The 71,817-nt window shown below is 45.9% G+C and overlaps 1 protein-coding gene, 3 long non-coding RNA genes and 1 other non-coding gene across 12 annotated transcripts; 4 read left to right on the top strand and 1 right to left on the bottom strand.

Annotated features, from left to right (window-relative positions):
- The first annotated feature begins 23,430 nt into the window (after positions 1-23,430).
- Positions 23,431-29,221, top strand: LOC120668029. Of its 8 annotated transcripts, XR_005672228.1 has the most exons (7): positions 23,433-24,377; positions 24,531-25,272; positions 25,825-25,890; positions 26,136-26,330; positions 26,468-26,517; positions 26,623-26,686; positions 26,773-28,773. It is a non-coding gene; the product is annotated as an uncharacterized LOC120668029 (long non-coding RNA). The 8 variants fall into 8 exon arrangements; XR_005672223.1 differs by adding an exon at positions 29,139-29,221 and having other exon boundaries at positions 23,431-24,377; positions 26,136-26,686; positions 26,773-28,987; XR_005672229.1 differs by having other exon boundaries at positions 23,432-24,377; positions 26,442-26,686.
- A 5,567-nt stretch (positions 29,222-34,788) lies between these two features.
- Positions 34,789-36,304, bottom strand: LOC120668053. Its single transcript, XR_005672230.1, has 2 exons — positions 35,834-36,304; positions 34,789-35,319 (listed from the first exon to the last, which is right to left on the bottom strand). It is a non-coding gene; the product is annotated as an uncharacterized LOC120668053 (long non-coding RNA).
- Positions 36,305-38,307: 2,003 nt separating this feature from the next.
- On the top strand, positions 38,308-39,802 carry LOC120667971. Its single transcript, XR_005672220.1, has 2 exons — positions 38,308-38,375; positions 39,637-39,802. It is a non-coding gene; the product is annotated as an uncharacterized LOC120667971 (long non-coding RNA).
- A 3,532-nt stretch (positions 39,803-43,334) lies between these two features.
- On the top strand, positions 43,335-45,787 carry LOC120695926 (putative receptor-like protein kinase At4g00960). The gene is made up of 7 exons (XM_039979126.1): positions 43,335-43,807; positions 43,902-43,963; positions 44,032-44,128; positions 44,226-44,457; positions 44,592-44,832; positions 45,011-45,161; positions 45,277-45,787. The coding sequence occupies exons 1-7, from the start codon at positions 43,346-43,348 to the stop codon at positions 45,616-45,618; spliced, it is 1,587 nt and encodes a 528-aa protein (XP_039835060.1). The 5' UTR covers positions 43,335-43,345; the 3' UTR covers positions 45,619-45,787.
- A 15,032-nt stretch (positions 45,788-60,819) lies between these two features.
- On the top strand, positions 60,820-60,926 carry LOC120696288. Its single transcript, XR_005684066.1, has one exon. It is a non-coding gene; the product is annotated as a small nucleolar RNA R71 (small nucleolar RNA).
- The last annotated feature ends 10,891 nt before the right edge of the window (positions 60,927-71,817 follow it).

Below are 71,817 nucleotides of genomic sequence, written 5' to 3'. Positions count from 1 at the left end.
GAGGAACGGGGGCGCGAAGGCTGCAGCGGCGCGGAAGCAGCGGCCTGGCGGCGTCGAGCAGTGGGGCGTGGAGGCTGCGGCGTCAAGCGGCATGGCGCGGAGGCGGCTCGTCGGCATCTTCGAGCGGTGGGCGTGCGGGGCTGCAGAGGTGCGTGACGTGGGCGGTCCCCACCTGCAACATCCTGGGCCCCTGCGCCATGCCCGCAGCAGCCGTGAGTGTCGTCTAGAGGCTGCCTGACTCTCATCGTCCTCCCCATCCCCGCGTCGGGTCCTTGAGCAGCGGCCGCTGCGACCTCGAGCTGCGGGGGTATGGGCTGTTGCATAGGCCCCTTTTCATGCGTGACCCCGACGAGTGGCCTGGAAGATTCATTCTAAACCTACACGCAGTACTCCGGTGAGCATAATTCCTTTTTTGCAATCCCCTAGATGATCCATAATAGTGGGACCCAGCTCAATATCCAAAATCGAACGCGCATTTTTTTTGTTGGCAGTTACTAAATATTGATGCTCTAAATTGAGTAGTTAGGCCAGTAGTTTTATTATGATTTAGATCACTAATTTGTGTAGGTTTCGTAATTAGTCTAGTAATTTTTTGATTACTGAGCGCTGACAATCTTAAGTGAGTACTTCCTCTAGTAGTTCTGGTAAGCATTTTCAGTTCAGTAATTTGTTATTGCAAGCATAGTAGTTGTTTGATCCAGTAGCTCATTACTTTATTATTTCAGTAGTACCAAAATAGTTGTGTTAGCATCTTCTAGTATCTGTAATTTTCAGTCATTACTAAACCTTCGATGCTCAGAGTTAGCATAGTAGTTCAGTAGTCATTAGTCATTACTGAACTACTGGATCAAATCCAGACTAGTGAACTACATGAGATTGAATTGAGCTCAGTAATTTTTAGTCATGACTGCACATTTGATCCTTTTGAGTTAGTAACTACTGAACTACTGGATCAAAACAACGAAATATTACTGTGCTACATGAGATTGAATCAAGCTCAGTAACAAAAGCTACTGAAACTAAAATAACTACTGAGGCTTGTGCACCTTTTATATTCAGTAACTCAACATGGTTTGAATAGGCTAATTATTACTGAACCATATAGAGCCAGATACTGATCTCGATAGCTAAGAACAACATTTTTTATATTCAGTAACCCAGTTTTTCAGTATCCTGCTGGTATTTTTTTGCTCTGTTTTTTTTATGATCTTGTTTGGTGTTTAACCGGTGGCAGGTTCATGTGGGCATGGCACCCCTTTCGGACTCATGGCCTCATGCATACGAAAGTGATATTGCTGAACTTCACAAGGGCGAGGGTTCCAAGCCAAGAGAAAGGGAGAGGAACTTATTTGATGGATTCAGTAATCCGGGGATCCAGTTATTCAGGATTCAGTAATCCAGGGAACTTATTTGTATCTATTTGTACATTGGATGTGTTCAGGATTCCATGCAAGCTTGTAATTGTCGCAAATATTTAGCAGATACTTGTATTGGTAATCCAGTTACTCAGTATTATGTACATGTAGTAATTTCTCCGCATTCACCAACACCTTTTTTTTCATAATTTATTTTTTTGTAAACAACAATGGTGTACCTTCTAGATATTCAGTATTTTCTGTAGATTTGGTAATGCTTATAAACATTATTTGGATTACTAGTATTATGCATTTTCCAAGTAATTTTTCAGATTTTTGGTGTTCTTTCAGTGTCACACCATATATACATGCTTGGATTCAGTAATAGAGAAGTCCAGTACAGCCAGTAATTTTAGGAACATGTGGTGACCAATACAATCAGTAATCTAGTAATACAAGAGATCATTAGCAATGTACCTTTTTTGTTTCATCGAAAACAACTAGCCATGGTACATCAATAATTTTAGTATCTTAGTAATTTGAGAAATCATCAGTAACTAAGTAATGATGATGAATTCAGTAATTAACGAGATCATTCAACCAAATCAATGAATTTTTTACTATTCCTAGTAATAATTGTGAATCCGCAGAAGGCTGATTGTTGGGCTTGATTGACTCATTGTGGCATCATCACCTTCCCGTATCCGAAGCAGAGTGCTACAAAGAAAAGGAAAAATCGTGTAAGATCACTACATTGCAGCCGTGTTTCACACTCTCCCACCAAAATACTAAACAAACTAAACAACAAGTGATTTTTCAATTAAGAATACTGAATTATTAGATCAAAATACTAGACTATTGAACTATTGGATCAAAAAACAAATACCAGACTACTGAACTGCATGGGATTGAATAAAGGTCCCGATACTACTTAAACATACTAGACTACTGAACATTACTGGTATTACTAAACTACTACTTAAACATACTAGACTACTGAACATTATTGGTATTACTGAACTACTAGATGAAAGAGCTAAACACTAGACTACAGAACTACATTAGATTGAACAGATCTCCCGATACTACCTGAAAACTATTGAAAATAGGAATAAAAATACTGAGCTAGTAATTCAATAATTCAATATAGATTGAATAGGCCAATTACCGAACCATCTAGCAATGGATACTGATCTCCTGATACAAACCGACAGATAACCTTTTAGTAGTCTATCCTTTGGGTTTAGTAATGCATAATAGCTTTTTTAGTAATCCATCCTTTTGGTTTAATATAACATTATAACATTCCATGAGCTTCAGTAACAATTGGGTTCGGTCTAACACCACATATTTCTGCTCACAGTTCTCAGTTCCTATTAGAGTTCATTACTTCGTACAATTAGTATCCTATTCTTCAGTAATCCAAAAATTACTCTCATGGTTCGCTAAGCCAAAAGTTTAGCAAATTTTGCAATTACTGGGACACATGGACTTATTTTGCTCCGCTTCTGTGCAAACTAGCAGGCAGAGGAAGTGGAGGCCCTCCTTTGTAACCGGGGGACATTTAATTTTAGATCACCAATAACCACGATAATCTAGTAAGAGCAATTGAAATCAGGTGTTGGGAAGAGAAATTACTGAGAGGGTGAGGAATTTGACAGAACGAACTCACTGCCATAAAAAATTAGGTGCTGCAAAGCGCAATTACCGGATCCCATCGTGTTGCTTGCTCGGCGCTGGAATCTCATGGCCGCTGCATGCTGCTGCTGGCTTGGCTCCGCTTGCTCACTGTTGCTGGCCCGCGCGACCGCCCGGTGACGGATCCCGCCGCGCGCAGCCCCTCCCAACCCGTGCGCCCGCTGCCGTCTCATTCGGTGCCGAGCACCCGCCGCCGTCTAGTCTCGCCCGCACGCTCTCTGCTGGCCGGCGAATGCAGTGCGCCCGCTTGCGCAGCATTCCGGCTCACGCCGCCGCTGGCCGCAATGCGACCCGAATTGGCTCGTCACGGATCGACAGGCTCCCGTACGCTCACCGCTGCCCTTGACGTCCTGCGCGTCGCCGCTACCCTCGACGCCCTGCGCGCCGCCGCAGCCCTCGGGTCTCGCCGGCCTGCACGCCATCGCGCCCCCCAGTGTGCCGTCGCAACCTCCGCTCCCGCCAGCCCCACCGCTGCCCGCGCGCCGTCGATCCGGGACTACTCACACTCGAGCGAGCTCGCGACTCGTGCTCGCGGGACATAGAAGCTGGACAGGTTTGGGGGGATGGGCCGGGTTGGGTGGTGGGATGTAAGGTACTGGGCTGGGTGTAGAATGGCATTCTACACCTAGGGTGTAGAATAGCGCTGCCGTGTATATATATGTTGTTTAAAGCAAATATCAAGATAATGTTGATGGTTTAGGGTTTAGGGAAACATTGCTGCAGAATCCAAGCTCCAAAGTATCCAAACACAAGAAATCCAGGTTGGTAAGTTGTTGCTTGCAGGGGTGGCCCGCGGCTTGCTGCGCAGCAGCTGAAAGTAACGCGGAGACTTATATACCTAAATCTAAATCTAATGGGCCACCAAATTGTACCCAGGCCCAAAGTTGATGCACACTAAACCAGTCATCCACACGCTAGTCGGACGACTAATCGCGGTTAGTCGACGATTAGTCGGACGACTAGAGTTCTAGTAGCGGCAGACCAGTAAGGGTGATTAGTCATGACTAATCACGATTAGTCGGATGACTTAAAAACACTGTCTGTGTGTCGGCCACCTGTTCGATCTCTTTCCTTGAACCAACATGGGAGGTATGGGCAGCAGCAGCATAAACATTACTGTTACCGTTTAAAGATTTGCAGTGCCCAGTCCAACAATCACTGCAAAATCACCAATATGATCATTGCTGCCAACGAGGAGCCCAACTAGGCAGTACCACCCTGGGTATCACTACTAGAAAACGGGCCATGGGAACTGGTTGGAAATGGCCTTAGGCACCGGTTTTCCAACCGGTTCCTGCCAACCGAGACCAATGGCCTCGCCTTAGGACACCGGGTATTTAACCCGGTGCCTTAGGCACCCATTGGTACCGGTTGGAAAGTCCAACCGGTACCAAAGAGGCTGCCACGCTGACGCAAGGTGGCAGCCCCTTTGGTACCGGTTGGTCTTTCCAACCGGTACCAATGACCTTTTCCCTTTTTTCCCTAATCCAGTTTTATTTGTTATATTTATTACTGTTTATTCTTTTATAATTGCTAAACACACTCAAGCTCTACAGTACTATACGTTCATTGGTCGTTCGTGTTCTTTTTCAGAGAATATTTGAAACTAACTAAAAGTGAAATGCGAGCATATAATTAAGCTAATTAGATGAACTAATATATTTACAAATTTACAAATATCAAGATATAATGTTTAAAAATATTTACAAATGTACAAGTTATGTTTGTAGTCCAACTATTGGTCCCCTCAGGAGGTCGATGGAAGTCCTCTATGGATGTGACCGTCGTGGTAGAACTCACCTCTAGGATCCAAGATCTCGTTCAAAATGAATCCGGCGAGCTGCTCGCACACGGCGTTGATCCGATCAGTAGAGTAACATTCATCCCCCATTTGAGACATCTATCATTTAGAAAAAAAGATTAATATCATGGGCGTTAGTGCAATTATAAAAAAATATACTAGTGAATGGTTTCGACATACTCTCGTGTCTTCATCAGTAGCCTTCCCGCATGGAGTCATGATGTGCAAGTAGTCGCATACGTAGTACCCGCACCAATCAGTTCCTTGTTGTTGTCTCGCACACTTAAGGAGAAACAAATAAATTACTCAATTTAGAACAATTTGGGATTATATACTTAACTAGACAAATCTTTATGAATCAACATACCGGATAATCCATGTTAATGTTTAGTTCGGGCCTCCATTGACCACGTCCTTTGTTATTTTTCACAAATTTTTTCCAAACCCTGCGCTCAAAGTTAAGTTTGATATTCAGGAATTGTTATTAACAGAAAAAAGATTTGATTGTGCAAACTGAACTTACCTGTTCAAGGGGTCTAGGATATGTTGGATTGCGGACTTTGGATTTCTCATTGAGTCAAAGACTATAAGATTGCCGGTCTCTACGAAAAGTATGAGTAAAATCCAATGATAACTGCGGATATAGATAGGATATATACATACATGCATTAGATGACTTAGTATTTATTAAGTAATATAACAGAGAATTGAGTCGACCAAGGCTTACCCAAAGTTGTATGGTATGAATATATAAGATTTGTAATTTGGCTAGTCAACGAATCGTACATGTTTTGGCATGTTTCCTTGTAATTTTGGTTGAGCACTTTCTGGTTGACTAGTAAAGGAGACATGAAGCACACATATAATAGAAATTTTGCCATCCATGTTTTCGGCTTCTTTGGGTCTCCTGTCTAAACAATACAATAGAAATTTTATAATGCACACATATAATTATGTTCTTGTTAACAAAAAGTATTAATATAGAGGTAAGTGATACTTACAAAACCCAAATGGTGATGATAGAGGCATCGAGGGCTTGTCGATGGTAAATGTGATATAAATTTTCGAAGTACACCCAGAAGTCGTCCTCCCCACAGAAGAAATCATGGTCACGATTCTTGACTCCAAACATTTTCCCTTCGTCATTCGATATTCATAGGTACCATCTATGCAAATTGAACATTTGCGTGCCTAGACTTTTCTCCTCTTCCTCAGTGACAAAAGGTTTTCCATGCTGGAATGGAGTAAGAACGGGAGCGACAGGGATTTTCTCCTCCACTTGCCCCGTTGCCTCCTCTAGCGTTAATCCAGTTTCAGAAAGAAATATCGCGGCCTGTAGGTCCGTCTGGAGTTGTACGTCCGTCGGTTGTAGGAGTGGCAACCCAGGCACCCGGAGGGGCTCGAGTCCTTTTTGTTGTGTGCCAAGCTGAGGAATGATCTTGCCACATTTTTTCTTCAGATTTCTCACGTTGTGTGCTTTTGTCAGAGTACGATCATAGTCTGAGGGTAAGCTTTTCGGTTTTGGTGGGTTGTCTAGGTTTGCGAGAAGCTTTTTCCCTAGTTCTAGAGGTACCTTTTCCCTCGGCGGGAGGACTTTAGGCTTCAATTGTTCTTTTATATATCGAGCAGTCTAATCTTCCAACTCCTCAGCGGTTTTCTCGTAGGTTCATTTTCTTTCGACCGTTTTCTGCTTCTTCTTTGAGGGTCCAGCCGCTGGGAGGGATGCTATCTTTTTCTTTCCTTTTTCTGGGTCAGGAGGAGTTGGAGTACTCGTGGCCCTTTGCGCCGGCGGAGACGGTGGTGAAGGAGGTGGTTGTGGGGACGGCGGTGAGGGAGACCGCGGAGACGGGCGATCGGTCTGCACAGGAGCCGTTGTGGTTGCAGTAAGTTTGATGTCGGCATTGCGCCATAGAACGACCCCGTGTAGTGCATCTCCCAATGTCTTCTCTCCATCCCCTCCAACGAAGTCGAGCTCAAGATCCTCATTGTTTCCAACTATATGCTTGACTGTGACAGAGGTGTAGCCAGGGGGTATCGGCCTTCTATGAATTGTAGTAGAAGGATTCAGGGGCAGGGCTGACCCGTATGTGACATGAATGGATATATTTCTTGCTCGCACAGGAAGCTCGCACGGTGTCAGCATGGTGACATCGTCCACTGGATACCTCTGGTCATCTACCGCCGTTGGCTAAATCTGGGGTTGCTGTTCCGCTTGTACGTCGGGCGCCGCTGTGGATGCACAGCTGCTGCGTCGCTGAGAGACAGGGCTTATCACAACATCCGGGTGCGACCCAGCAGTGCCCCTTTGGCTTAGAGCTAGCTGCACTTCCTTATTGACCCTGGCATCCATCTGAGATTCCAAGGACGCAACCTTCCTTGTCATCTCTTCTTGCATGGCACAAAGTTTCTCTTCCTGTTCGGCTTTGATCTTTCGGTGAGTCTTGTAAGAGGAATCTCCGGCCCAAGCAACTTTCCATGGGACCACGCCGATGCCGCGGGCTCATCCAGGGTGTTCCGGATTCTTTAATGCCCTTGTCAGCTCATCATTCTCCCTTTGAGGCTAGAATGTTCCTTGTTGGGTCCCATCCATTGCAGCGACTAGATCACGGGACACTTCTTGCATATGCTCAGGCACGACCAAATTTCCATCCAACTGGTTTAGTGTCACGCCATTAGCAAATAACCACCACTTGGATCTATCCGGCCAATCCCAAGTCATCGGCCTGATGCCTCTATCCATAAGGTCCTGCTCCATCTTCTGCCATTTTTTTTATTGACTTCTTGTACTCGGCAGCCCCAAGGTGGTGTCTATACTTCTTATTTGCTGCATTCACCTTGGCCTGTTCAGATTTTTCTTGGGCTTCCTCTGATAGTTTGTATTGTTTGAACTCCTCCCAGTATGGTTTAACCTGAGGAAGATTGTCCCAGTTCGGCTCCTTATCCTTCTTGACGTAATTGATGTACAACTTCTTCTTGAAAGTTGCAAAGGCAAGGGCCATCTTTTTCAAGGCACATTTCTTCACAAGTTCTTGGTCAAGTCCTTCAGGAAGAGTGAACATATCCTTGAGTTCTGCCCATAGCATTTCCTTCTGATGTGCAGGCACGGCGCGTTGCTGTTCTTCGGGTTTGCTCGTTTTCCATAGTCTTGTGGTGATCAGAATTCTTGCCCGAACAATAATCCCACATTGGTTGACAAATGTTGTGCTAGCAGCCTCTGGAGCACTTGGACAGCCCTATGCGTCCACTTCTGTGATGACCTGTCTTCCCTCCATTTTCTTGGTTGGCCGGCATCTCCCTTTTGACTGGCTCAACGAAGTCGATGCGGAGGTCGACTAAATTACAGAAAAGATATGTTAATCGCAAAACTAATCTACTGAAGTCACCATGCATATAGTTTTAAGATTCGTACTGGAACATGCTGCTGTTGATTGGGAGGCGGCGCAAAGTCATCATCTTCATCATCGACATCTCCAGACATATTCAGGAACGAATCAGCTGTCCGAGCATCTTCTTTAGCGATTGGCTGGGTGGTGTTGGCCCTCGTATCTTTGTTTATTGCATCCAACATGTATTGCTTGGCGACCTCGTCATCACCGAAGGGGTCCATCCTTAACTGAAACCGTAAAAATGTGTTAGAGTATGTGTCCATCCTTAAATGAAGCAGGAGAATTCAATTCTTTGAATGAATATGCGTGTTTGAAAGAGAGAGAGAGTGTGTGTATGTTAGAGGGAGAGAGAGAGAGAGTGTGTGTGTGTGTTTGTGTGTTAGTGGGACAGAGAAAGAGAGAGAGAGAGTTAGTGAGTGTGTGTGTGAGTCAGTGTGTGTGTGTTTGTGTGTTAGTGGGACAGAGAAAGAGAGAGAGAGTTAGTGTGTGTGTGAGTGAGTGTGGGTGTGTGTGAGTGAGTGTGTGTGTGAGTGTGTGTGTGTGTGTGCGCGCGTGTGTGTGTGAGCGAGAGACCGAGCATCAGTGGGGAGACAGTTAGAGAGCGTCGGTGGGGAGACAGCGAGAGAGCGTCGGGGACAAGGAGACAACGAGAGTTAGCGAGAGACCGATCGCTGTTAAGAAGTCGTTAAGAAGGAGAGAGCGTCGTATTTGATTTCATAATTAAAAATGAAGAATTCATAATACATAAATACATGCATGAGCTACAGAAATACACGAGTTACATGATAAATACATGAGTTACAGAAATACATGATAAATACATAAATACAAGCATTATTCACTCTCTATTTAAATACATGATTAAATAAAGTCTCTCTAATAACTAAATTCTATAACTAAATTATACACTATATATAATGAAAATATTGTACACTATACATAAGACTAATAATAGAGGCGCGGCACAAAGATGTATTGGAAAAGTTGAAAAAGATGTAGAGCACGATGCAAGGATCGCGTGAGCGCAATAATCGCTAAAATCGGATTCAAAATGTGAAAGATATGGCTAAAACAAGATTCTAGGGGCGTATTTGCAAGAAAAATCTAGAAAGGGCCTCTCTGGAATTTCTTTTGAACTAGGAAGGACAGCGGGTTAATTTTGAAGAAACTTTGGGTCTCTTTAGCAAAAGCGCCGGGGCGGCTCTGGTTCGGCTCGGATCTAACAGATCCGATCCGTTGGATCTCGATCTAATGGCTGAAACAGGGTGGGGGCGGCTTGAGACGCGGCTGCTAGCTCAGCTACGGCTCGGCTCTGCTCGGGCGACGGCTTAGGCGGACGGCGGCTTGGCTAGCGGCTCTGGCGACGGCACGGCTTGGCGCTAGGCGGAGCCGGCGGCTCGGGCGGGCGGCGCTTTGCGCCGGCGGCGAGCAGAGGCGGCGGCGGACCGCCAGAGTACACCGAAAACGGTGCTCCGGGGCTCGGTTCGTGGCGGGGTTAGGCCGGGGAGGGAGAGGGGGCGACGGGGAACGCGGCTAGGGGGTCCAGGAGGTGTGGCGGTGGCCGGAGGTGGCCACTAGGTGGCGAGGGGGCGGAGCCGCGGCTTCGGTGAGGAATCGCTGGCGAGATAGCGCGACAGAGAGAGAGAGAGGGGAAAGGGGGTATGGGGATTCCTCACCACCTCACCTAGCTCCGATGACGAACGAGCGGCGAAGAGGCACGGCGGGGCGGCGGATCGACGGCGGCGGCGCACGGGAGCGGTGCTCGGTGGCGGCGGCGCAGAGCTGCAGAGCGAGGAGCATCGATGGTGGCGGCGCATGGGAGCGGTGCTCGGTGGCGCAGAGCGGCAGAGCGAGGAGTGTCGACGTGGGGCGACGGCGCGGCGGCGGCGGAGGTCGAGGCGGCGGATCGGAGGGCGGCAGGGAGTGGAGGCACGACGCTTATATGGAGGAAGCCTTTGGCACCGGGTGATAAAGTCACCCGGTACCTAAGGCAGCCTTAAGGACCGGTTGGGTATCCAACCGGTGCCTAAAGAATGCTTAGGTTTCGGGTGACGTCCCACCCGGTGCCTTAGGTGCCCAACGGGCGGGATCTGAATTTCCCATTTGGCACCGGGTGGGGAACAAAAACCGGTGTCTTAGGGTCTTTGAAATTTACTTTTGTAGATTTCTGGCGGGATGAGATCTGAAATCCCTCGATATCTCAATGGTAACTCTGTGTAATTTGTGCGCCGCGGCCACGGTTCGAACCCGTGCCCAACCCTTTTTTTTCTGAATTGCCTGCCTTAGGTACCGGTTGACAATTCTAACCGGTACCTAAGACTTTCTTTTAATTACTACATAATAAATTATTTAGGTGCATAACTAATTATTTTAATTGCATAATAAATCAAATAATTGCATAATAAGTCATTTAAATGCACAATAATTCTAATTACTATATGATAATTCATTTAGGTGCATAACTAATTATTTTAATTGCATAATAAATCAAATAATTGCATAATAAATCATTTAAATGCACAATAATTCTAATTACTACATGATAATTCATTTAGGTGCATAACTAATTATTTTAATTGCATAATAAATCAAATAATTGCATAATAAATCATTTAAATGCACAATAATTCTAATTACTACATGATAGATCATTTAGGTGCATAACTAATTATTTTAATTGCATAATAAATCAAATAATTGCATAATAAATCATTTAAATGCACAATAATTCTAATTACTACATGATAAATCATTTAGGTGCATAACTAATCATTTTAATTGCATAATAAATCAAATAATTGCATAATAAATCATTTAAATGCACAATAATTCTAATTACTACATGATAAATCATTTAGGTGCATAACTAATCATTTTAATTGCATAATAAATCATAACAAATCAAATAATTGTATAATAAATCATTTAATTGCCCAATAACTCAATTCATTGCATTAGAAATATAATAATGTTCACAAAAAATATTACAAGACATAATCATTCAACTAATGGAATTTTAACGATGGTTCGCTTTACAATCGTCCCTTCATTATGATCATGATGCGTACGGAGCCTCCTCTTCGGCTAAAAGAATACTTGTGTCAACCCCCACTGCGAACGGAGTCATATCTTCAACCTTATTGTATTCTTCTTCATCTGTGACATCGTCGACTCCCACAATTTTTCTTTTTCCTGCCAGAACAATATGGCGCTTTGGCTCATCTCCGGCACCTACAAAACTTGATTTATTCCTGGACTTGTCCTTTCTCGGTTTGCTAGACATGTCCTGCACATAGAAAACTTGAGTGTCATCTTTAGCTAGGACGAATGGTTTGTCTCGATAGCCAAGCTCTTTGAGGTCTACCGTTGTCATTCCGTACTCGTCAATATTGACACCTTTTCCTATGAGTTTAACCCATTGACAACGAAATAGAGGTATCTTCAACGGCCCATAGTCGAGTTCCCAGATCTCTTCAATGTAACCAAAATATGAGTTCATTTGGCCACTAGAGTCTGTGGCATCTATACGGACTCCACTATTTTGATTGGTGCTCTTGTTATCTTGGGCTCTTGTATAAAATGTGTAACCATTAATTTCATATCCTTGGTACATCATGATTGAATTTTCTGGACCCCTGGCCAGCCAAGCTAGCTGCTTATGAATTTGATCGTTGGCCATGACTTCCTTCTGCAACTAGGTGGCGAATGTATCGTTATGATGTTTTGTAATCCACGTCTCAGACTTCAAAGGGTATATGCTTCGCACAATTTGCATGTGCTCCTCCATGTATGGAGGCATGGAGCCACCAAGACTGATTGTTGCAGAACTGTGAGATGTTCTTTGCTCAACGTGGCATGATCTGTGGCATTTACTGATTTTCTTCCAAGTGTGCCCTTTCCAATCAGCCGCCCCTCATGACGTGATACTGGAATCCCAATTGGGCAGAGTTCTTCCACATAGTCAACACAAAACTTAATGACCTCCTCTATGACGTAACCCTTCGCAATGCTTCCTTCTGGATGAGCCCGATTACGAACGTATTTCTTTAGGACTGCAAAGTATCGTTCAAAAGGGAACATATTATGAAGGGAAACAGGACCGAGAATTCCAATCTCTTTGACCAGGTGAACTAGAAGATGCGTCATAATATTGAAGAATGATGGAGGAAATATCATTTCAAGACTGACTAAACTTTGGACAACATCCTCTTGTAGCCTGTTTAAACTCGATGGATCGATTGCCTTTTGAGAAATTGTGTTGAGAAAGGCGCATAGCTTTATAATTGTTGCTCGAACATTAGCTGGTAGAATACCTCTAAGTGCAACTGGAATCAATTGCGTCATCAACACGTGACAGTCATGAGACTTTACGTGTGCGAATTTCTTCTCTTTAAAGTTCAGTAGCCTCTTTATATTCGAAGAGTAGCCTGATGGGACCTTGATACTGTTCAAACAGTCGAACATACTTTGCTTTTCTTCCTTACTAAGAGAGTAGCACGCAGGACCTAGATAATAAGGTCTTTTATCCCTTTTTTCTGGATGTAGGGCGGCCCGTTGTTTCATACGTTGAAGATTTTGCCGCGCTTCCAATGTATCCTTTGGCTTACCGTAGACACCAAGGAAGCCTAGAAGGTTCACACAAAGATTTTTTGTTAGGTGCATCACATCAATTGCGTGGCGGACGTCTAAGACTTCCCAATAAGATAACTTCCCAAAAAATATTCTTCTTCTTCCACATAGGTGCACATCCGTCATCACTCTGCACTGATCTGCTGCCGGGTCCTTTTCCGAATACTACTTTTATATCTTTGACCATTTCAAACACTATTTTCCCACAACGATGTCTAGGCTTGGTACGATGATCAGCCTTTCCATCGTAGTGAGCATGCCTCCTCCTTAATGGGTGCTTGATCGGAAGAAATCGATGATGACCCATATACACAATCTTCCTACAGTGCTTGAGGTACGTGCTGTCGGTTTCTTCTAAACAATGGGTGCATGCCCTATAACCCTTATTGGATTGTCCGGAGATGTTACTTAGTGCTGGCCAATCGTTGGTGGTTACGAAAAGTAATGCACAAATGTTAAAATAATCCTCTGCGTGCGCATCCCACATACGAACACCCTCCTCTTTCCACAACAATAGAAGATCCTCAATCAGTGGTTCCAGATACACATCTATATCATTACCGGGTTGCTTCGGGCCGGGGATAAGCACCGGCATCATAATGAATTTCCGCTTCATACACAACCAGGGAGGAAGGTTGTATATATAGAGTGTCACAGGCCAGGTACTATGGCCACTGCTCTGCTCACCGAAAGGATTCATGCCATCCGTACTTAAGCCGAACCTTATATTCCTCACATCATTTGCAAATGTTGGGAATGTTCTGTCCACTTTTCTCCACTGCGACCCATCAGCGGGGTGTCTCAACATATTGTCTTGCTTACGTTCTTCTTTGTGCCATCGCATAAATTTAGCATTCATTTTGTTCATGAACAAACGTTTCAGACGTGGTATTAGAGGGAAATACCACATCACCTTAGCAGGCACCCTCTTCTTGACATTCATCCCCTCAACGTCGCCTGGATCATCTCGATGGATCTTATACCGGCATGCGTTGCATACAGGGCATGAATCCAAATTTTCATACTCACCTCGATATAGGATGCAGTCATTAGGACAAGCATGTATCTTCTGTGCCTCTAATCCTAAAGGACAAACAACTTTTTTTTGCCTCGTATGTTGTCGCCGGCAAGGTGTTACTCTCAGGGAGTAAGTTTTTTTATAAGTTTCAGCAACTCCTCGAATCCCTTGTCAGATAAACCATTTGATGCCTTCCATTCTAATGTCGTACCCAACTTCTTTTGGTCTTGTTTGCAATCAGGGTACAACAATGTTCTGTAGTCCTCCAACATACGCTTCAGATCTCTCGATTCCTTTTCTGATTCGCAACCTTCCTCAGCTTCGCGCAGCATCTGACCAAGATCATCTTCTACAACATATCCTTTAGTATCTTCTTCAGGCTCACCCATTGCAGTGTCATTGAAAAAAGCATTATAATTGGCTGCAAAGTCAGGAATCCTGTCCTCTTCTTCTATATTATTATCCAGCATAATTCTTCTTTCTCCATGCTTGGTCCAAACATAGTAGTTCGGCATGAAACCACTATTGAACAAGTGACTGTGGATGGTTCTTGATGATGAGTAATCCTTCTCATTCTTACAGAATTTGCAAGGACAACGAACGAAACCGCCATACTTGTGTTTCTCGGCCGCTTCTGTGAATTCGTGCACGCCATCAATGAACTCCTTTGAACGCCGGTCGGCCATGTACATCCATTGCCGACTCATTTGGGTCCACAATACATTTATATACATCATTGTAGTGTACAAATAGTTCATTCATACTACCAATTTATAACTAATATTGAATACGCTATTAATAAAACTAAACTACAAAATTATAACGATACATATGGCCTTCTGACTCCATGACTGTGTAAAAACTTTGTTTCTCTACAAGAAACGACGCATGTGGCCTTCTGGCCTAGCTGAGCTGTGGGTCTCGAATTGGCGCAGCATGCATCTCGAATGTGGAATCTTGTAAAGTTTTGGAATTTTGAAGGGAACTAAATAAAGCACCCTTGCATATGTAATTGATAATATTTCCATACAAAATTTGAATTCAAATATATAATTGATAATGCATATAACTATAATAAATAGATACTATTCACTTATCAAATAAATTGATACAACATATAAATACAATAATTTGATAGTATTCACATATCAAATAAATTGATAACACATATAACTACAATAAAATTCTACAACTAAAAATAATTATCACATGTATAAACTAAATTAAGTGATAACTGCTTCTGAAAACCAATTGCTAAGTTATGGAGAAAAATAACTAACTTTTTTTTTTAAAAAAAACAAAATTCGCCTCCCCTCCCCTCACTCAGCTGCCATGAATAGTGAGTTCACGGCAGCTTGGAGGGGGAGGGGTTGGGGTATTTATAGGCGTGGCTCAAAGGCACTGGTTGGTGCTCAACAACCGGTGCCAAACAATAGGCATATGCACCGGTTGAAGTTACCAACCGGTGCCTTTGTTGTGGGCACGTGGCGGCACCGGGTCATGGCAAAACCCAGTTTCATTGTCCGCCCTTTAGGCACCGATTGATGCCACCAACCGGTACCGGTTGGTGGCACCAACCGGTGTCTATACTAGGGTTTTGGTACCGGGTAATGCTTTAATCCGGTACCAAACCCCTTATCTTTGATCGCCGCTGGCCAAAGGTAAAAGTTGCTTTTGCAACTGGTACTGATGCGTGGCATCAATACCGGTTGCTCGCATCAGTACCGGTTGCAAAAGCAACTAGTAATTTTAGCCAGGACCTTTGGCCCGTTTTCTAGTAGTGTATGGTCATCTGTTTACTCAAGGAAGCAAGTAACCAGATAGCAACGATTGGAAAAACTCTGGAGGATTCATATTATAGGTAACCAGGGTGTTGCTTGCTTCACGAGCAAGGAAGCAGGGTGTTCCTATAGGCACAAAAACAAGCCTAGTGTCTAGAGAGCTTTGTTTTTTACAGTATGGTTAACAATTCGTCTTCCCACAGTCATCCCATTGTCTACCGCACCATAGCTGCAGCAATTCCGCAAACTCCGTGTTGTAAAGTCAATCATGATGGGATGTTTGAGGTCTTGTTTGGTTTTGTAGCACAGGGTACTGTAGTCAACTTTGACTATTAATTAAAGGCATTAAATAAAGTCAGTTTACAAAATTAACTCCACAACCTCTGCGCTACTTCGCGAGACGAATCTAATGAGACCTTTAACCGCATGATTAGAGGATGGTTACTGTACCATTACTGTAGCCAATCGTGGATTAATTAGGCTCATTAGATACGTCGCATAAAGTTACACCAATCTGTGAAAAGATTTTGCAAATAAATTTCGTTTAATACTCCATGCATGCAAGATTTCCTTGTAGCGTTAGATGTGCTAGAACGAACCAAACAGGGCCTCATTTTGTTGTTTCCAAAAGTCGCCCGGGACCTAGAGAGCTTTCAGTACATGAATGAGAAAGTATGCTCGAATATAGATATATAACAGTGGAATCATTATATTGTTTTATAGTAGGTCATGCATTTAATAAGTTCTTATAATTGCAAAATATTTTTTGCATACAAAGCTTCTATATTTGTAGGCACCTAATAATTATGTATCTATAAAATCATCTCTACAATTCTTAACGCTCAATAAACCACTACTACATATAACATGTCAAGACTAATTGAAAGAGGAGCCTAATGATAATAATCAAGCATACGAGATATGGTTTTAGATTAAGTTCGGCATCAGGATTTTAAACCCTGACGGTTTTTATTTTGAGCATTCCTATCGTTTTTAACCACTAGGAATTCATCATTTTTCCTGGTAGTGAGGGTTTTAAGTGGGAGCGGGACGGGTTACGCTCGCAAGTGTCGACATTCTTGGAGGAGCTGGTTCCCTTTTAATGTCACACTATCAACTTAGGGCTGCAATTGGCGACTTTGTTGGGCACCCTGATTGTGGTGCAGAGTAACACCTCCAGAGCCACCTTAACTGTATGTCTTTATTTTGCGTGTAAAAACCGTTATGATGAATCATATACACATGTTGAACAGTTCTTTGTGGAATTCGATAGATTTACCTGAGATATTTTTCACATTGTGTTTTCTTGGCTCAAACTCAGAAAATGGTTGTAGAAGCTCGATCCGTGCGTTTCGTTGCACTAAATTACTGCTTTGAAATTGAAAATGAAAACTAATTTGCATCAATAGCTTTTCGTACAACCAAATAACCTAGTAGATACTTTTGCCAATTTATATCAACCAAACTGTCTCCTCACCTCAGCCGGCTTTTACCAGGAGCTCTTTAATTTTATGGCGCACAATACTACCATTTGGTAGTATGTATAGTATAAAAAAGATACAACCATTTATTGGAAGGGTAAGATTATCATTATTAGCTTAATATAAATTGAGAATAATTTTTAGAAATTTTTGCAATTTAGCCCCCATCCCCTCTCCGTGTGCCCCTCTCCCTTCGAGGCCGCCGCCCCTCGTGACAGTCGCGCCTGCCTCCGAGGCCGCCGCCCCTTGCGACGCTCGCGCCTCATCAATTCCAGCACCCCCCCTCCCCCCCCTGCCCGCGTGCGCTGGGCGTCAGCGGCGGCGCCGGCTGTACCGTGCGCGCCGTCGGCCCTTGCTACGCTCGCGCCATTGCCTGCAGTGCAGGCCCTTGGTTCATTCGTCGTCGGACCTTGCCAGCGACTATCCAGCGGTCCTTCCGTGTGTTGGAGGCGGCGACGTCATCCCGGCGAACGGGACTGGTGCTTCTTTGTTAGCACTGTGAGCAGAATCTTCCTTGTTGCGCGTCTTGCATTCATCAGGTCAGTGTACCCTTGACATTGCAATGCTCAGGTTTATTAAGTAAGCACACAACCAATGTATGCAAATATATTACGATCGATTTGGTACACTGGAATGGCTAATTAATGGGTAGGAGAGAATGTTTAGATCACATTATTCACTTTTCATTGTTATCTGTTGTCTATTGTTAGAAATTAATTTTGTGCAAATTTATGTGATTCTAATCTGACCTCAAGGAGATCTGCAAAAAGATATTACTTCTCAAGACTATCACAGCTGCAGCTCTGACCACGGTGTTTTCGGACGCCCTTCGCTTGCTTGTTCGGTGCTTTCCGGCTGGCCCCTTCGGCCGCCCGGCGTTTCTCGGTGTTCATGGCGGGTCGGAGGTTGACCTTGGCTCCCTCTACTCGTCGTGCTCTTCATCCTCGAGTTCCTGTTGACTTTCGTGCCGATGAGGTACGTTCTTTTTCTCAAGCCAGAGAGGAGGTTTCTAAGGTTGTGGCAGTGGCAGTAGCTGCGGCTTCACGGCCTAAACCCGTTCATGCATTTGAATCCAAGTTCTGGGCTTCATCGGGGGAGGATGGAGAATCCGATGAAGTTGATCTAGCTGAACCAACAACACCAGAATTCATTCAGGATGCATTAGCAGCATGGTTCTCGGTTGGTGATTTGGTTCAGGCTGAGAACACACTCACTTCTGGTATTAATCCCAACTCCGAGGACCGCAGAAAGGCAGACTTCATTGTCTCGACTCTAGTTGATCGCCGGCTCTATGGGAAACCATGGCAAGGACCTTTGCCAACACCACGAGTTTCCCCTCCTCGGACACTTGGTGATGTGCTGGTCAAGGCGACATGCCAGCGGAAAAAAAAATAATAGAGGTTCAGCACCGGCGAGGTTGGCTGCTTCGGCGCCGGCGAGCCGGAGTTCCCGTCGTGACAGGAGGTCCATGGCAGAGCCAGTTCGAAATTCAAATATTCAGTTATTGACTCTAGAGAAAAATTCGCAGGGAGTGAGTATCGCCGTTTCCAAAACAGATTCGGACCTCCCTGGTCACTTGAAAACCTCGCAGAGTCCGGTACTGATTGCGGTCAATTTGGAAGGGAAATTGATCGCCTCATCAGTAACCAATCACGGAAAATCAGGGGATCGTAGGATTCAACTTGGGCCTGCGCGTTGGTTCCGTCCTACACCAGGTCTTATCTCTCTGTTCGCGAGAACAGGGACTTCGACTCTTTTTCGCAAACACACACCACCGCCGCCCCTCAAAAAAACCTACGCCCAGGTAGTTCGCGAAGGTGTAGCGATGGCCTCCTCCAATGATGCCCCTGTGCCTCCTGCATCCGGCGTACAAGGTGGGGGTCGTTCGCAACAAGCTTTCAGTCCTGGGTTCAATCCTGGGTTCAATCCAGGAAGGGGAGGACATCGTGGCCACGGCCGGTTTGTCCCTCGTGGTCGTGGGCGTGGCAGAGGCTATGGTGGATATGGAGGGTCTGGTGGCTACGGCGGCTATGGAGGCTTCAACGACTTTCATGGCGGGTACTACGGCCATGGACACTTCCATGGCGGCCGTGGTCGTGGTGGAGTTCAGGAACGTCATCAACAATCGGCGGCAGGAGGACAGCTTCAACTGGGAGCGGCTCCAGTGGCTAACAGGATTCCGGCAAACACCACTGTAGGCGGTCCGGCACGTCAGCTTGCGGCGAGTTCGCAACTGAAACCGGGCACTGCAAAGGCACCATCAGGCGGCTCGACTGAATCGGGTACAATTGCAGCAGGTCAGACTAATACTAAACCGTCTGATGTCCCTGAATCGTCTGCACAGGGAGCAGCTAAAGCTAAAGGAAAACCCTATTGTTATAGATGTCTTACAAAGGGCCATACTCAGAATGTGTGCACTACGGAACTTAGCTGTGAGTTCTGTGATGGTGGACATGTGACAAAAGGGTGTCCGCATATGAAAGGGGTGCAGCCGACCGCCATACCGTGTGGATACGCGGTGGAAGGTCTGGGCTTCTACTACATTCCGTATGCTGGACTACCGAAAGCAAAACCTGAAGAAAAGTTAGCAACAGTGAACGTCTTAGATGGTTCTTTTACTACTGAACAGATGTCAGTGGAACTAGAGAGACTTCTTCCTGACAAGGAAACCTGGAACCTTCAACAACAAGGGGTTGATTCATTTTCTCTGAATTTTCCCTCTGCTGTTTTACTTGATCAGATGGTTAAGTGGGGTCCCATGGAAACTAAAACGGCTGAAGGAAAGATCAGCTTTGAAAAGGGTGTCGAGAATGAGGTCTTCAAATATGAAATTCCTAAAATTTGGGTGCAATTCAGGGGACTACCCAAAGATTTAAGAGAATTTCCTATTATTTGGGCAGTTGGTTCTATTCTGGGCTCATCTAGAGCGGTGGATATGAAATTCACTAAGACATTTGGACAGTCCAGACTCAAAGTTGCAGTGCTCAACCCAGAACTCATCCCTGAACTGGTGGATGTGGTCATAGGGGACTTTGTCTATGAGTTGCAATTTAGAGCTGAAAAGGAAGATCAATCTGATGACCCTAAACCAATAGACATGGAGGCACCCTTGGATGATGACAAGCATGGTGAAGATGATGGCCCCGAGCAGATGGAAGAGGATGCAAGGGATGTGCCAGAAAATGTGCAACCACCTGCTGCCAACGCTCCATCAGGGGCTGCAGGTGGTGCGGGTGCATCAGTGAATGGGAGAGGACCTCAAATGGCAAATGCTGCTGCAGTGTTCAAGGAGAAGTCAGCTTCAACTGGGGCTAAACCAAAGAACCCAATAGCTAAACCGGTTGTGCTGCTAAATTCTAAGGAGTCTTCACAGGATGGTACCCAGGATTGGCAGGCTGAGCCGTTGCCCAATAGTGGGGCATTGAAGAAGAAACAACTCGTCACAGTGAATACCGCGACAACCCCTACCCGTTCCAGTAAAAGAACTGCCACCACAGGGGATCAGGACACGCTGGAGAAAGCGGCAAAGCTAAAAGCTAGGAAGAATTTGGATGGGGTTTTAACTCCAGGTAACCCACTTTCCTCGTCTTTTACTCGTTTTGATAATTCTTCTTTAGCTTCCAAAGTTGCTGGATTAGGGATGTCATTAGGATCTAGCTTTGATCAAATTAATTCATCAATAGAAAGTTTAAGAGACATAGAAAAACAAAGGCTTGCTGAAGTCTCTGCTGCCGAACCAGGGTGTAGTAGAGACAGGGATATTCTTTCTGATGATAATGATGTAGACTTAGAAGCATTACATTCTCTCTGTGGCAATCTTACAGAGGAATGTATGGGTGATGGTGAGTGTGATCTAATTGATCTACACTGTACCTTATCACAACTTAAGACTCGTTCCAAAGGGAGTAAGAAGAAAAAAAGGAACAAAAACAAATCGTTATAGATGAAAGGTATATTTTGAAATTGTAATGGTTTTGCGGACCAAAAGGTATATTTTGAAATTGTAATGGTTTTGCGGACCAAAAAAAGTATAGGTTTTTATCCGAGTTAGTTAAAGAGAAAAACCTGGACTTTATGGCCTTATCAGAGACAGGGAGAACTAGTATTCCACAAAATACCTTGAACAACATTTGTGCAGGTAAAGATTATTTGTGGCATACCAAAGCTCCAGTAGGTCGTTCTGGTGGCATGCTAGTTGGGGTTAATCTTACAACTTTTGATATTGGAGAAATAGAGGAAGGAGAATTCTTCGTGCACTTTAAATTACGTAATAGAGAAGATAATTTTATTTGGAATTTGGTGTCCGTTTATGGGCCAGCACAACCCGATCTCAAAGAGAAGTTTCTCACTGAGTTGGTTCAGTTGTGCACAAAGGAAACTATAGCTATTGCCATAGGTGGCGACTTTAACACAATTCGGGGACCTCAAGATAAAACTAATGACAACTACAATGATAGATGGCCTTTTCTTTTTAATGCCATCATTGATGCTGTTAATCTCTGAGAGCTCGAGCTTTCGGGAAGGAAATATACTTGGGCAAATCATCTACAGAATCAAACTTTTGAGAAACTCGACAGAATTTTGGTCTGTACGGATTTTGAGTCCAAGTTTCCACAGTACATGCTTTAAACCGTGAAATTTCAGATCACACACCATTATTAATGAACACCGGGGACTCTTCTGTAACTCACCAACCACAGTTCAAGTTTGAACTTGGATGGTTATTACGGGAAGGATTTGTGGAGATGGTGAGTGATATTTGGCAGAATACTTTGGCTGAGGGAACTCCGCTTGAAAGATGGTAGACTAAAATTAGAAAGCTTCGCCAGTACCTGAGAGGTTGGGCGAAACATACAAGTGGTACTTACAAGAAAGAAAAAAAATGTTGTTAAACAAATTAGATGAGCTAGACAAAAAAGCGGAGGCAGGCTAACTTCAGTCGGCCGAAATTGACTTGAAGCATGTACTTAATGAAAAATTAGCAACCCTTTTGCGTGAAGAAGAAATGAAATGGTATCAAAGAGCCAAAGTCAAAAATTTATTAGAGGGCGATGCAAATACAAAATTTTTCCATATGGTAGCAAATGGTAAGCATCGTAAGACTCGTATTTTTCAGCTGGAGGACGGGGATAGAATAATTAGTGGTGATGTGGAATTAAAGAAATATATTACCACTTATTATAAACAATTTTTTGGTCCGTCAGAAGTGTGCAATGTACATCTTGACGAGACGAGAAGAGAAGATATTCCTCAGGTTTCTCCAGAAGAAAATGAGATTTTGATACAACAGTTCCAAGAAATTGAGGTTCGAGAGGCAATTTTCCAGTTGGAGCATAATAAAGCTCCAGGTCTAGATGGCTTTCCCGCTAAATTTTATCAAGTCTTCTGGAATATAATAAAAGATGACTTGGTGGCTCTGTTTCAGGAGTTCCACAATAGGTCATTGCCCCTACATAGTCTAAACTTCGGAACTATAATACTGCTGCCAAAGAAAAGTGAGGCGAAACAAATTCAGCAATACAGACCCATATGTTTGCTGAACGTTAGCTTCAAAATTTTCACAAAAATTGCTACCAACCGGATAACGGTGAATGCTAAAAGAATCATTAGACCCCACACAAATGGCTTTTTTTTTACCTAGAAGGAATATAATGGAAAGCGCACTGATCTTACATGAGACGGTCCATGAACTACATACTAAAAAACAGGATGGTATAATTTTTAAGATAGACTTTGAAAAGGCTTACGACAAGGTTCGGTGGGATTTTCTTCATCAAACGCTCCGTATGAAGGGGTTTTTAGAAACTTGGTGTCAGTGGATTAAACAATACACACAAGGGGGCAACGTAGGAGTCAAAATTAATGATCAGCAAGGTGCTTACTTCCAAACAAGGAAGGCCTTGCGGCAAGGTGATCAGTTGTCGCCTATACTATTCAATATAGTAGTCGACATGTTGGCTGTACTTATTGCCCGAACAAAAGCTGAGAATCAGATAGAAGGGGTAATACCGCATTTAGTAGATGATGGTCTCTCAATCCTGCAGTATGCGGATGATACGGTAATCCAACCCCCTATAGCACCACTTCAGAATTATGCAAAGTCCACCCCACTCAATGCCCCCCCTGAGATACGATAGCAAAGTGCACCAACACTTTGTACCCAGCGAATCCCTTCCTCCCCGAAAACAACAGTTCTGATTATACGTGGTGAAAAGGGACGATCCAGATTAAAAGCAGGCTTCAACGCGCAGGGGGATGGCTACAACTCCTGCGCGAGCCCACAATCCCCGCCCGGCCAGGTTGGATGCACGCCCATCCTTTCCAAACTATCCCACCGAGCCCCGCCGCGCCTCCCGCCGAACTGCCGCGCACCTCCCCTCCAGCGGCCTGCGGGCTAGGAGCCGGCGGCCGGAGTGCTGCGCGCCTCCCCTCCACCGGCCTGAGGCCTCGGACCCGAAGGCCGCGCGCCTCCCGCAAACCCCGGCGTCGCCGCGACTATTGTGCGCCTGGGCTCTGGCCGCCGCCGCCGTGAACCGCGCCATCCTCGGGGTCCGGCTGCCGCCGCCGTCCCACGCGACGGCTGCGGGCTCGGCCGCGGCCATCACGCGCCCTAGCTGCGGGCTCGGGCACCGCTGCGCCGTCACGCGCACCGGCACCGGGCTCCAGCCACCGCCGCCGCCCCTTGCCGTGACCCTGTGAAGAGCCGAGGTCCGGATCCGCCCTCTCCCTCGCCGGATCTACGCCTCCCTTGGCCAGATCTACCTCGACTCAATGTTCCTCCATCTGGGCGATGTGGAGCCGCCCTCCCCTTTGCGGCGGCGCTGGCGCGGCCGCCTGTATCAGCGCTCGCTCGCGAGGAGGCGCTGGCCGGCCTGCCATGGCCCCGGTGCCCGGAGCCTGGCCGCGGGCGCCTCTCCGCCAACCTCCTCTACGGCCATCGTGCACATGGAGCCGCGCGCCGGTCGGTCATGGTCCCTATTCTCATTGCCTTGGAGCTTGGCCCGTACGGCAGCTTAGGCTTGGCTCGGGCTTTGTTGTCCATGGGGTGGGGGTGAAGCCGATGCGGCGATCGCCGGCGATTGGGAGGCTGTAGCAGTGGCGGGGGAGGGGGATCTTCCGGGAGGATTCTCTGGCGATGGCCGCGGACGTGCTCTCCATCATCCTCGGTGTTGTGCTGCGGAACCTCTCCGACAAGCTCTATGAGAAGTGGAAGAACACCATGCTTGAGGTGAGGCCGTGATAGGTTTCGATTCTTCCCTGGGCCATGGTTTTTGAACAATTGCCGTGAGGTGTGTATGCCTCAAATAATAGTTAAGATACACAGATTAGATTTCCTCACCACCCATGAAAATGATTTTGTTTTGATTGATTGGTATGACAGGCCTACATCCAGAATCTTGAGATGAGCCGGATGAAGTTGGAGTAGCTGGAGCAAGAGCTCCATTGAACCAGACATCAACAGGTTCACTACTAATCAAGGCTTCCATTGCTGAATTCCCAGTCATATGTTTGTTTGATTTATGGGTCAGATGATAATTATTCAGAAACATGGGTCAGTTGCAGCGTGAAAAATATTTGTGAATGTTTGCTGGCCTGCAGTTTCAAATATTATAGTCTTACAGAAATATGTGATTTATATGTACTCCTATAGTTCAATTTATATCTGCTTGTGACTTCAAAGTGAAATACGAGTTGTCTCTCCATAAATGTACATTTTAGCTTAGATACTCTGATGCTTCACCAATGTTATAAATTGTTAAAAAATCATGGGGCTGAGGAAATACAAGGAAATACATTTATCCTTTTATATAACATGCCTGAATGCTTTTACATGCTTTTGTTGGAGAATAATCAAAGTCGTGCCATGCTGTTGCTGTTGTTTGGCTTCTCGATGACACGCAGTTCTGTTAAGCCGTGTACTTATACATTTCTCTCATTTGCGATCTCTAATCCAACTTGGCATCATAGCGTTAGCACGGGCACACACCCACTACCCTCGCCGTCACACCTCCTTGATTCCTGTGTGCTTCTTTCCCGGCGGCGCTGTTTGGGTGGCACCCGTTGATCTCGGCGGCAGCGGGAGACACACCGGCAGAGCTGAGGAGCGCGTGGGAGGATGTCAGGTAGCTTCTCTCTGCCTACCAATCCAGCAGCTCAAAGGTTCGCTTGTGTCGAGCTGGCTGAATGAAGAATCATATGGCTCTGAATCAATTAATTGATGAGATACTTTAAGTAGGCTTTCTAATTTGTATATGTCTTTGTGTTAGCTAAATTTGTTCTTAGAGATTTCATCTGCATACCCATTTATAATTTATAATAGGAATTGCAATGTGTATACAGTTATATTTCTGAGTTGTCCTTCATGATTTTGTTAGAACATCTCTAAAGGGATGTGCTTCCTGAATGCAGGCAACTAAGCAAATAACAAACACAAATACTATTTAATCTTTGCAGTTATATAAGAACATAAATTGGAATCTTTTATCTGTTGTATCTACAGCCATCTGAAGCAAGTATATTTGGCATAGTAGCATTAGTCTGAACTATTGGCATTGTACTGTAGAGAAAATATAGTGGACAGATACCATTGCCAGTTCTAATTTTGTTCAAAACCAGTCCAACATACAGTTAAGATTTGTTGTTCTGATGATTTACTATGGCTGTGCTGTTCCCAGATCCTTGATCCGCAGAGAAAAGGACAAACATTACATCGAGGATCTATGCGACCAAGAGACTTAAAGGTAACACAAGCACAATATTCCTATAATTAACTTTTCCCTAATCCAATAAATCCTAATATTCTCATATATCGTAATATTCTCATATATCCTAATATTGTCGTATATCCTAAAAATTAGAGAACTAATTTGCAATTGGATCATCATTTGCTTAATGCCTAATAAATCCAGTATATGTATATGCATACAAATGGAATTGGTTCCCCATATGGCGTTCACAGTATGTCTTTTCCTCCTGTTCCAATCAGATTTGTAGAGCACCGCTGAGGTGATTGAAAAAAGAAAGAAACTTTGGGGGCAAGGTAAATCACATAATCAAGCTAACTGTGATTTTCTGGGGCATTGTCTTCTAACAACATCAAGGTCAAGACCGACGGGCGGCGGCAAACTGCAAGGTAGAAGAATCACAAGATGATGTCATGACATGATATCAAGCTCCAATGGTAAGCTACCACATCATGCTTTTCTTTATATATAGGTTTATATTATTAAATTTGCTTCTTGCCAATCTATACTGTTGATTGAACATTGTGTCACATGGAGAACCAATCTAGACTGACCGATCCTGATTATGCCCAAGGTTACAAGATCATGTCTACAGATTGCTTCCCGTTTCTGATAGCCTCTCAGGTACAGTTCAGGAGTTTGTAATCCTATTTAGTTTCGAGATAAGTGTCCTGTAGGAAGCGAAACTCAAAACTTGTAGTTCATAATGTTGTTTAACTGTGTTGCAAGGCTCACTGGATGCACTAAATGAGATTCTTAAAGAACCTGTACCAATGAACCATTTCAGACCAAAGTGAGCATCACGCGTACTCACTTGTAATTTTGTTTTCTGAATATCTTTGTGGACTTCAAATAATAATGATGGTTTATGTTGTGCAGGCATTCACTTCTTCTAATGAAGCCAGCCTGAATCAGGGCTTTCCAATTTCCCATGTGCATTAGACTATAGTAGCACTTAAAACGAGTTGTCAACAAAACATGAGAAAAAGCATTTGTCATGTGTATTGTGCTCAAACTAAAAGAAATAGTTGGCTGCTAAGATCATTGGATGATCCAATAAAACATTTCCCACTGCACCCTACTCATGAATTCTCAATCGTCTTATGATCATTTTGGACTATGGATCGTATCTTATTTTTTGTACGTCTGAAATTTTTCCGTAGCGTTAGCACGGGCATGCTTACTATATTCTTAAGTCATGATATGGATAAGGCAATTAACATGAAGTTCCTTCTTTGTGTTTTTGAACAACTATCAGGCTTAAAAATAAACTATCACAAAAGTGAAATCTATTGTTTTGGCAAAGCCAAAGATGCCGAAATGGAGTATTCTCACTTATTTGGATGCAGGACGGGAGAGTTCCCTTTTCGCTATTTAGGTATCCCGATGCACTTTCGAAAACTTAGTACTCGAGATTGGAAAGTAAGTTTGAAAAAAAATTGGCTGGTTGGAAAGGTAAGCTCCTCTCGGTAGGGGGTCGATTAGTACTCATAAACTCGGTGCTTTCTAGCCTACCAATGTTCATGATGTCCTTCTTCCAAGTCCCTAAAGGAGTCTTAAAAAAGTTAGATTACTACAGATCACGGTTTTACTGGAAGAATGATCAGCTCAAATGGGAGATAATCTGTCAACCAAAGCAACAGGGAGGTCTTGGTTTACAAAATCTGGAAATTCAGAACACTTGTTTACTGAGCAAATGGCTTTACAAACTCTGTAATGAAGAGGGTATGTGGCAATCACTGTTGCGAAATAAATACTTAAGAAATAAAACATTATGGGGATGTTCTAAGAAAGCTACGGATTCACAATTCTGGAAGGGGTTGATGAATGTGAAGGACCATTTCTTAAGATACGGATCATTCAAGGTCGGGAATGGGGCACAAATTAGATTTTGGGAGGATACTTGGTTGGGGGGCAGCCCCTCAAATCCAAGTTCCCAGCCCTGTTCAATATTGTTCACCGTAAACAAGACACTGTGGCTAAAGTTTGTAACTCAACACCACTTGACGTTTCTTTTCGCCGATCCTTAGTGGGACAAAATCTTAGAGATTGGAATCAGATAGTGTCCTCTATTTTGGATCTGAACCTTACACAAGATCCAGACACCTTTATTTGGTCTTTAAATTCGAATGGACAATTCTCAGTTAAATCGATGTATGCTGCACTTATTAATAATGGAATACGGGTTTCCCAGGAAATTTGGCAAACGAAACTACCAACAAAGATTAAAGTCTTCATGTGGTATTTAAAGAAAGGTGTAATTCTAACTAAAGATAACTTAGCCAAAAGAAATTGGCATGGGGATAGAGCATGTTCTCTTTGTCATGTCAATGAGTCTATACAACATCTTTTTTTAGATTGCGCTCATGCCAAGTTTTTGTGGCGACTTGTTCATTGTGTTTTTGATCTTACTAAGCCTACTACCATTGCCGAGTTATTTGACCAATGGCCAAGACATTATTGTTAACAGCGGCTGCAGCCCTATGTTGGACTATTTGGCTTTCCCGAAATGAAGTGGTGTTTGACAAATGCAAACCAAAAACTTTCTTGCAGGTACTTTTCAGGGGAACGTTCTAGCTCCAGCAGTGGGCGTCGCTACAGCGCCTTGAGGAAGACCAGGAGGTGTTGCGGCAAATTTGCCAATTACTTGAAGGGGCAGCTCTCCAAATCTTCGCTTCCTTTGGATGGTTATCGTCAAGTCGTTTAGGTTTCCATTAGTTAAACTGAATTTTGGTGTGCTTTGTTTCGATTATTGGTTGTGTGCCAGGAATTACTCCCGACAACTTTGTAATCTTTTGGTCTGATTCTACCCTGGGTAGATGAAGCCGGATAGAACACTATCCTTTATCTAAAATAATGTGATTCTAATCTTCCATTAAATCTGAGCTTGTGTACTGAAGTACTTAACTGTGTGCATGCATGGCCTGCTGAATTTGGCCTACCAATTGTCTGAAAAGTCATCTCTGATGTCCTATCATGCATTGTTCATATATAATTTTCCTTCAATAAAAAATGTCTTGAACCTCCATTCTGCTTCCTGACAAATGGGTACCTTTTGCTGTGGAGGTCATGACTTTTGCTTATTCCCTGGAAGGTAAATTCTTGAAACTTTTTCTCCGTACCATCCATTATGCTAAGTTTTGATCCTTTGCTGCTGGTGCTATCAGGTGTTTGTTCTTGAATTAGCTGTCCTTTGTTGATCCATCTAAAGTTTAACTTTATTTCTTCTCCTGTGTTTGAAACAGTTTGCAGCTGTTACCGCATTGTGTGTTCAGTATGAAGCCACTTCTAGCCGAACATGAGCATCATGGTCAAGCAGGCGCTCCAGCCCCTGCTGAATGCTGTAGAAGATCAGAATTTGGGGCAATTGGCCACACCTCAATGGGAGGGGGCGCCTTCTATTATATAGGGCCGGCTGGCCTTGCTTTACAAGGCAAGGGTGATTCCCTTGATTTACATCTGCTAACTATAGCAACTAATCCCTGATTTACAGCTGCTATCCCTGATTTACATCTGCTAATTATAGCCATGATATGCCGCAGCATATGGGAAGGAGCTGCGGCATATTCTATTGCCTAACACCCGCCCGCAGTCGAAGCGGGAGGCTCCCGGACGCAAAGGCTGGATCGAAATTCTCGAAAGAGTGCTGTCGGAAGCCCTTTAGTCATGATGTCGGCGAACTGGTGAGAGGAGGGCACATGGAGAACCCGAATGTCACCAAGGGCCACCTTTTTGCGGACGAAGTGAATGTCGATCTCGATGTGCTTCGTTCGCTTGTGGTGGACGGGGTTGGCCGTCATGTAGACGGCACTGACGTTGTCGCAGAAGACAACGGTGGCGGAGGGCAGCTGGATGTGGAGCTCCTGGAGTAACTGTCGAAGCCAGCAGCACTCTGCCACAACGTGAGCCACGGCCCGATATTCTGCCTCGGCGCTGGAGCGGGATACCGTGGTCTGGCGCTTGGAGGACCAAGAAACCAGATTGTCGCCGAGATAGACGCAGAAGCCGGAGGTGGATCGTCGAGAGTCTGGACAGCCTGCCCAGTCAGCGTCAGAGTAGGCAGTCAGCGTGTCGACAGAGCCGGTGCCAATGTGAAGGCCCGAGGAGAGAGTCCCCTGGACGAAGCGTAGGATGCGCTTGATAAGCGCACGGTGAGGCTCGCGCGGGGCATGCATGAAGAGGCACACCTGCTGAACAGCATAGGCCAGATCAGGACGAGTCAGCGTCAGGTACTGGAGAGCCCCCGCCAGGCTCCTGTACTCAGATGCGTCCTTCTCTGACAGTAGAACCCCGTCGGTCGCGGATAGCTTGGCGTGAGTGTCAACAGGTGTCGGTGTCGGATGACACTCAGCCATGCCCGCGCGCTGAAGAAGCTCGACAGCGTACTGTCGCCGGGAGAGGAAGAGGCCATCTGAGGAGCGTGTGACAGCGATGCCGAGGAAGTGGTGGAGGGCGCCAAGATCCGTCATGGGGAACTCGGAGCTCAGCCGAGTCATAATGCGCTGAAGGAGGGCCGAGGACGAGGCGGTGAGAACGATGTCGTCGACGTACAGCAGTAGGTAGGCGAGGCTCGTCCCCTCTCGTAAAATGAAAAGGGACGTGTCGGAGGTGGAGGCGACGAAGCCGAGCTGCCGGATGAAGGTTGCGAAGCGCTGGTACCAGGCCCGCGGAGCTTGCTTCAGTCCATACAAGGACTTCTGCAGACGGCAGACGTGGTCTGGGGCACCAGGGTCGACGAATCCTGGCGGCTGCTGACAGTAGACGGTCTCCTCGAGGTGGCCGTGAAGAAAGGCGTTCTTCACGTCCAGCTGGTGAATCGGCCAGGTGCGGGACGCAGCGATGCAGAGTACAGACCGTATGGTGGCCGGTTTAACAACCGGGCTGAAGGTCTCGTCATAGTCGACGCCCTCACGCTGGGAGAAGCCTCGGACAACCCAGCGAGCCTTGTGGCGAGCGAGGGACCCATCGGCATGGAACTTGTGCCGGAAGATCCACTTCCCCGTCACGATGTTGGCACCGGGGGGGGCGCGGAACGAGTTGCCAGGTGTTGTTGTCGACGAGGGCCTGGTACTCATCCATCATCGCGGCACGCCAGTTGGCGTCGGCCAGCGCGCTGCGGTAGTTCGTCGGAATCGGCGATGGTGAGGAAGATGTAGTGGCCGCCAGCCCTTTATAGTCGACGCGAGGGATGGCACCCGTCACGGTGCGGGTGGGACGGGGCGGCAGTGGCGGTGGTGGCGGAGCAGACGATGCCGCCGGTGCCGGTGAGGACGTCGTCGGTGGTGTCGGGGCGTCAGGAGGGGCTGCCGGGGCTGCCGCCTCTCCGGACGGCTCGGGGCGGGGGCGGCGGATGTAGACCCGTGGAAAAGGGACCACGCTGGGTCCAAGCGGGGGCACGTGATCATGCCCGCCTGGTGTCGAAGGAGGCGATCCATGTGATGTCGCAACGTCGGGTGGTGGCTGCTCAACATCCGAGGGGGATGGAGTGACCACGGGCGTCGAGGAGGAAGTCCCACCTGCAACAACAGTAGAGCAAGGCACCGAAACCATATCGTCGTCGAGGAGAAAGTCGTGGGAGGCTGGAGAGGGGGCGTCTGAGGTGGCTGCAAAGGGGAAAGCGGTCTCGTCGAATATGACATGGCGAGAGATGATAAGGCGACGTGTCGATAGGTCGAGGCAGCGGTAACCTTTGTGCGAGGGGGGATATCCGAGGAAGACACATGCCGTGGAGCGAGGGGCGAGCTTATGTTGGGAGGTTGCTTGCATGTTGGGGTAACAGAGGCACCCAAAAACACGCAGATGGTTATAGGTTGGCGGCTGATTATGCAGACGAGTGTATGGAATGTCTTGCTGGATGGAGGAGGATGGGCGCCTATTATGGAGGTAGCAGGCTGTCAGGAGTCCCTCGGCCCAATATGCGGGAGGTAGAGAGGCATGGAGGAGCATGGTACGAATGGAATTGTTGAGTGTGCGGATGATGCGTTCGGCTTTGCCATTTTGGGGTGATGTGTAGGGACAGGAGGAGCGGAGGTGAGTGCCTTGAGCAGCGAGGAATTTGGTGGTGGCAGTGTTGATGAATTCAGTCCCATTGTCAGCCTGAAAACATTTTATGGGAGAGCTGAATTGTGTTTTGGCGAGCGCAGCAAGCTCAACTAAGTGTTGGTGGACCTCTGATTTTTTTCGGAGCGGAAAAACCCAACAGTAGTGGCTATAATCATCCAAACATACCAAGTAATATGAAAAACCAGACAGACTGTTGATGGGGGAAGTCCAAACATCACAGTGAACCAGTTCGAAAGGGGCATGAGTTATGGACTGTGAAGAACTGAAAGGTAGACGCGTATGCTTGCCTATCTGACATGAGTGACATAGGGAGCGGTCTACTTTATTACAGGAAACAGCATGCAGTTTATTAAGGCGTTCTAGAGTAGCGGGTGCAGGGTGGCCGAGACGTTGATGCCACAGGGTGGACGAAACAGCCAGGAGAGCATGAGGTGGAGCGGCAGCTGTGGAGGCAGGCATGGTGTATAGGTCCCCGTCGCAGTTACAGCGGAGAATCACGCGTCCCGTCCTGAGATCCTTAACAGAAAAACCATGTGCGTCAAATTCAAAGGAACAACTATTGTCGCGAGTGAATTGACGGACGGACAGCAGGTTGCGGACTATGGATGGTGCGACAAGAATATTATTAAGAGCGAAATTTGTGGTAGGTGTAGGAAGGACGGAATGACCTCTAGACGTAACAGGAATGCTGGTGCCATTACCTACTGTTATTGAGGAGATGGAGGGGGGGAGGCGTTGGGTAAGCATACCAGCCGAGGATGTCATGTGCGTGGAGGCGCCGGAGTCAACTATCCAGTCGCCCTGCAGTTGCATGTTCTGCAGGGCAGCGATGAGGCCGGCTGCATCCCAGGTGCTGGTGGAGGTGTTGGAGCCGCTGGAGGAGGTCTGGAGCGGAGCGAAGGCGGTATTGGCCTGCGGGGAAGGCCCTAGAATGCCCTGGTTGCGCCCAGCCTGGGCACCAGGACCTCCAGGGGTGCCAGAACCACCCTGACGGCGCTGTCCAGGAGGGGTGACGCGCTCTCCAGGGGCCACACGTTCGCCGGTCCAGGGATTGAAGCCCCAGGGAACGCGTTTGTTGGTGCTGGTGCTGCTGGAGGTGCCGCCGGAGGAGTTTGGGAAGGACTGCTGGCCACCCTTCCTGGTGTTAGGGCGCCGGCCGCCCTGCAGCTGCTGCTGTTGGTGACCACCAAGAGAGGAGGCAGCAGCCAGGAGGGCGGTGGTGGCGCGCACTTTTTCCTCGTTTTGCAGGCGCAGCTCTTTGAGGAGGAGCTGGTGCCGGGCAGAAGCGAGGGTGAGGGGCTGCGTCCCGGCGATGTTGTCGGCGACGTTGGAGTAGACCTCGTTGAGCCCTCGCAGCAGGTTGAGGATGAGGTTGGGTTCAGAGACGGGCTGCCCAACGTCGCGCAGTTCGTCGGCCTTCTCCTTCATGCGAACGCAGTAGGCGTCAATGGACAGATCCCCTTGAGTCATCGAGTGGAACTCGTGATTCAAGAAGATGGCGCGAGGAGCTTTGTTCGCCTGGAACACTGCGCCGATGGCCGCCCAAAGGGCGCTCGCCGTCTGCTTGTCGTCGGTCATGGCGAGGTTGAGGACGGCGTCGGAGACGGTGCTGTACATCCATCCGCGGACGCAGAAGTCAGCCTGCAGCCAGGTCTCGTCGGAGTTCGAGGTGGTGGTGATGGCGAGATGATGTAGCAGCCCGAATTTCCCACAGGTGGCTTGGAACGCCGTCGACCACTTGGTGAAGTTAGAGGGCTTCAACTCAAGGGTCATGGGGACGTGGAGCTTGATGTTGATGGTGGCGAAGGGGCAGATCACGGGAGCAGCGTCGCTTTTGAGAGCGCCACTGGTGGCAGAAGAGAGGTCTGAATTGGTTCCCATGGGGAGGGGAGAGATCGCCAGAGGAGACGGCGCGAGGTGGGTGGATGCGTCGCGATGGAACTCGTGACGCAGAGCAGGGAAGCGAAAGGAAGGTCCCGGGAGAGATTAATCCCGGTCTCTTGATACCATGTAGAAGATCAGAATTTGGGGCAATTGGCCACACCTCAATGGGAGGGGGCGCCTTCTATTATATAGGGCCGGCTGGCCTTGCTTTACAAGGCAAGGGTGATTCCCTTGATTTACATCTGCTAACTATAGCAACTAATCCCTGATTTACAGCTGCTATCCCTGATTTACATCTGCTAATTATAGCCATGATATGCCGCAGCATATGGGAAGGAGCTGCGGCATATTCTATTGCCTAACAAATGCGCGGGCGACTAACCCTGGAGAAAATGCCGGATCATAACCTTCACGTCACTCTAGTTCCCTCCTCTCTTGTATATGATAGATAAGTAAGATATATTTGAGTCGACAATGTTGTTCTTGTGGACGTGTGTCTAGCAGCATGTAACATTTGTTATTATTCTTCCCCCAAGTTGTAAACATCAAGATTCTTGTACCCCCACAATATTTGATTCTTTCTATCGGTTGCAAGAGGACCTATTTATTGGTGTTGTATCATATATATATATGTATCAAGAACATATTCCTCACTGCAAACGTGGAGCTTTAGCTATGCCATATGCTTCACTTCAGATGGGCAACACTATGGTCACATTTGGATACATCATCTACCTGCAATTGTAATGAAACAAGTACCCAGCTTTTGATACTGGTTTCAGTCATATTTACCCAAATTTTACCCCCTTTTGGTCATGTTGATAGTTAGATAACATTGCCATTATTTTTTACAAATTTTCAAGAACCAGTTCATTCTGAATTTGAGCCTCAGAAGCAGGTATTTTCCACGTAGAAACTGAAGATTTGAAGTACAGAACAATAACATCAAAATGCAGCAACCACTGTAGCAACTACTCTGAGATTATATGATGTAGATCCATGACTACAAGACTGCTCATGAGCTTACACGAACTAGGTGTCACTACAAGACAGCTTATGAGCTTACATGAACTGGCAGAAACTGCACTACAAAGTACAGAGTACAGACTACATCTATTACAGTCTACAGCAATAGGATTGAATGTTAGCAAATTTCAGTCTGGACATCTGATCATGCAGCAAGCTCAACTGCCCTAGTCTACAAACTAATGTAAGCTGCTACATCAACAGCTTCTTAAACTGTGAGCTAGATGCCCACCTAACGCTGGAATCTTAACTTCTATACACATGATTGGGTTCAGGATGCCGTTTTCATCGTTTTGCAAGGATCACCAGGGCTAGCATCGATATGGAGGCGATGAACTTGAAGCCCTGGCTCTCCCAGAAATTCTCCTTGATGCCGCGGCACGAGCTGTTGGGCTGCTTCATGGCCACCTGATCCATGAGCTCCTTGAGTGCCTTGTCCCTTTACTCCCCCATCTGCAGAATAAAATGAGCAAACCATCTGATCATTGACCTGAATATTTTCCATATACAATTATGGCTAATTGCCCTAGCAGGTATTGTTGATTCACATGGTGTTGATTTGTTAACTCTAATTGTCAGAGATCACACTGATGGTCAGTGGTAAGACAACACATAGAAAATCTGGACCAAAGCACATGACAGAAAAAATCGATGTCCATGGAATTCAATCTAGTTAACTGCATACGTCTAAGATGAGAACACATAAATGCAAAATGCAGGATAACCAATCATGTGAACAAACCTTGCTTGGCTAGTGTAGCATTTTTATTCTCCTAGTGTTTGCTGTTAAAATTATTTTAATTCAATTGGGCATCACACCGTTTCAGACCAGAATTACACCAGTAATCCATTTTTGTACTCCTAACCGCAAATCGCAAGTTCAATTTCAAGTGCAAAATAGTAACCTTAATCTAATTCTGAGCACAACACGTACATAGAAAAAAAAAAGAATGAAAAACACGCTCACCTTGGCCGGAAGGGCCGGTGACGGAGGGGGCAGCCGCGCCCAGGCCATTGCCCTGACTCCAGGCCACCACCGCAGGGGAGGAGAGGGCCTCCACACGGAGGGATCAGCGGCGCCAAGGCCATCGGCCGGCCTGGCCCCCAGGCCACCACCACGCGCGGGTCCATCACAGCTGCAGCGCCCTCGCCAGCCCGAGGCACTACAGGTCGGTACGCCGTCCGGGGTCCGGGGCCGCGGCGCCCTCATCCAACCCAAGGCCGGCGGCGCTCATGGAATAGGCGGCGAGCGGACAGGCGGCTCGCAGCCCCCTCGTCCAACTCCAACCTGAGGCCGGCTTTGGGCAGGGGCGGCGGAGGGCGCCGGGTCTGGATTCCAAGAGGATGGGGCCACTGGTCGCGGGGGCCACCGCCGCCAAGGAGTCGAGCGCCCAGCGGGGGCCTGATCTGATCTGAATCCCGCGCGGTGAGCGGCGGGGCGGGCCATTGGCTGACAACAATTAGGTGCCGTTTAGTTCCCAAAATTTTTTGCCTTTTTTTTTGACATATGAATGAAGTATTAAATGTAGATAGACGATAAAACTAATTGCATAGTTTGGATGTACACGACGAGACGAATTTTTTGAGCCTAATTAGGGCATGATTAATTATAAGTGCTACAGTAACCCATGTGCTAATAGTGCGGTCAAAGGCCTCAAAAGATTCGTCTCGCGGTTTCCAAGCGGGTTCTGAAATTAGTTTTTAAATTAGTGTCAAAAAATTTCTTCCGACATCTGGTCAAACAATCGATTTGACAACCAAAAAATTTTATTTTGGGAACTCAACGGTGCCTTACAATTTGAAACAGAGGGAGTATCTAATAGAAAAAATAAATGATTTGAAAAAAGTTTTCTTCAAGTTTATTGTTCAGAAAAAATGATCATTATGTCACTATATTTTGGGATGCATGCTGCATATAAAGAAAATTTGCTTTATTAAAACAGTAATTCTCCTTTCTTCAACTGCTACAGAAGTGACAAAACATTGTTTTTTTTTTCTGATTTAGCTGGAGAGTAAGACTACAAAAAGCTCAAATATGCATGGTACACTGCTTGGTAAGAGATATATCGAGGAATTACAAGATGGGCCTTATTAGGCACCTTCATTCTTCAAGATGAGCAAATACACTATGGCCGATCAACCAGTGTTTTTTATTTGTTTGAAGAACTATTGTGCACACTTCAGGATGATATATAGCTGAAGCTTCGTGGCTACTTCGATCACTTTTGAGACCTTCTGAGGAAATCGTCTTTGAGATCAGGTACACTTTAATCAATGTGGTAAATATGTCCATAAATAGTGGACAGTTTCCTTGCTCTTAACTTGAGGGGAATACCCCTTGCCATGATGGAGGGAATAGCTGTTTTGCGGCAACTTGATTCCTGATGGCTCCGGACCCTATATTCCAACTCTTTTGCATAGCATGGATGCAGTCTCTAGCATCTCCCCATATGACATCTAGTTGCTCAGAGAATTCTATAACTTATCCACCACACATATATATGGGAATTCTCCAAGATAAAACGCATTCTATAATGTTACTAATGTGTTGTGTATAAAGTCATGGGCACGGCAGGGCTCGAATGAGAAAGACGACTAGGGTATTGTAACACCCAGGTGCTTAGCGCACATGCTAATTAAGTTTAAAATTTTCAAACCGGGTCAACAATATTGAGCGGCCTTTATGCGCGCTCGACGCGCGGCGAGCATCGGCTCGCTGCCGTGCCGTGCTGCGCCACTCCGCTGCTCGCCCATGCCGTCCTCGTCTCTATCCCGAGCCGCCCACTGCTCTCTCCCACACGCGCCCCTCTCGAGCATCGGCTCGCTGCCGTGCCGTGCTGCGCCACTCCGCTGCTCGCCCATGCCGTCCTCGTCTCTATCCCGAGCCGCCCACTACTCTCTCCCACACGCGCCCCTCTTCTTCCTCCCTTCGCTCTTCTTCTTCCTTCTCTACTCAGAGCTCGAACAGAGCCATGGATGGCCTCCTAGCCTCCGGCCGATTCGACGTCTCCACGACCTCCCCAGCTTCCCTTGCACCCAAGCCTCCCCCACCACCTCCTCCAGCTTCCCCAAACCCCAGCCGAACTCTTTCTCGGCCCAATCGACGGGAATCGAAGCTCCAGACCACCATGAACAGTAGTTCCACCCCTCACCGTCGAAGTCCTACCTCCGGTCCTTCTCCATCCAACCTAGGTATAGAAATCGACTCCCCTCGACTCACCGATGCTTGTGCTCTCCTCGTTCTTACACGTTCCCATTGTTTCCGCGCTTGTTCCCGAGCCATGCCGCCGCCGGCATGCTGCTGCTCGCCGCAAGCCACGCGCACGCGCCTCTGTGCCGCGCCGCCGAGCGCCCCCACTCCACCCAACATTGTTGAATCCTCCCATGGCCGCCCCGTCGCCAGCCACTCACCGGAGTGCCGCCACACGCCATCGCCGACCACCGCCGTGCACTGCTCCCGTGGACAGCACGCCTCTGGCCGCCCTCCGCCGCGATAAGACCACCCCAAGGTAGCCCGTGACCTCCTCTTGCTCCTCCCCCACCTAGCTCTCGCCGCCGGTGAGCGAGCTCGCCGGAACCGAGCTCCCTGAGCCTCCTCTGTTCCAAAAATCGCGGCTAGGAACCCCAGGCAACAATAGAAAGAAGTGCAGGGGCCTTTCTGCGAAGTCCGTGACTCAGGTGAATAGTGCTGCGAAGGGTTCTTTTGCAATAGTTTGGCTGAAACTTTAAAAAATCATAGTAAATCATAGAAAAATCAGAAAAATGCAAACTAAAATTTGTTGGATTCCTTGTTCTAAGATCTACAACGTTTCTTACAGGTTAATCTTTAGTTTCTAAATATTTTTTACTCTAGTTTAAATATTATTTTAAGTGGCTGTAAACTTTGAAAATGCATAGTAAATCATGGAAAAATCATAAAATAGAAAATAAAGATGTTTTGGAATCCTTGTGATTAGATCTATGCAATGAATCTATAATATGACAGGTGTTGATAGAGAAATATTTTCCTAGAAGTTTATTCATGCTTGTTGGGGATAAAATCATATATGTAGTTATGTTGCTCCTTTTTGCTGTGAAATTTTTATGGTAGGTTGTTCATGTGATGCATATGCTGTGGCAAAGGTGTTAGGTTTATTTGGTGCATGTATACATGAGTTAATGATTTAATGTTGATGCTTTAACGTTTCTTCTATTAAAAATAAATCCCTATGGATAAAAATCATGAGACTTAGTTCAAGACTTTAATTATGTAACATACATCAGTTTTGCATCTTTACAGGATCATAGGAGCTATAAGTGTTATCCGGTGCATTTCATTCCTTTTTTGCATCAACGATGTTGTATTTAACAATAGTACTTTATAAAAGCTATTAAAAATCATCCAAACTATAGGCTCTGTATTTATAATTAAAACCCCACTTTAGAGTAGTAGTATTTATTTTTGAACCAAAGCACCTGCCTTTATGAAATGTTTGCAAATTTTCTAGCTTGGTTTTGTAATTAAAATGGCCGTTAAGTAGTAGTAAATATGACTTTATTTTAGTCTGACAAAATAAATAGTGCTATAGCTCAGAGCAATGTCTGTAAGTGCTGGTTTTAGATGATCATTTATTGATACATTTGTTTATGATAATTATGCTCTTTTCGAAGTGTGATTCATCTTTTCTTTAATATCAAATGATATATTGTATAGTGTGTTGCACTTTTATGAATGCTTTGCGCGTTGTACTTTCATGCATTTATACATATGCATTATTGCACCTCATTTAGGTACGATAGATGAACCACGTGAATGACGTGATATTGGAACCGAACACGAAGACGATGTTTGGTGGACATATCCAGAAGAGGCAAAGAACCAGGAGTACATGCTTGGACCGGAATACTCGCCAAGCGAGTGTCATCTAACAAACACTGACCTAGTGTTAATCCCAGGCAAGCCCCGGTGCACATCCTATTATTTCAAATTTATGACACCTATATATGTTTCTATTACTTGTGCATTAGGTTTAGGAATTATTTGGAACTCTGTTGCATGATTCCTAGGTTCCCTGGAGTTATACTAGTATGTATAGGACGATAGAAATGCTATGCTTAATAAGATCTCGGTAGAAGTCGAGTGATTTCTGGTCACTCGCGAAATATAGGATATCTCGTTATTTTGAGTAGATGGAATATTGGAATAGGTTGGAGAAAGAAAAGAAAATGGAGACCGGGTGGGGAATGGCTAGCCCCGTCTGTGTCGGTTAAGGACCGTTCGTTGTCTGGCCCTGTGATCGAGTTTGAATTGTACTAGCCGCATGCCGGGAGTAGGTGGTAGTCGAAACCGGTAAGCCGAGTACTGCCTTGCTTCGAAAGTACAGGACTCCTTCCCACCCCTTAGGGCGAGTCGAGTAGTCGCAGAGAATTGGGATGCATATATTTACTTTTGGTGGTCTCTCGTTGAGCTCGGCTGATTATACGCTGGTGGGGCGGTCCTGTAGTTCGAGGAAGGGAGGGGAATAGTTGGTTTGTATTGTCCGACGGGGCAAATACGTGCCATGTTGGTTAGGTCCACCTTGCAAGGTTAAATCGGATCGATTCTCCGTCAGTCGCTCTCGGATATGAGCACCTTAATCACAGCACCGCATTGTATTAATGAGATGGAATATTAATGTATATGTTGAAGGAAATGTTGAGATTACTAATTGATCTTCTATTATGTTTGTTTTAGAAAGGGTTCTGCAAATGCCTAGAGAATATTAATTTATATAGAATGTGAGCTAAAATATTGAAAGTAAGGATCCACCCTTAGACGCTTTTCTGCAAATAATCCACAGCCAGAAAGCCTTACATGTCTAGATAGTAGGCTATGTATACCCAAAGTCGGGTAAGTCTTGCTGAGTATTAGTATACTCAGGGTTTGTTGTTTACCCTGTTTCAGGTATAAAAGCTAACCAGGATTAACATCGGTGGCTCGATGTGACGTCCTCACGTCTCCGTAGTTATCGTTTTATTTCAATTTATTTCAGTTGGTTTCTAATGAAAATCTTCCTCAGGTTAGACTCTCTCTACCGCTGATATTATCTATTATGTGAACTTTAATTTGTAAAAGTCATTTTGTAGATACCTTAATATTGTTACTATTTTGTAAAATTGTATCATGCTGGTACCGTCTGCACTCGCCGTCGCGCGAGACTTCTGGTGTGTTTCGATCAGCCTGTGGGTTGGAAACAGGCTATCAGGTTACACTTAATTAAGCTAATGCGCCTGATGCATTCAAATGATGGCTATTATGTTTAATTAAGTTGTTTAACTTGGTGGTTCTGTCACAGGTATCATCATGCTGTAACCATCTCTCTAGCCACAGGCCCTACGTGCATGTGTAAAAATTAGGGTTTCCATGGTTTTTGTCAGGCATGCATGCATGAACTGGCTTTGATAACCTGCAAAAATTTGTTAATTTGTAATTAGTATGTCCTTATACAAAAATAGACTTTAAATATATAACTCGTGGAAAACATGGAATTTAACTAGAGAATTTTTACAATGCTTGAAAAAAATGAGAGCCGTCCATCTGATAGAATTGTTTCCCTTGAATTTTTCCTGGCTGTTAATCTATGAAAAATTAAATTAAATTAGTATTCAGTCCCACTCTTTTTTTTGTACTTGTCCCATATTTTTTTGTACCACCAGGTACTTTAGTCTATGTACTTCCTACCTTGACTACAGTGCGATTCTATCAGATGGACGGCTTTTATTTTTTTCAATTATTGCAACAGAGCTCAAATTGTAGTATTATTGCTCTATATGACCATTGGCTTAATAATGAGAATTATTATTGGGCCATTCGAGATTTCATAGGAGCAAATTGCACCTTTTCTCATAGAAATAAAAAGGCATCTTTTGTTGAAAAAAGTTTTATATGCACGACCGTGTTGCTAAATGTTTCCGTAGCTTAGATTCAAATCCTCTTCTCTAGGCCATCCAATCCTACGCTGTCAACTGTTCCCCAGCTCCATGCATGTTACATCACAGTTGACTCCAACTACAATCATCATGCAAAATAGTGATAACAATGTTATCTCCCTAATCAGATCATCTTGGCTACATCAGAGCTCTTTTGTTTATCATTAGTGCTAGTTACATTCTAGTGTAGAAATATATTACTTATATTAAGGAGGAATCCAACCGTGAACCACTTTTCTTCATTGTTCGGTCTAAACTGGTGGAACTGATACCATCATCATTGTGATATGTAGTTCTTTGTCATGCTTGGGTGATGGAAGTCATTTCCATTTAATCAACGACCAATATTACTATTACTTTTTTTTCTATAAGCTGACATCTTTCTTTACTAAAAGCGCGTCGCGCTCCAGGACAGGGAGAGGGGCCACGTCGGCTCCGAAAATTTGGGCCGGAGAGGGGCCACGTCGGCTCCGAAAATTTGGGCCGGAATAGATAGGAACGTAAATTTTGCAAAAAAAAACCCGAGCTTTGTTAAAATAAACACGGAGTCCATCAATTTAATGGAAAACCCCTCGGACTTCGTGGAGCCTTACTTTACAAAAAAAACCCTGAACTTTTAGTAATCGTGCCGTACTCCGTGAATTTTGTAAAAAAAAACTCTGGACTTTGTTAAAATGATTCTGAAGCCCATCAATTTTATGAAAAACCCCTTGAACTTTTCAGTAATCGACCGGTACTCCGTCGACGCCAAATTTACCAAATAACCCCCGCAGTCTACCAATTTTACGAAAATCCCCCTGGACTTTTTGTAGTTCAATTTTTTAAAATAAAACTGAACTGGAGGGCATATTTCTGCGCGGCAACGCCGCGCAATATTCTAGTGTAACTTACAGCGAACGCAGACGACATATGTATTAACAAATGTAGTGTTCTTTGTTCTTTAGAAGAAAAACAATTTTCAATCATTCTGTCAGCTTATTACTTTTTGAAATTAATCCAACCGATGCTTTGCAATTTAATTTCTTTGTATACACAGGAATCAACCCCGGCCCATTGATTTGTTGTACATTCTTTGACATTAAAATGATTCAACGTCGTAGTTCCTCCTTAGTTCCTATCTTTGAAATTTCCACCAGCACCATCTGTTAGCCATGTACGTATGTATATCATTCTTTGACCGTTCAAGGTTGTCATTGTCTCGTTGAAGCATCCTCGACGCTGGCTTCATCATTTATGTAAAAACCAGTTGGTGTGCGTTCCCACAGTTCGGTCAGTCACCGCTGCGCTCGATCAAAACCCGCGGACTTGATCAGACAGCTACTTCCTCGAATTAACAACCGTTTAAAGGTCAACTATATTTCACAATGTGCTTGTGGAATGATGCAAGAAGTTCACTAGACCAACTGAAGATTTTTCAAGAGAAGCTGCACTAAATACTACTCGATCCTTGCTAGCTGAAGACACAATCACACAAAGACACAAGACCATCAAACACAGTAAATCGGTTAAACACCAAAGCAGGTCACCGGCGATGTGGAGCGGCCTGCAGAATGCTTCCTCCATCGCGCAGCTCGCCGGCGTGGACGCCTTCGTGCTGATCACGGCGATCGTGCGCGCGGCGCGGACGGCGAGGCGGAACAAGAAGACCTGCCGGGAGCTGGCGGAGCAGGTGGAGCGGATCGGCGGCCTGCTGCGGAGCCTGGAGGAGCATCCGGGGACGATGGGCATCATGCGGCGGCCGGAGACGAGCGCGCCGCTCGTGGAGCTGCACGAGACGCTCCGGCGGGCGTGCGCGGTCGTCGAGTCGTGCCGGCGCAGCGGCTACGTGCTCGGGCTCTGCGCCGGCGGGTCGCGGGCGACCAGCCTGCGCGACGTGCAGAGCAGGATCGCCTTCTTCCTGCAGCTGTTCCCCATCATCAGCCACCTCGACAGCACGCGCCTCCTCGTGCAAGTTATCGACAGCGCCGCCGCTCGTGCGCCGACCTCGGGCGGGGTATGCATCATATCTAGTAGTATATATGTATATTTATTTGTTTATATATATGATCTGGATATAATTTTGCTTTATGTTGTTGTGCAATTTTAAGGAGACGGAAGAGGATGTTGTAAGGACTCTTGAAAATCCCTCAGATCCTCAGGACGATGACAGGTCTCTCTCTCTCTCTCTCTCTCCCCCCCCTCTAAATAATTTGATGTCTTCAACTCTTGTTGCTGCAGGATTCAGAATTTAAGTTTTTCTCAGTTAATGAATGCCACAAATAACTTCTCATTTGGAAACCAAACTGAACAAGGCCCCTTAGGTACTTTATACAAGGTAACAATTTGTTTTGTGATTGCTTATGCTTTTGTAGAGTACTTAGCATGAGCGAGATGTAAGCAATCAAGCATGTGTGCATGTTTTTACATTTTAGGGTCAATTACATGGCAATGATGTCACCATAAAAAAGCTTTCAATATCTAGTGAGGGGCAGCAGCTACCACCGATTATGAGTCAATATGAGCTATTTAAAAACGAGGTTAAAATTCTCCCCAAGCTTCAGCACAATAACATAGTGAAACTTAAGGGATTTTGCGCTGAAAGAAGCAAGAGGGTTTCGGTATATGAATACATGCAAAATGGGAGCCTCGAGGACGTCATCTTTGGCAAGTTATTCTGACTACTAATACATTCTTTATTTATATTCATAAAATTCTTTTTTCTTTCAGTTTTACCACCTAATTCATTGCTTGCTTTTCTTAAACTACTGATGATGATTGTCATCTTTTCTAGCAAACAGTACGCATGAGAGCAGGCTTCATAGTTGACTGGCCTTCACGCTTTCGCATAATCGAAGGGGTTGCACAGGGTGCAGTTTATCTGCACCATCACTCCAGGATACGAATTATCCATAGAGATTTGAAGCCGAGCAACATTCTCTTGGATTCAGATATGAATCCAAAAATATCTAACTTTGACTTGGCCAAAGTTTTATGTCCAGGCATGATTCAGGATACGGCGGCATGTGTTGTGGGCTCAATGTATGACCCATCATTTCTCCATTATAAGATCATAATTTTTTATCTTTAGAATATATCTTGATTCAGGATTGCAAAAAGTGATAACATTAATTCTAGATGCAAAAATACAGAAGTTCTTTTCTTTTTCAACTGAATCTTACAATTTCAAGACATTGACATGATCTTTGTTACCTTCCAGTGGATTTATTGCCCCAGAGTATATGGCAAAAGGTACCTTCTCAGTAAAGACCGACGTGTACAGCTTCGGGGTCATGGTACTTGAAATCATCAGTGGGAAAAGATGGACTCGGTCGATTCAGGAAACTTATTACCGGGATCTACTAACCTGGGTAATAATTAAACTATTTTATAGATATCACTCTTGAAAGAAGTTACAAGATTGCTGACATGAAGAGAGAACCTTTCTGAAATTGAACACAACTCGTGTGTTATCTTGTTCCCCAGGCCTTCAAAGGGACACCGTACAGCGCCAAGCAGGTGCAGAGGCTCAAGGGTTTCATGGATCAATCGTTGCGCGGCATCTCTTTCTGCAGCAGGGCTCTGCCCAGGTGCCTCTCATTCCCAGCGAGGAGGAGAATGCTGTCACAGCAGAGAGAGATGAAGAGGTGCGTTCGGGTGGCGCTGCTGTGCATCCAGGAGAAGCCGGAGCGCCGGCCGGACATGCTGGAGGTCACGCGGATGCTGAGCCCCCGGAAAGCTAGCAGGGTGCCGTTCCCACGGCGGCCAGGCTACGTCAGGGAGAGTCCGATGTACGCCGGCGACAGGACCACGGCCACGACCCCCTGAGGCAGCTATATATAGCCAGCTGGAAGCTTGCCTACGGTTTCATTTGGTACTACGATGATTGCATTGCATCATAGCTGCTACCATGCAGTGTGTCTCCTTGGCAATGTATTTATTTTTAGTTTATGAGTACTAGTATTAACTATAGCGTCAAATAAATTTATCTTATATCTTTCCAGTCCTGACTTACTGACATGCACATGTATTTAGACATAGCGCTTATCTAGGTGCATAGCAAAAGCTATCACTACTACAAAAAAATGATTTACCGTGACCTTTTTTTTTCACCTCCGAGGTGGGCAGAAATTCCAACCACCTCGGTTAATAAGAACGGTTAATACCTGCCATTAATCGAGGCGGTCATTTCTTTTTAACCGAGGCTGTTGGAAAAACCACCTCGCAAAATCCATTAACCGAGGCGATCATCATTAAAATGTCCGTCTCGGTTAATACACCTATTTTTGGAGGCGGGCTCCTTAAAAAGACCCGTCTCGGTTAATGGCTCGAGCCCAATAAAAATCCATATGAGCCCGGTTGCTGCTGAGGATAGTATATAAATGACCACAAAGCTCTAACCACTAACTCACCTCCCCCCTCCAGCCGCACTTCTCTCTCTCCCCCCTCCCTCCCCTCCTGCGCGGCACGCTCTCTCACACCACCTCCATTGCCGAGTCGGCGGTGGCGGCGCGCCGCTCCCCTGGTGGGCCCGCCTTGGCATGGCGGCCCAATCGCGTCGTCGCCTCGGCATGGTGACAGCCTGTCAGACCCGGGGCAGCGGGACTGCTCATAGGCGTGGAATATTCTAGAGTAAGGGATAGCCCATGGAATGTACCTTACCTCTCTTGTAACTACCCGATTACGCACAGGACTAGCTGATATACAAGGAAACTACTCGAATGTGTGCAAGTACGTCTCTCTACTAGTAGTCGGCTAGAATTTTTCATGTAACCCTGTCCCTCCAGACTATATAAGGGCGGATAGGGACCCCTCGGAAACATACAACCTCATCAATCTCTTCAAGGCAATATAAACCACCACACAAGACTTAGGGTATTACGCTCCGGCGGCCCGAACATGTTTAAATCTTTGTGTTCCTTGCAGGGTTAAAAAAACCGACCGGAACTGGTCCGGAAACCGTGGTTACCGGTCAAACCGGTCCGGATCGGTTCCGGTTTGAGTCGGTTTCAAACCGGCCCAAATTTAAAATTCAAATTTGAATTCAAAAAATTGAAAATTTCCCAAAAAATTCATAAAAATACTTCAAGTTGCGACGAATCTAATGGTGTCAAATTTTTTCAAATATTCATTTATTTAGTATACTTTGCGAGCATTTGAAGTTAAATAAAAAAAAGCGTGCATACAAAAGTATACAAATATAATGTAAAACATGTTATACATTGTATTAATGTAAAAGTAGTACAAAAGAGGGTTGGAGGGTTCATTTAGGCTAAAACATATTATACAAACATTCATTTAGTATACTTTGCGGGTATTTGAATTTAAACAAAAAAAGGAAAAAAATTTGAATTTGGCCGGTTACCACTCAAATCGATCGGTTACCACTCAAACCAGACCGGTTTGAGTGCCAAATCGGCCGGCTAACCAGTTCAAACCATTTAAACTGCCCAATTTGAATTTGAATTTGAATTTGACCGGTAACCGGTCAAACCGGTCCGGTTTACCGAAACCGGAGGCCGGCGGTTTGGACCGACTGGTCGGTAAGAAAAATCTTGGTTCCTTGCACCATCGCGTTTTAATCTCGGCGAGTCCCTGCCTACAATCAACCACCTCGGGGTATTCCTTGGTGGGTTTGGCGGTTAAACACCGACAGCTAGCGGGCTAGTAGGGGCCTTCGGCGATGATCATCGGAAGAATTCGATGTCATCTTTCAACTTCGACCACGCAGTGCTTGACGCAGGTACGACCTTCGTCTTCGCCTCATGGGTCTGCATCGCCAATGGCTTGGGCGGTTTCAACAGCCACCTAGCTAACCCCATGGAGCCAGAGCCACGTTCACCAGCTTCATGAAACAATCTCGGCGAGTTCGTTGAGAATTCCGGTGAGATCTTGCTTCTAGAGCTTGCCAAGGAGATCGAAAAATTGTCCGTTTCGGATGCAATTTTAACTCGTTCTCCAACAACTCCTCTCCGATTAGATTCAATCTATTCTGAGATCTCGCATACCCATCTACCCTACGGGTTACGCAATGCGGCTGCCACCTATTTGGCAACCATACACCACAATCTCTCATCTGGGATCACAGAGAAGGAAACCACCGCTTGTCGGGAGGCACCCATCTTCGATTCCTATCCAGACTCAGATGACGAGTCTACCTTGAGCCTCGCCAACAACCTGAGCCAGACCATCACCACGACACCACGAGGTCGCTTCGTGTACTGGAAGGGCTTTGAGCCCGCCAAACTACTCGACGACCCTTGCCTGATAGCCTATATACTCGACCTGCCCTTCTAGCGAGGCAGGCCACTCTCTCCGATCGAAGAGGAAGGAGTTGGCGACACTGCGTTGGTCGATTACAGCACCACCCAAGAATCGCCCCCGGGTCGTCAAGTCTACATGACAATCATCGGTGCCGAGGACCTCGGACCAGAAGCAGCTCGTTATGCCAATGAGCACCTGGATCAAATCTCAGCTGATGAACTCTCGGCAAACGCTCCTTGGGATGAAACTCAACTAGATAAGGATGCTCAGAGGCTGAGGAATTGCAGGCACAACATCCGCAGGCAGAATGCCGCCGCACATGCACGCGCGAATAGAGCACTGTAAGGAACATGGCCCCATTTGGCCATTGTTTGTGATTTTGGTAATTGTATGACAACGCAATCAATGGGACTAACGAGTTTGTCAAGTGAATCTTTCTAGGTCCCAAAAATGTAGTAAAAAGGACTATCAAAACAAAATATGAAGAAAGAACTCAAAGAAATGCTGAATTGGATGAGTTATGCAAAAATCAGTAGCACCGGTTCTTCCTATGACCCTACACCGGTCTATCCGACAAGCATCAGTTTAACCGATGCTCAAAACTTATTCAAATGAGATGGACTTCTGTATATTCTTTAAGAGCATTTCATAAGCTTTTCATAGAGTCCAAGACCATCAAAATCGGAGTTCCAAGTAAAAATTTATGGTCAAAACACGAGGAAGCTGATTTCTGTGTGGCACTGGTTAAACCGATGCCTATCACCGGTTTTTTGGATGCTCGAAAATTGGTCAAATGAGATGTAATTTAGCAGAATCTTGTAGAAAATTTCATAAGCTTTCCATAGAGTAAAAGATCATCAAAATCAGAGTTCAGAGTAAAAAGTTATGATCAAAATACGAAACACCTTGAAGCTGATTTTTATAAGCACCGGTTAAACCGATGCTTGTAAAAAAGGCATCGGTGCAATGCACCATACTATTGTCCAGAGAGCATGTTTTTGGCTCCAAAAAGTTTCTTTAGCACCGGTTAAACTGATGCTATCACCGGATAAACCGATGGAACTGTTTTTCAGCTGCAGAACTTGTTAGAAAGGGCCAACGGCTAGTTCAAGTTATTAGTGAAACAGACCGGGTTCCCGAAAGGCGAATCCGAACCTCTGTATCGTCGTGATAGTCCCTGGATCAGTAGCTATCACATACAGAACCCATTTCATTTGACTATTACAGATATAACTCACGTTTACAACATCACATGGATTTATTTATTACATAATCCGAAGGATTATACTATGAATCTCAGAATACAAGCCCCTTGGGCTAAAAGAAAACAAACAGAAAGCAGAAACAATATCTAGTCTTCTGGGTGAACTTTATCTTCGCAATTCCTATCCACAGGCAGCTCAGAGTGTAGCTCGGGCCATCCTTCACATCTCCTTCGGCTGTCGTCCTGTCGACTCCTTCACTCGGATCCTGCATCTATCAGGCTATCCCCAAGGACGGGATAGGTTCACGTCACCATCCGTATGCAATCTTTATGTGGATGCAAATGGTATAAGAGTAATGCCAAGGATAGGCTGTGGTTTCCTATGCAAGCAATATATGTAAGTCATCCAAAACACCTTTCAACACGGGCAGCTCTGGCATCCCGGACTCCCGGTCTCCTATCTTCCACTACAACTGTCTCAACCCCGATTCGGTGCGGGAACTCCCTCTCCCCGCACCTCAGCTACTATCCGAGCAGGAAAAGTGGACTAGAGGGAGGTAGAAAAGTATATGTGGTTCTAACTACATTTGTGGGGCCAGATTCAGAGTTGTACATGACCGAGTACGCGGCTATACGTATAGTTTTCACCCTGCAGGGGTTGTACACCTGTACCCACTCGCCCCGTCACCAGCCGACCCGTCGACCGACTGACTCTGAGGCACCAGTCAACGAAACTAACGGCTACAGCACCATCCTACTCCCGGTCTGGGGCGCGTCCTCCCGCAGAAGGTCGCCCGGGGCTGTGAAGCTATCTAGAATGGAATCTCCATGGATCCTGCGATCGGGGGCAATAGGGTCCTGCCCTCTCCCCCTGACACTGAAACACTATCCTCCTGCAGTAATGGTGCTGTGCATAGCTAGCTTGGGCTGGGTCCCCCCTCATAAAGGATAAGTGGCGTGCACGTTTGACATAGTTCCGTCACTAGGGCCACAAAGTCAAGTCCTTCATCCCGCTGAGGCGAGCGTCTTCGTCCAAGTTGGCATTCCGTCAACACGGTCTGCAATCGATACCAATTACAAGTATCTTCTCCAAAACTACACCTCTACTATGTTCCCACAGGAATGGTCTAGCACCCGCCACAGGTGCCCGTCACCTATTACAGGTGCTCGCAGGATCATGCCCAACACACAATCCCCAGCTCTCGATCCGAAGATCAGAGAAAAGGGGTCCGCTCGCCCCCGCTGTAACCTGAGCACCAACTCCCATATATGTGGAGGCAACTTCCAGCAAGCAAGGACTATCATATCATATATTCTCCATACCCCAAATCTCACTCATAGTAGCAATAGCATACAACAAAACTCGTCTAAGCATGGGAAACAAGGAATACGGTAAATAAATGGCCATGCAAGCTCATCTCATCACACTCAATTTGGGAGCGTAGCGTATCTAGCAAGCAATGCCTAATAGGTATTCAATCTCGAATGGGCGTGAACCTGATAGGTCTTCGTAGTCTTCTTGGTCCTCTGGGGCTTCTGGTCTCCGGGTACGTCCTTCTGGGTCCTCCGGGTGTCGAGGTAGTCCTTCTGGATCTTTTGGTTGTCCGGGACGTCGGTCAACTCCTCCACATCAGGACCTAATCGTAATTACGTATAAATACAAGGACCAAGGTGCAAGAATGCACAGAACTACTCAAAAGAGATCCAACTCACAACAAAACCTATTCTATTGGGTAGATCATGATTTTATAAGAATTATGAAACTGGTTTTATATTTTTCGGAGCTTCGGTTGAATTACTGTGAATTTTCTAAGATTAAACCCTTTTCTGGAATTAATAAATAATTATCGAAAAAGGAAAAAAATGCAAAGGTGACACGTGGCAGCACCCTTTTCATGACGTCACCAGGTGGGTCAGCTCTGCTGACGTCAGTAGTGGGCCCTGCTGACGTCGTCGTTGACCAAGTCAACATTGACCGTTGACTGGTCAACCGGGTCAGTGGGATTCGCGAGTCAGTGGGTCCACGTGTCAGCCACTGGGTCTCACCGACAGGTGGGACCCACATGTTAGCGTCAGTTTAAACAAAAAGAAAAAGAAAAAGAAAAAGGGAAAGCTAACGGGTTCTTGGGCTAAAAGCAATTCTGGGCCGACTCATGGCCCAACTTGGCTCGGCTCGCGTTCCTGGGTTGGCTCAGGCGACGGCTCAGTTAGTGGATCACAGGCCGGCTCGGGCTGTGGCTCCGGGGAAATGCCGGCTTGGCCTGGCGGCTTGAACACAAAAAGGGGGCGGCTCGGTTTGGCTCGTGGATCGGCTTCGGGCAACTTGGGCTGGCTGGCGAAGGCGGGTTGGGCCGGTGGAGTGGCAACGGGCCATTTTCTCCTCTTCTTTGCTCTGATCCTCCTCTGCTTCCTTCCGCCGGCGGACGGGTCCGCCGGGCTCCAGCGGCGGCGACGAAGCGGCTTCGGGTCGTCGGCGAGGCGGGTCAGGGACGGCGAAACGGTCCCGCGTCCCGTGGTGGGGTCAAGGCTTAGGATTGGGGCGTGATCAGGGTCGCGCGGTGGGGTTAGGCTAGAGGGACGGCGAGAGCAAGGCAGAACAGTGCTCCGACTATGCGTCTAGGGTTCCTAGATGAAGCTCGGTCTTCCCCTCCTCGGTGGCTCCGGCGGCGGCGTCGCGGTTGGCTTGATGGGACTCCTCCCTTCTGGATGATGACAGCGGCGGCGACGTCATCAGGCCTCCAGCGTCGAGGTCGCGGTTCGGCGGGGCTTCTTCGGAGGCAAGGTAGCGGAGATCGGGCATGGGCTCGCGGCGGTGTGGTGCATCTGCATGGTGCCGGCGAGGCAGGGCAGCGCGAGGCCCGGCGTGGTGGCAAGACGGAACAGGAGCAGAGGCTCGGGCTGAGGCTTGGACGCGCGGTGGCTCAAAGGCGGCGCGAGGAAAGGAGCACAGCGGCCTCCGCGCGTTGTCGCGGAGCGGGGACAGGCGGCCGCGGCTGCTGGCGTCGACACCGGCGGTAAAGGCAAAAAAGGCGAAGGGGGGCAGAGCAGAGGGGCGCGTCGCGGTGAGAGGGAAGTGAAAGAGGAAAAGCTCCCCTGGCAGGTGGGCCCGGGGCAGCAGGGAGGCAGGCGGGCGACGTGGCCGTGCTGTGCATCTGCGCGGGCGAGTCGGGCCGCGCGCGCGAACGGGCCGTACGTGCGAGCGGGGCGAGCTGGGCCAGGGTGCTGGCGGAGCGGGTCTGGTTCGTCCGCGCGGTGAGGCGCGCGCGTGGGGCTAGCGCTGGCGGAGCGGGCCAGGCCGGTTGGTTGCAGGCCGCGTGGGCGGGCTGCGCTGGCAGGTTGGGCTGACGCGGTGAAAGGGAAAAGGGCCAGCTGGGCCGGTTAGAGTTCAGGCCGAAATGGCCTTTGGGTTGGGTTTGGTTTTGAGGTTTTGGGTGCAACGGGCTGGATTAGGCCTGGGTCGTTCTGGTTCAAGGTTTGGACTCGTGTCAAGGCCGAGGTTGGCGGGTTTGGTCCGGACTGGGTTAGGGTTAGGATTAGAGTTTGGATTTAATTTGAATGGCCTAATTCAAATTAAATCCCACACAAGTGTTAGGAGCTGAAATTAAATTGAGGGGCACACCTCAATTTAATTTCCACACAATTTTCACACAATAAAATAAATCCAAATCGAATTCGAATTAAACATGGTAGAGCCAAAAAAATCCAATTAACTCCAAATATTTTCACACTAGCAAAAATAATTCCTTAATTCAAATCAAAGTTTTTAATTACTAGGATTTTTGAGGAGGCATAAATCCTACATAAGTTGATATTTACAGCATTGCCACAAAATTTTTTTGAAATTCACATTTTTCGACTTTATAACATTCCGGAAAAATCCGGGATGTTACAATTAGTGACCGGTTAAACCGATGACTAGGCACCGGTTAAACCGATGCTTACGCAGAAAAGCCCCCAACGGCTACAAACGGCTAGTTCGAGATTGTGGGCTATATATATGGCTTCCCCCCCAGCCATTTTGGAGTGGCTGGAGTTCCTAGAATCATCATACACATTCAAGAACACCTCGAAGCCATACAAGTGCAAATAGATCAAATCCTTAGGCTTAGCAAAAGCTTTGTGAGTGTTAGTGCTAGGATTAGCTCTTAAGAGAGTGTGAGAGCAAGGTGTTGTGCCTTGTGGCTGGTTCTAGAGTGAACCAATAAGTGTACCTCGGTGCGCCGCCCCCTTGGAGTCTTGGTGGCTCACCGGCACGTCATCGACCCTCCGGCTTGGTGTGGAGTGTTGACATTTCTTAGCACAATCACTAGGAATGGTTAATCCTTAGCAACAACGCCAGAAATGCCTATTGGCTGTCCTTAGTGCAATCACTAGAAATGAGGGCGCCGAACCCATCCTAGCAACTGCACCCAAGGGGTGCCACTCTCGTGGTATAATCAATACGATTACAGATGGATCCGCAAGTGCACGGATATACCGTTGTAGCATTTCACCCAGAGAGTAAGAGTATCATCATTTATTCGTGTCCCAAAGGACGGCAGCAGCAAAGGTATTATACTCAACATTAACCATGACATTGTGCCTCAAGCAATAGGCAATAGTCTAATAGGGGTAAGTACAGATAAAGAATAAGCAAGGGTAATACGACACAACACACATCCACACTCCAAGACGAAGGAATAAAAGAGAGAAACTATAAAACAAAGAACTACTCTATCCTACGTCAAGTCAGCTGGAGCTTAGGCTAGGTTAGGTGTCCTAGTGCTTCTATCCAATGCTAGGGTCATGTTAGATCATGGTTAGGACTGCAGGTGCCAGGAAAATGGGATAGCGGGGAGAAGGTCTCGCACCGGAGTACATCCAGTCCCGTTACCTCTTTGCATGAACTCCTACACCGAACCCGAACAACGGGGAGTACGCTAAATGCAACACTGCTATTACGTCGGACGGACAGGGCTGTCACAACCTGCCGTCTACCCCAGTCACACCGTGGAGCACGGTCATATCCGAAGGATCCCGCATACCCGAGCACCACGCTCATGTATGAAGTCACTACTCAAGTGCCCCCAGGTCTCCCACCCTTCGGATGGATGAGTAAAACACTAGAGCAAGCCTGAAAGCACAACGAACCTCTATCCGTACCCGGATCATCTGGCCTAACCAAGACCGTAGCATAATTTATGAATGATCTAAGCATGGATTGATAAACTATCAAGATAGTAAAGCAACCATGGCAAAACACTATATTATGAATAGAAGTCTGACAAGTCGGATACAAAGCCATACCAGGAGCCGAGGATTGCTCAACGACCCCGAGGATGACTTGCTCGCTAAAGAGAACTAGCCTAGATCCACTACCTAGCTAAGAGAGCAAGAGAGAGGAGAGCCTTCTTGGAGAGAATGGAATGAAGTGTGTGTGTGTGTTGAGGGGTGTGGAGGAGAGGCCTATTTATAGCTCTAGAGGTTGGTTTCCCGCTAACGCACATATGGAACAGGGGTGGTAAAGGGCCCAACATTTTGAACTAGAAAATCTAAGGATCGGGCCCTAAAAGGGCCGGGCTTTAAACATATGTATTTTTGAACTAAAAATTTTAAGGGCTTTATTGGGCTGTGAAGAGGCCATTAGGGCCATGGCCCATTACCACCCCTTAATGGAAGGTGATCAGGTGCCTTGGCAGCCACTCCTCCTCGAAGTGCACTTGGATGGGAACCAGGCCAGGTTCGGCCGACCCAGGGGGTCGGCCGACCCCACCTGGCAGCCTCTCGGCCTGATCTTCTGCTGGATGGTATATTCTTTGATCCTTATCCTTATCCTCTGGTGCATCTTGCGTGGAGGCCCTGTTTCCTCTGACAAGTGGGCCCTCTTTGTAAGGGTGTGACGCCGGATGTGATATTCTGCATAGTTGTATGGCGTCTGCTGCGTGTTTTCGTCTTATTCCGCTCCTGCTCATCTGAAATGTACAAAACTCGAAAACAACTATGGAGCGAGGTTAGTGATACAAATATGTGAGTAAGACATGTAGTTTTCCTTTATTATTGATTATAGTTGACGGGTGAAAATGGCACTTAAGCACCATCAACAACTCCCCCAAGCTAGCCCTTTGCTCGTCCCGAGTAAAGTTTTAGACTTAGGTTGTTGATCAGGAGTTACTATAATGTCGCATTCCTGACTTATGCCCATGGCACAATCGAGTGTTCTTACCTTTATTCTGAATAAGTTGGCCTTGTTCGCACCTTTTACCTTACTCCTGTGGGGCTTATAGCATCATCCTCATCTTTGGCGGTTGAGGGTCAGAACGGCTTGTAGAGTACCACTTACCACTCCTTTGTTCAACCGTCAATCCGGAGGTTTTATAAAGTTTTGGAAGAGAAATATTGTAGTTCCTCGGGTGATCTCTCGGATCGCTCAATGTATTTCATTCCTCACCAAGGCCTTTTTATGCGCCTTTCTTTTTCCATCCTATTTCTAATGGCTTCTTTTTGGTGGATCTGTAGGTATGGACTGGATCCACGGGAGAAACAAGTCATAAGCCTTGATCAAGATGTGCAAATATGTGGATATTTTTGGTGGATGGTGGATGAAATTCCTTCATATGAATTATTTCCCTTATAATTTTTTTTGGTATGGGCTATATTTTCTCTTTCTTTTTTTTTGACATGCCTTGTGGGCTTGTGGCATACCTTCTTTGGGTATGCATCTTTTCTCTCTCTCTCTCTTGACATGTCTTGTGGGCATGTGGCATACCTTCTTTGGGTATGCATCTTTTATTTCTTTTTGTATAGCCCATAAATCATGATGATAACTTTGGAGAGAGATAAACATGGTACAACATGGTGTTTTATTTGTGGATGGATGGATGTACTTGCTATCTTCCAGGTGTTAGAAGTATAGCATGTGAGTGGTCGTGTACGTGATCTTGATCATGGGCGTATGAAGTGATTCTCATAAAGGGTCACAACAATTTGACAAAGCTCAATGAGAAGACAAGTTGCATATGTGGAAAGACTGTTCAAACTTGTAACTCATATGGCTCTGGATGAGAATTGCATATCACCGAGGAACTTTTATTTTTATTTTTGTATTTTTGAAAAGAAATACTCCGAATATCAAGCATCACGTCAGAGAAGATCATAGCAACTCTTTTCAGCCATATCATAACCTACAACAACCTAGATTCGAATTCTGCTTTTTCACTACCCACAAGTTTCAAGCTTAAGGTTTGAACATCTAGCCACCAAACTCAGAACTTAGGGAGAGCACAAGGTTGTAACTAGGCATATGAAAGGAACTAACAGAGCAATTATTCATTATCTCAACAAGGAAAAACTACACATGTTTACTACACATACTGGAAAGCAAATAAATATTTTTGGGTTTTTAAAGGTTTTGCCAATTTTTATTTGATTTTAGTTATGCAAATTTTTATAGATATTCAGAATTTTGCTAATCTTTATTTAGTTTCATGTAAGGTTTTGAAAGCAGTAAAGTAGAGTTTGATACAAGGTACCTCTCATGAGGGTCCTCCCCCAAGCTAGCTTCGGGCTCAATGCTGCTGGTTGGGATTAAACCCAGCCCAATGGTAGTAGGCCCTCCACTCCTCCTGGGATTACTGCTGTTGCTGATCCAGGTTGCGGATCCTCTCGCCTGTGTATCGCTGCCAGTTTTGAGTTGACTTGATGTGCTGGCGCAGCGACTCGTCGATGTTGGTGGTGCGCACGTTCAGCTCGCCCATTTGCCGAGTCAGATTGGCGAAGCCTCTGGACGAAGCTATACGTCGCGGGGGACCACTGGAGCAGGAACTGTTGGACCGATGCCCTGAGGCCTGCCGTGCTCACTCGGTGGTGCTGGCACTCTGCCATGACGAACCTCCAGCCTCATATTGCTGTGGTTGAGGCTGATGTTGCTGCTGCATGAACTTCTCCCTTCTGGCCCTGCTTCTTGTAACCCTGCCAGGAAGACTAGAAACACTATGCCTATGGCTCTCCTCTTGTGGAACAAGAGGGATGGTTAGCGAACGGCAGATATACAAATGATACCCCGCGTTTGGCAACAGGATTTCATTTGCATAACCAAGCGAAAAGAAAATCAAGGAGTCATCCGGGCCTTTCTTGAGTGTGTGGCCTTGAACCAAGTACGCCTCATCGATCATAACACGGGGCTCCTCAATGAAGGGAACGGGGTTCCCAACTAAGATTCCCATGTTTGATGCGATGCGGGTGATCAAAGAAGTGCATTCAATAGGACCCGTCATCCGAAAATTTGTGAGCCATTGCTTAACCATTGCTTGTGCAGGGGAGATTCGGATTTTGTTGACCATGGCGTATAATATCATCAACTCATTGTTCCGCACTGGTCGTGGATCATCTCTTGGAAAGAGAGTGATAGCCACCCACTTGTGCATCAAACGAAGAGTCGGATTTTGAATGTCATTGCACCAAGGTGCAAACTTGCCATGAACAACTTGACCTGAAATCAAACCCCAAAACTCATGTCGATCAAAACCGCGGCAAGCTTTTGCAAGGGAAACTGGCAAGCGCGTGCTAAAACCAAGGAGGTGACTGAAATTTCTCCAATTAAAATAGCGTTCAACTCCAAAAAGTTGGAAAGAAACACCATCGTCCACCTCCCGAAGAGTGCAAAGAAACTGGATGGTGAGGAGACGAGAACCATTCTCCTCAACGGGCACAAAACCATCCCATCCAACCGCATGCCAAACACGAGCGAAGTCAACGTCCATACCTATTTTTTCGAGAAGGTCCGGATCGAAGGCTCTGGTATGACCAAAGCTCCGATTCTTGATCATGGCGTAGGCTTGACGCTCGCGGTCATCTTGCAAGTCGAGGTATGGTGCATCATCTTCATCTATCTCCATGTCCTCGGCTTGCGGTTCTGCAGCTTGCTCCTCGAACTGTTCTTCTTGTTCGTCTTGCTCATAATCCATTGTAGTCGGTGTTGGTGCAGGTTCGGGGGAATGATGAGAGCTCGACTTGCCCTGCGAACGGGACGAGCCCAACCTCGTCATCCTCTTGAGAGCTCCGGAAATTTTCCGCCCTGCACCTCTCATGCTTGCAACAAGAACGAACAAGAACGAACGAGAACAACTCGATTTGGGTTATGTTAGTGAAATGAAAATGAAACTCTTACCCAAAAGTTGTTCCTCCAAATATGTGATCAATCTTACAGCAAAGAAATGAGAGAGAGAGAGAGTGTTCTTGCAATCAAACTTGAGTCAAAATCCAAAGGAAACCCGAGCAAGAATGTGTGAGAGGGAGTGAGAGTGGAGAGAGTGAGCATGAGAGCTCATCACCCCTCTCTCGGCCTCTATTTAAAGGAATTTGGGCGAGTGCACCCGAGGAGGAGCCAGGAACAACGGAAAGTTAGCCGTTGGAGAAGGTGGGGCCCAGTAGCCGTTGGTCCTGGGTCAGCCGACCTGTGGGGTCGGCCGGCCCCAGGGTGGCCCCCCTGGTGCCCCCTTTGGCCAGATGCTTCCTCAACGGTTATGAACTTTGGAAATATGGTACACGGTCAAAAGTTTGCTCAAAAACATGTTCAAATTATTTTTCCCAAAGGATTTTAAAACTCAAAAAATATTTTTGGTCTTTTGGTAAAAAGGGAAAAGTGCTAGAAAAATTCCAGCATGCAGAAAACAATTTTGAAAATTTCAAACATGCAGTGGAGAAAAATAAATAAGGTGCAAAGAAAATGTTGAAAAGCGGATGAAACAAACATGAGATAAATACCAATTTACCTTTGGCCAGGGGGCGTCGTTTAAAGTCCGATGTGCACGACTCCTCTTCGATTATGATTGAGCATCCGTCCTGGGAGGAGCAGCGACAGATTGCTGTGTGCTTTCTCTGTCTTTTTCATTCTTGATGAGGAGGGTTGACCTTGTAGAGTTATCTGGGCTGGTATTACCACCTCTTCATGATTACCCTCCTTTATGACTTCTTTCATGAGGCCGATAATGTTGTCCTTCTTTCGTGGTGTTACCACGACTTCTTGTATGCCTCGTGGATTTGGCCCAAACTTGATTTTGATCATAGAGCATTGCTCAACCTTGGGCTGAAATGGGAACCTTTCTTCCTTGCCATTGATATTGAAGCGGATTTCTCCGGCTCCAACATTGATTTGTGCCCCTGCAGTGCTTAGCAATGGTCTCCCTAGGATAAGTGGTATATCCTTGGAAATGTCCATGTCCAGTACCACAAAGTCGACAGGGATGAAGTAGTCCCTGACTTTTACCGGTACGTCTTCTGCAATCCCCTCCGGATACCATACCGAGGAGTCTGCCAGCTGGAGATGCATTAAAGTTGGCGTGAGGTGTGTGAAGTTTAGCTTATCATAGACAGTTTTTGGCATCACGCTGATGCTTGCTCCCAAGTCACACAAGGCACGGTTAAAGTGTTGTGCCCCGATTGAACACGTGATTGTGGGGCATCTTGGATTGTTCTTCTTTTCTGGGGGTTGGTTGAGTATAGCTGCGCTACACTCTTCTCTAAGCTTGACAACCTCTGTGGTGGGCAGCGACCGTTTGTTGTTAATGATGTCCTTGATATATCGGGCGTAGGTTGGCACATGCATAACATCTAGTAGAGGGACGTTAACATGTATCTTCTGGATCATCTCAATAAATGGGTGAATTGTTCATCCATAGTTGCCTTCTTATTACGGGTGGGGAACGGCAAGAAACTGGTCTCAATGTAATCCTGTGGAGCCGTTCCCTTTTTTGGTTCCCTGGTTTCTTCTTGATCCGTTGCTTGTACTTCTTCCTGGGTTGTCGGTGCTTTTCCTGCATGTTTAGGGTGTGGTGGATCACGAGTGGACTTACCACCCCTCGTGGTCACCGCTTTAACATTCTCAGAGATAGGAATAGAAGCAGCTATTTGAGCAAGAAGAGATTCAACCTTTTTTATTAAAACTTAACTGGTTTTTGAGCGTAGAAGACAAAGTTTCAAGCTTTACATTTAAACTTTCCAGGGATTTGTCATTGGCCAAGATCTTTTTATTTATATTTTCGTTGATTTTAACTTGGCCAAGAACAAGTTCTCTCAAGGGAGGTTGGTTTGAATTGAAATTCGAATTATAAGAAGGATTGTAGTTATTACCTTCCTGAAAAGGTGGACGTGGCTGGTTCCACCCCTGGCCTCCTTGTTGTGGACGGTACCCGTTGTTGTTGTTGTTGAGGTAGGCACAGTCTTTGCGGGTTTCGGGGCAGTCGTTCCCCGAATGTCCATCGTTACCACAAACTTCGCACGTGAAGTGCGAACCCATGGCATAAATGGGAGCATGGATCAGTTGTTTGCTCCCTTCCTCCATCTTCTTGATTAGGAGGTCCACCTTCGCGGCAATCATATCCGTCTCTTTGACGGTATGCATGCCTCTTGTACGGGGTTGGAGTCGTTCATCGCTCCACCCCTGATTGGAGACCATCTGCTCGACCAATTCTTTTGCTTTGGCGATAGTCAGGTCGAGGAAGGCTCTTCCAGCAGCAGCATCAATGTTGGCTCGAGATGTCGTTGTCAGCCCGTTGTAGAAGCTTTGCAGGACGAGCCACTTGTCCATGCTATGATGAGGACAGGCCAGGATGTATTCCTGCAGCCTCTCCCAAGCTTCTGGGATGGATTCCATCCCTGTCTGCTGGAAACTTGAAATTCTCCCGCGCAGGGCATTTGTTTTGCCCAGCGGGAAGAATTTTGCGAGGAATGCCTTGGAGCATTTGGCCCAGATGTCGATGTCCTTTTCTTTATAAAACCACTGTTTCACCTTTCCCAAGAGGGAAAAGGGAAACAGACGAAGCTTGACAACATCGGCGGCGACACCTCATATGACAATGGTGTCGCAGAGCTCCAGAAAATTCTGCAAATGTGCATTTGCGTCCTCATTTGGCTTGCCACAGAATGGGCTAGCCTGCACCATGTTGATGAGGCTTGATTTGATCTCGAAGTTCATGTCCCCGACATTGATGTTGGGGCCAGTGGCCACATTGTCGGTGGAGGGGACGGAGAACTCGCGGAGAGTCTTTTCAGCCATAGCCTCAAGAATGAGTGGTGCTTCCGAAATGGGTTCCTGTTCCGGGAGGATAGCGAGAGGAGGAACAACGCAAGGTCGTGCCTTTCTCTCGAGCCTCTCTGGATTGTCTGTGTAGTTTTCCGGCAGGGAGAAACCAGTCATACACTACCCCTGTCTTCTTTCAAATCAAAAATAAAAGAAGACATAAAGTGACATTAGCCTGAAAGAGTAAAGACTATATCCTGAGTACAAGATCTAAGTTAATATCAGCACAATATCTTTGTTCACATGCCATCACCGGCAACGGCGCCAGAAATGCTTGTTGAAATTTCTTAGCGCAATCACGAGGAATGATTAATCCTTAGCAATAGCACCAGAAGTGCCAGTTGGCAGTCCTTAGTGCAATCACTAGAAATGAGGGCGCCGAACCCATCCTAGCAACTGCTCGTGGTATAATCAATACGATTACAAATGGATCCGTAAGTGCACGGATATACCGTTTTAGCATTTCACCCGGAGAGTAAGGGTATCGTCATTTATTTGTGTCCCAAAGGACGACAGCGGCAAAGGTATTGTACTCAACATTAACCATGACATTGTAACTCAAGCAATAGGCAATACTCTAACAGGGGTAAGTACAGATAAAGAATAATCAAGGGTAATGCGACACAGCACACATCCACACTCCAAGAGGAAGGAATAAAAGAGAGAAACTATAAAACAAAGAACTACTCTATCCTACGTCAAGTCAGCTGGAGCTTAGGCTAGGTTAGGTGTCCTAGTGCTTCTATCCAAAGCTGGGGTCATGTTAGATCATGGTTAGGACTGCAGGTGCTAGGAAAATGGGATAGCGGGGAGAAGGTCTCGCACCGGAGTACATCCAGTCCCGTTACCTCGTTGCATGAACTCCTACACCGAACCCGAACATCGGGGAGTACGCTAAACGCAACACTGCTATTACGTCGGACAGACAGGGCTGTCCCAACCTGCCGTCTACCCCAGTCACACCGTGGAGCACGGTCATATCCGAATGATCCCGCATACCCGAGCACCATGCTCATGTATGAAGTCACTACTCTAGTGCCCCAGGTCTCCCACCCTTCGGATGGACGATTAAAACACTAGAGCAAGCTCGAAAGCACAACGAACCTCTATCCGTACCCGGATCATCTGGCCTAACCAAGACCGTAGCATAATTTATGAATGATCTAAGCATGGATTGATAAACTATCAAGATAGTAAAGCAACCATGGCAAAACTCTATATTATGAATAGAAGTCTGACAAGTCGGATACAAAGTCATACCAGGAGCCGAGGATTGCTCAATGACCCCGAGGACGACTTGCTCGCTAAAGAGAACTAGTCTAGCTCCAGTACCTAACTAAGAGAGCAAGAGAGAGGAGAGCCTTCTTGGAGAGAATGGAATGAAGTGTGTGTGTGTGTGTGTGTGTGTGTGTGTGTGTGTGTGTGTGTGTGTGTGTGTGTGTGTGTGTGTGTTAAGGGGGGTGGAGGAGAGGCCTATTTATAGCTCTAGAGGTCGGTTTCCCGCCAACGCACATATGGAAGGTGATCATGTGCCTTGACAGCCACTCCTCCTCGAAGTGCACCTGGACGGGAACCAGGCTAGGTTTGGCCAACCCAGGGGGTCGGCCGACCCCACCTGGCAGCCTTTCGGCCTGATCTTCTGCTGGATGGTATATTCTTTGATCCTTATCCTTATCCTCTGGTGCATCTTGCGTGGAGGCCCCATTTCCTCTGACATGTGGGACTTCTTTGTAAGGGTGTGACTCCGGATGCAATATTCTGCATAGTTGTATGGCGTCTGCTGCGTGTTTTCATCTTATTCCGCTCCTGCTCATATGAAATGTACAAAACTCGAAAACAACTGTGGAGCGAGGTTAGTGATACAAATATATGAGTAAGGCATGTAGTTTTCCTTTATTATTGAGTATAGTTGACGGGTGAAAATGGCACTTAAGCACCGTCGACATGGAGCGGCGACGACAACCTTGTACGGGAGACGTGGAGACCCCCTTCCTTTGTGGGCAAGCTCTTTAATGGAAAGCGGTATCAAGGTGGCCGTGGTTGAGTCCGCGGGAGAGACTTGATTGCCGGGAAGCGATATTCTTCGTAAGTGCTTCAACAACGTGGATGTAGGGGCGCCTTTGTGGCAATCCAAACCACATGATAAATCCTCGTGTCGAGAGTTTGCTTCCTCTCATCCCTCCTTTAAGCTTCCACATTTAATCTTGCAACTTGTGTGCCTTTACATTCTTAGTGTAGTATCATGCTAGAATTGGTTATAGGTTGCTAAACTCTTTTGGGATGGGAGTTTCACACTAGAAGAACCGTAGTTGTACATCTAGATAGCTTGTGTAGTTTAAGTTTTTGTGCAAACTAGTTGGAGCTATAGGTTAAGGTTTTTAAGTTGCATAATTCACCCCCTCCCCCTCTTAGGCTAGAGCACCCAAACCCTTTCAATTGGTATTAGCGCCGGGACTCACTTCTTTCACCAAGAACGCCAATTCTATTGGCAAATTGTGAAAACCGGCTCATTAGATCGGTAGGCTTCACCGCCTAGTGAGTTAGCTCTTTGGGGAAGGGATGGATCCTTTTAGACCTGCTCCACAGTTCGACGGCACGGGCTTCCAACGATGGAAGGTTTTAATGCAAGCCCATCTCCAAGCGACGGGACTAAATGTTCGGAGAGTTGTGAGTGATGGCATAAAAAATAATGGTCACCAAGAGAAGTAACATGATGTCACCGCGAAATGCATAATCTTGTCTTCTTTTAGTGATAATGTGTTCAATCGTGTTTATGCTTGTGAAAATGTTAAAGAGCTATGGAAGACTATCAATGAGAACCATGAGGGCACAAAGGATGTAGCCAATGAAAAATAACATGTTCTCATTGATAAGATTAATAGCTTTAAACAACTTGATGATGAGAATGCTGATTCCATGTACTCACAATTGAATACTCTTGTGAATAAGATCAATTCCCTAGGTTTGAAGCAAATTGACAGCACGAAACTCATTCGTAAGATCCTTCACTCACTACGGAGGCCGGACTATGATTTGGTGATCACGATTATCTATGAGAAAGAGCTCAAGACATTGACATCAAATCAAGTCCTCAACAAGGTGATCGCCCATGAGCTATGCAATGACATCAAGCCAAATGCGCCACCTTCTTCACCAACACACAGCGCACTTGCATGCATGCAACTCAAAAAATTGAAGAAGATAGCCATCAAAGGTAGCTCAAGTGATGAGGAATAAGAGGAGGCAAGAAGCTCCTCATATGATGATAAAGAGCCAAAGAACCCCAATCTCTACAAGCAAGTGAAGAAGATGAACAAATGCTTGAAGAAAATCAATTTAATGGGGTACATGGTCTTTCTCAAAAATGGGACTCACCATCAACATATGAAGGTTGAGAGGAAATTCAAGAAGAACAAAGAAAAGAAGGATAAGAAGCCTAAGCATGAATCATTTGCCACTTTTGGCGAATGGGTAAGTGGTGGTGAAGAATCAAGCGTAAGCTCAAGTGAATCAACCAAGAAATTCACCACCCGCATGAGATCATCATCAAACACTTGCTTTATGGCCAAAGGTATGGAAGATAATGTAAGTGATGATGACTCCGACTCTCCTTCAATTGATGATCTTCTTGACTTAGTTCATGTACACCAAAGAGTCATTAAAAAGCAATCAAAAGAAATTAAAAACCTTAATGCTCTTAATGATCTTAATGCTTCTAACTACAAATTATGATGATTTGTTATGCAAATTCATATTGCTTAGCAAGGAGCATGAAGAGCTCAAATTAAAATTTGAGAGCATTAATGATACAAATGAATTTTTTGGAAATAAAGCAAACTATCACTTGTGCAATTCCATTTTCTAGGGTAGATGCTTCGACATCTTGCATTGATTTAATTGATGAATCTTGCTCTAACCCTTGCGATGAGAAATACAATGAGAATGTTGTTGTAGAATCATGTGATGACCTCATTGCCAAGAAGAATGATGAGCTCAAGCAAGAAGTGGAAAGACTCATGAAGGACTTGTGTAGATTAAAGGGCAAAGGCATAGAGAGCAATGTCCAACCTTCTCAAAATAACCGTGAAGACATTGTGAAGAAGCTTGAGAAGGGGTCCACCGCGACTTGCTTCAAGTGCCACAAAGAAGGCCACAAGTCCAACAAGTGTCCTCAACGAAGGACAAAGCTTCCGGATGAGAAGAACAAGAAGAAGCTCACAATCAAGAGTTCTCTCATCTACACCAAGCCCAACCAGAGGAACAAAAGCAATACCACCTCCTATGTGATAAAAAAGAAGACCAATGGCAAGGTGGTTGCTCACAAGGTTAGGAAGAAGGAAAGGAGTTGGAACCGCTCCATTTGGGTGCCCAAGGAAATCATCACCAACATGAAGGGACCTCAAATGGTGTGGGTTCCAACGGACACTTGAAGCCCAAGAACGGCTTCAGGGGAAATGGTGTGGGTTCCAAAGGACACTTGAACCCCAAGAACGACTTCGGGGGATTTGGAGGCTTAGCTTATAAGATGAAGTGAAGATTCAAGCTAAAAGAAGCTAAGCTCACAACTTGAACATTTGTTGCCCAAGTCCCCCATAAGGTAATGGTAGCTAGATTTCATTTCAAGTATCATGTAGCTCGATTGCTCATTGCTAGGTTGTTTGCATGGATTGCATCTCCTAGTTTCATATATGGTGGGTTGCTTGTGTCATAATTCTAACCCATAAGCAACCTTCATGGTTTGATAAGTGTGTAGAAAGCTACACAAGGTTACCCTTCATGGTACATGGACTTCATGAGGTATGTATTTCATTTGTATACCATGAACACAAGATATAGGGTAAACTCCCCATTGTTGCCAAAAACAATGTGCATACATTTGCTTAGTGATTCAAACACTAAAGGCACATATTTAGAGAGAGTTCATCCTATGGTTTGTGATTTTGAGACTAACATGTTTGTAAGTTTATCTTTTGTAGTCTCTCAAAGGAATTAACACTCTAAGAGAATGTTATTCACAATCAATGTGAACAAACAACTCTACAAGAGTAATTAGATAAAAACATGTGCTTTAATGCATTAAATTTCCATATCTAAATTCAAAGGCTATGTGCTCATACATTTGCTCAACCTTGGTGTACCAAGTGCTCATCTTTTGAAGACTTTAAATTAGTATCAATTCACTTTTAAATTGGTACATGCAAGGTAAATCAACGTCCCCCGAAGATATGCAAGGTTCTAAATTTATTCAATTGGTATCTTTGTCAAATTCCTTGTTATTTTAGAGCTACCTCCGTGCATGATATGATCTAAGCTTTCTAGTTCAAAAACATCTAGTTGTGCACTTGATTTTTACATTATCATTTTGTGCACACACTTGTGGAAAGGTTAGCTCATGTCATGCTAGTTCCGTATTTTTGTGATCTACCCTAGTAATTTTTAATTGGTATCTTCATTGATATCATACTTTTGGATCGTAATTCATGGAGCTAACTCCATAGGTCACTAACTTTTCCCTATGAGCTATATTACTTTGCATGACCGTTTTAGGTGATTTCATTCCAAAGGGGGAGAAATGTGGATCAAAGCAAGGTATTTTTCCGAAAGGAAAAGGCTCATTCCAAAGGGGAAAAAATTTCAATTGAATCAAGTCAACATATGAGGAAGAAGTAGTCAAAATAGGGAGAAGCAAAGGGGGAATCATGGATTTAGGGGGAGGCCAAGCCGACATTGGATGGTGGTAAGCATCCAAGAAAGTGTGAGTGGTTCAATTTGTCAATTCCTGCAAAATCTTATGCTTGCTTTGATTGTGTTGTCATCAATCACCAAAAAGGGGGAGATTGTAAGGAACATGGCCCCATTAGGCCATTGTTTGTGATTTTGGTAATTGTATGACAATGCAATCAATGGGACTAACGAGTTTGTCAAGTGAATCTTTCTAGGTCCCAAAAATATAGTAAAAAGGACTAGTAAAGCAAAACATGAAGAAAGAACTCAAAGAAATGCTGAATTGGACGAGTTATGCAAAAATCAGTAGCACCGGTTCTTCCTATGACCCTGCACCGGTCTATCCGACAAGCATCAGTTTAATCGATGCCCAAAACTTGTACAAATGAGATGGACTTCTATATATTCTTTAAGATCATTTCATAAGCTTTCCATAGAGTCCAAGATCATCAAAATCGGAGTTCCGAGTAAAAATTCATGGTCAAAACACGAGGAAGCTGATTTCTGTGTGGCACCGGTTAAACCGATGCCTATCACCAGTTATTTCGATGCTCAAAAATTAGTCAAATGAGATTTACTTCAGAAGAATCTTGTCGATAATTTCACAAGCTTTTCATAGAGTACAAGATCATTGAAATCGGAGTTCGGAGTAAAAAGTTATGATCAAAATACGAAGCACCTTGAAGCTGATTTTTATAAGCACCGGTTAAACCGATGCTAGTAAAAAAGGCATCGGTGCAATGCACCGTACTATTGTCCAGAGAGCACATTTTTTGCTCCAAAAAGATTCTTTAGCACCAGTTAAACCGATGCTATCACCGGATAAGCCGATGGTATTGTTTTTCAGCTACAGAACTTGTTAGAAAAGGCCAACGGCTAGTTCAAGTTATTAGTGACCGGTTAAACCGATGCTTACACAGAAAAGCCCCCAACGGCTACAAATGGCTACTTCGAGTTTGTTGGCTATATATATGGCTTCCCCCGGCCATTTTGGAGTGGCTGGAGTTCCTAGAAGCCTCATACACATCCAAGAATGCCTCCAAGCCATCCAAATGCAAATAGATCAAATCCTTAGACTTAGCAAAAGCTTTGTGAGTGTTAGTGCTAGGATTAGCTCTTAAGAGAGTGTGAGAGAAAGGTGTTGTGCCTTGTGGCTGGTTCTAGAGTGAACCAACAAGTGTACCTCGGTGTGCCGGCCCCTTGGTGTCTTGGTGCCTCACTGGCACGTCATCGACCCTCCGGCTTGGTGTGGAGCGGCGACGACAACCTTGTACGGGGGACGTGGAGACCCCCTTCCTTTATGGGCAAGCTCCTTAGTAAAAAGTGTTATCAAGGTGACCGTGGTTGAGTCCGCGGGAGACTTGATTGCCGGGAAGTGATACTCTTCGTGAGTGCTTCAACAACGTGGATCTGGGGGCGCCTTTGTGGCAATCCAAACCACAGGATAAATCCTCGTGTCGAGAGTTCGCTTCCTCTCATCCCTTCTTTAAGCTTTCGCATTTAATCTTGCAACTTGTGTGCCTTTACATTCTTAGTGTAGTATCATGCTAGGATTGGTTATAGGTTGCTAAACTCTTTTTGGATGGGAGTTTCACACTAGAAGAACCGTAGTTGCACATCTAGATAGCTTGTGTAGTTTAAGTTTTTGTGCCACCTAGTTCGAGCTATAGGTTAAGATTTTTAAGTTGCCTAATTCACTCCCTCCCCTCTTAGGCTAGAGCACCCTAACCCTTTCAAGCACCACCAGTTGGCCCCCGTAACCTCGAACACTAATTTGACGAAGTCAGCGGTCCTGCGTTCAACCACCCCGTGTTCAACTTGGCTGAAGCTGCACTCCTGATGCAAAACTTTCCAGACACCTCGGAGGTGCGCCGAATGCAGTTCCTCGCCAAAGAAGCCATGTACCAGATGGACAGGGCCAACCCATTGCCCTCACTCTCCCGCAACAGCCACACCCCCATAAGACCAAGGGGTGATCAAGAGGCCAATCAGCACCCAAACAGACCTCAGCACCCCCAGCAACAACAGCCGCCGCAAGGAGCCCAGCACAATCAAAGGGGCTACCAAGATGAGAGCCATTACGCGGGTCCATCAAGTGGCCGGGAGCGTGGCTATGGGAACTTCTGTGACGCATGCGACATTATCAGCTCCCGACGTCAAGGACGCATGATTGACGAGACAGATCGCTTCCCCGCTTCAGTCAAAACATCAACTACACCGAGTACCCGCCCGGATTCAACCTCACCAACCTGCAAAACTTACAGAAGTACAACGATAAGCAAGATCCATTGAAGTTGCTGGGAGACAAATTCCATGAAGGCAATCTACTTCCTGACGGCCCTCGAATCGGCACCTCTAACATGGCTGGAGAGCCTGAAGCCGGACACGATCCACTCCTGTGATGACTTGAAGAAGATCTTCGTCAACAACTTCCAGGGCTCCATCCATCGCCCAACCACTCGACACGATCTGCGGCTATGCAAGCAAGAGCGTGGCGAGACCCTGAGGTCTTACATGAAAAGGTTTTTCGACACCCGTGCCACAATCGCCAACATCACCGATGATGACATCATCGACTGCTTCCACAATGGACTCGCTGTCCAACAACTCTACCACGATTTTGGTCGCAACCTTCCAAGGTCGGTTATGGCCCTTCGCGACATGATGCTGGAATGAGCAAATCAAGAGGAGCAGGAGCGCGATCATTTCCCCCGGTGCAATGACAACAACTCCAAGTGCAACGGCGACCAGTGCTCAGGCAGAGGTCAGTGCAATTTCGACAAGAAGTGCAAACCAGAAGACATAGTCACGGCAGTCAACCGCCCAACGCGAGAAGAAACCAGGAGGTCAGCAGGACCACTTTGAGAAGATCCTGAACAAACAATGCCCCTTACACCTGAGCGCAAAGCACACCATCTTCGACTGCATTGCCCTCCACAAGTCTCTCAACGAACATCCACTCGAAGAGGACAAGAAAAAGAAAGGCAAGCAGGACAACGAGGATCAAGATCCTCATGGCCCCCAGGGCTTTCAACCGACCTCCAACGTGGTAAACATCATCTTCGGCGGAGATGCCAGCTTCAACAAACACGCCCAAAAGCTCACATGGCGTGAGATCTTGGCACTCGAACCCGCTGTCTGCACTCCTTTGAGAAACTGCGAGGTCCCGATCACCTTCTCTAGGGATGATCAATGGACCAGCTTCTCCGAGCCGGGAAAATTCCTGATCATCTTGGATCCTGTTGTGGCAGGTTCACAGTTAATTTGAGTACTCATCGATGGCGGCAGTGGCCTCAACTTGCTATTCGCGAGTACTTTGAAAAGACGGGGCTGAATCTCACGGACAAATTGACCCCAAGCAAAGCTCCTTTCTACGGCATCGTCCTGGGGAATTCTTCTACTCTGATTGGCACCGTCACACTTCCGGTAATCTTCGGTACTAAGGAGAACTACCTGTGGCAGAACCGCCCGAATTAATCCGGCTCAAGTGCGCTAACCATCACCATAAAGGCCATATGAGTTAACATGCACTTCAAACGGAGTAATCCTGCAGCTCAGTTGGGTAAAGTCCCGATGAAACCATCTACGCTTCGATCGAACCCAAAAATTGCAGAACACTCACATGAAGGCGAGTCCAGAGATTACAACATTCCAGAATTTATTACATCACAAATTGCATCATAAATTTTATTATAGACCAAGTTCAAATTCAGAAAATTCTTTTGAATCATAAAAGAGATCATCAGAGTTTTTTATTGCAGCGGAAATAAAACGATAGACTAGCGTCGAAACAAGACGTCATGATGAAGCACGTACATGACATCATAAATCATATCCTCAAATGCATCACCTGAAAACAAAGCCACAAGCAAAGCTGAGTATACTAATACTCAGCAAGGCTTACCCATCAACGGATATACGTAGTCCACTTAACTAGATATGCAAGGCTTTTTGGCTTGAGGTGTTTGTTTTGCCAAAAAGCAACTAAGAGTAGGTCCTTAATTTTATATTTTAGCTTTCCATATTCTATTTCAATTAACCATTCTAGGTGAGCACCTATCTCTAAAAAAGCATGGTGGAAAACATTAATCATCCATCAGTATTCATCATCATCATGTTCCACTTGTTACTATATGTGGCAGAAGTATTAAGCAGTCTTATTGTCTGTGAGCGGCGGATCAATTCGAATCGAGTTTATTAACCTTGCAAGGCAGACCTAACACACACACACGGGAAATGAAGTCGCCCACGCAACATTTCCCCTTTCTTTCTGGCTTGTGGATCAGGGCTACCCCCTCAAGTACAAGGCCCCACGGACTACGGACGATGTCGGGTTGTGCCATCACGTGTACTTGCCAGGGAACGAATTCAAGAGGGTGGGAGAAGTCCACTCCCCGGGCCAATCAGATACTTAAGCTTACCGATTACTATATTTCTTGGAATGTGGTTAGTACATTCAAACGCTTAACCACCACTACCACACACTGCGGCCTTAACATCTTTTCACTAATCAGACGGGGCCTCACAATGACCATAGCCCCGCCCGTGAGCCTTATAATTGCAGCATGTGGTAAACAAGTTAGAAACTATTATCTCGCGAGTAGCAGGAAACTACTCGACTTTTACCGGTCCTAATTAGCCGAGCATCTAGTTGAGCTTATCTATGGGTAATCAGTACATAGGAACCTAGGATCATGCATCTAAGGTTACAATCAACTCCTGAAACTTAAACGCATAGATAAATAAATTACAACATAGATTGTTTATACTTGAAAATAAT

The sequence above is a fragment of the Panicum virgatum genome, chromosome 2K, assembly GCF_016808335.1.
Source record: "Panicum virgatum strain AP13 chromosome 2K, P.virgatum_v5, whole genome shotgun sequence".
Classification (NCBI taxonomy): domain Eukaryota; kingdom Viridiplantae; phylum Streptophyta; class Magnoliopsida; order Poales; family Poaceae; genus Panicum; species Panicum virgatum.
Note: the sequence above shows the minus strand (reverse complement) of the source record. Positions and strands in the feature narration are given on the sequence as shown.

Bases quoted from the DNA above. Each gene is read 5' to 3' on its own strand.
- LOC120695926 (XM_039979126.1), top strand. From the start codon at position 43,346: ATGTGGAGCGGCCTGCAGAATGCTTCCTCCATCGCGCAGCTCGCCGGC. The intron at 43,808-43,901 runs GTATGCATCATA...TGCAATTTTAAG, and splicing joins GTGCGCCGACCTCGGGCGGG to GAGACGGAAGAGGATGTTGT. The intron at 45,162-45,276 runs GTAATAATTAAA...CTTGTTCCCCAG, and splicing joins ACCGGGATCTACTAACCTGG to GCCTTCAAAGGGACACCGTA.